At 36.9% G+C, this 53,386-nt stretch overlaps 1 long non-coding RNA gene across 1 annotated transcript; it reads right to left on the reverse strand.

Moving 5' to 3' along the window:
* Positions 1–15,016: 15,016 nt before the first annotated feature.
* Positions 15,017–36,288, reverse strand: LOC135364319 (uncharacterized). Its single transcript, XR_010411198.1, has 3 exons — positions 33,894–36,288; positions 28,779–28,825; positions 15,017–15,088 (listed from the first exon to the last, which is right to left on the reverse strand). It is a non-coding gene; the product is annotated as an uncharacterized LOC135364319 (long non-coding RNA).
* Positions 36,289–53,386: the final 17,098 nt, after the last annotated feature.

Here is a 53,386-nt window from a genome sequence, read left to right on the forward strand (position 1 = left end):
CCACACACTTAAAAGAATAATCCCTTATTTAAAAAAAGAAGAAGAAGAAGTTGGGGCACCTGGGTGGCTCAGTCAGTTAAGCATCTGCCTTCAGCTCAGGTCAGGATCCCAGGGTCCTGGGATTGAGCCCCACATCGGGTTCCCCAATCAGCAGAAAGCCTGCTTCTCTCTCTCCCTCTGCTGCTCCCCCTGCTTGTGTGCTCGCTCACTCTCTCTCTCTGTCAAATACGCAAATAAAATCTTAAAAAAATAAGTCAGGTGCCTAATAAATTTAAAGCTGATTAAAATTAAGTTCAAAAGGAAACAATAATTGTATTTTATTTGTCACAGATAAAGTTACACATTTAATTTGTCTCAGCAAAGGGATTTCTCTAATTATCAACATTTTCAAGTGGTTTTAAATTAGCACAGAAGGTTATTATACCAAAATAAAGAATTTTCTGTTAATATAAAGGATATTTTCAGTTAGTAAAAGACCACAACTCTGACATATATAGAAGCAACCCTAAATTTCTAGACTCAGAGAATGTGGATACCTTTAAAACCAATGTTTAATCCTATATCTTTCTCTCTCTCTCTCTCTCTCTCTCTCTCACAAACACTGACACATTCCTGGAACTCATATATATATATATGAGGTACCCTTTAAAAATCAGAATTATTGGGGCGCCTGGGTGGCTCAGATGGTTAAGCGTCTGCCTTCGGCTCAGGTCATGATCCCAGGGTCCTGGGATCGAGTCCCGCATCGGGCTCCCTGCTAGGTGGGGAGCCTGCTTCTCCCTCTGCCTCTGCCTCTCTCTCTCTCTCTCTCTGACTCTCATGAATAAATAAATAAAACATTTTAAAAATAAATAAATAAATAAATAAAAATCAGAATTATTAGTATATAGGAAAAGAGTTTAATTTTCTCTCTTTTCCCTTCCAGTCTTCTGGTTGAGGTGTTAAAAGCAGAATAAACACCAAAAGGCAAATAAAAAAGTGGAGAGAGGAGTAAAGATTTTGGTTAATACCTGTGATTATCCATGCACTCTCTCATCACACACTGACTAGACATAATATGGAGATGTCAATAAATAATAACCACTAGCCAGTAAAATCAAAGGAATCACTCAAACATTTTCAAGTAAAAGAATCCCATAATTTTAAACCAAGAGGCCCCTCCTATACTTGGAGAATAAACTCTGATAAGCATACTTACCTCACTACTGTATTTGTTAAAAAGCAAGGCTAGTATACAGCAGGAGGCATGTTAAAAAACCACTATCCTGTTCTATTAAGAATAACTTCTCTGTCATCTCTGTTCACTTTTACTTAAGATTTATTTATTTATTTATTTATTTTTATTTGAGAAGAAAAGAAAGCACCCAAGTGGGAGGAGGTAAGAAGGAGAGAGAGAATCTCAAGCAGACTCCCCACTAAGCATGGAGTCCAATGTGGGGCTCAATCTCACAACCCTGAAATCATGACCTGAGCTGAAATCAAGAGTCAGATGCTTAAATGAATGACCCACCCAGTCACTCCTGTTCACTTTTTCAATTACTAAAGACACATAACATATTCAACTTTGAATACAAAGACACCAACTTATCTGGTTTTTTATTTTACCATCAACTCCTTGATGGGAACTGACTTTTGAAATGTAGAAAGAAGACATTTTAGTCAGAAAAATTAACTGCAGTAACACACCACCCCAAAAGTCTCATTGGCTTGCACAAACAAAACAAAACAAAAATCAAAAACCTTATTGTGACTCAGTACTTGAAAGGGAGCTCCTATCACTTGGGTCAATGGGGCCTTTCCTCCTTTGCTCCTGGAGTCCATTATATAATGGAGACTCTTTCATTTGGCCTTCTTGGTCAACAGGGAAAAGAAATGAGAGCTGGAGATTTTTCATGTGGCCCCTGCTAAGCTTCATCTCAGAAGTGACACATGTCATTTCTACCCATAACCCACTGGCCATAATTAGCCACATGACTCAACCCAACTAGAGTATCCAAATCTAGACTTTATAATCAGCATGGTACAAAACTACCAATCTCTAATTTTTTTCACCTCCTTCCCCTACCATAGAAACACCAATGAAAATCAATGAGAAATGCAAAGTTTCAATAGCCCTAGAAACAAGCAGTATTCATATATGATCTGAATTCTATGAAAAATTCTACCAGCCAAATGGCAGAAAAATCTATAAACATTTGCAAAGTCATATGGACAAAAATATATTAGAACAAATCCATCTACCCAGACCAGGCTTTTAACCTCTAAAGCTTGACTTCGTTGATTCAGAGCTACTTTCAAAGGCAAGCTGGGATGTTTTATTCCCTTCCCAATTAGTACTGCTACCATTTTCTGCAGTGTTATTCAACTGGGAGTAGAGATAGATGGGAAGAGCTCTATGGGCTGACATTTCTGAACTCTACATCTCTTAATGAGACAAGCTAGTGGGACAAGGAAATATATTTTAACACAATCAGAATCCATATGAAATAAAAGATAGGCACACACTAGAAAATAAGTAAGGAGCTATGAATATCAGCTAGTCTTCCAGCTTAAGATACAAGGATTCTAGTAGGAAGCAGGTAGGAAGCTATGAAAATCAAGAGGATGCAACAACTTTTTACAACTGGCATTGTCCTACCAAGTCTGGGATGTGAACAATAATCTACTTGTGATTAGGAAAAGAGAGGTACTTATTGGAGGAAGAGAGTGGAATAGTTTTGGTCATCCTAGAAAGCAGCTCCAATGTAACACTAAAACCTAGTTACCAACATTAGCAGAAAGTTTAGTACTTGTCCCTGGGGATCCCATTTCCTGAGTCTAAGAACTCCCCAGAATAACTCATTTTATAGACCAGTCTTGCCTACTCTACCTTGATTCTGATGCCAGAAATTAGATGTGTCTCCTTGAAGATGGAAAATTTGCCATCTTTTCCAAACTCTAGTTGAGAGGTGGGGACTCCTTCCTCTGCCCAGACCCCACTCATGAAAGGGAGGTTTTACCTCAAGGCCACTGAGAATACTGTGACCCCAGTTGCCCTTTCCCTGGCTTATGATGTGGAATCCCACATCAGGAGAGGAAAGCCAAGGAGACCTGGGGATACTGCCCCCTCTCCACTAAGGACTTAGCTCCTAAAGTGGGAGTGTCACTCAGAGAAGTGTGCCCCCAGCACCAAACCTGTAGCTCAGAGATTTTGCCCACAGGGAGAAGCAGTTCCCCCAAAGGAACTGACTTCATTTCAAACAGAGCACGAAGAAGTTCAGGTCTAAACGCACTCTCAAAAACAATCAAGGTGTAGTGAAAGACAATTGGTATGAAATTGATACTCACTGGAGATATAGGTTAAACTATAAACTGGATGGTTTGCTGAAGAGAACAGTAAAAGAGACAGCTGGGAGAGGCCTTCCTGGTGTCAAAGATATATCAAACACTGACTTCAGAAACTATCCTTTCAAAAAAGCCCAAATTTTATTGGATCAGTTTTTAAAGCAATCTGTATCCCAAGGCATCATTGAAAGCAACAGAGCAATTAGCCAGCAATTGGTAGAGCTTAAGAGCTGGCTGTGACCAGAGAAATATATAGACAAAAAAGTCCTGCCAAATTCATTGCCTTCCCAGGGTAACTGTGGGCATACCCAAGCTTCCCCTCTGAGGAGCAACATCAGACACTTCATATTGTAGGGGAAGAAACAGATTTCACTAAAATAAGACAGTCAGTCCATAAACAAGTAAACAAGCAAATAATAATAACGAGGGCTAGAGGGTGGGAACTAATACTCAGAATTGTTACAATAAATTATCTAAAATGTTCAGTTTCCAACAAAAAAAAATATGAGATAAGCAAAGAAACAGGAAAGAATGACTCATACACTGAAAAAAAAGCTTTAAAGTAGCCTATAAATATTTTCAAATAACTAATGGATACTATGATTACAAAGTAAAGGAAGGTATGTGACAGTGTCAACATAGAGAAAATATCAATAAGGAGATACAAATTATTTTTTAAATGAAAATTCTGGTTTTAAAAAGCACAACAAATAAAATAAATAATTCATCAGAGGGGCTTAATAGAGGATTTGAATTGGAAGAAGAAAGAATCAGCAAACATAAAGATAGATTAATTGTGATTATGCAATCCAAAGAACATAGAGAGAGGATGGAAAAAACAGAGATTTAGAGAAATATGGGACGCCATTGGACAAAACAAAATACATGTAACAGGAGAACCAGGAAAACAAAAGAGAGAGAAAAATAGAAAAAATATTCAAAAAAGTAGTAGCTGAAAAGGTCCCAAGTTTATTGAAAACATTGATCTACATGTTCAGGAAGCTCAATGAGCTCCAAGTGGGATAAATACAAAACTATCCACAAAAACATACATGATAGTAAAAACGCTAAGAGCCAAAGATTAAGAGAAAATTTTGAATGCAGCAAAAGAAAAATAACTCATCACTTGCAAGGGAACTACAATAACATTCATAGCTAACTTCTCAGCAGAATCGATTGAGGCTAGAAAGCAGCAGGATAACATACTCAGAGTGCACAAAGATAAAACTACCAACCACGTATTTTATATTCAACAAACATAAGGCAAAATAGAGACATTTCTCAATAAATAAAAACAGAGTTTGTTGCTAGCAGACCCATCTTATCAAAAATATTGAAAGAAATTCAAGCTGTAAGCAAATGGTTCCTACCAGTTATCTGAGTCTATATGAAAAAAAAAAAAGCACTCAGTGAAGGTAACTATGTAATTATAAAAGACAGCATATTTTTTCTCCTTTCTTCTCTTAGTTGATTTTAAAAACAACATGTATACAATGTATCGTTGAGACTATAACATATGGAAATGTAATGATTTCCCAATAACAAAACAAAGGAGATGAGTGGGAGTACAGTTGCATTGGGATAAGGAAATGATGTCAGATGGTAAATCAGATCCACAGAAACAAATGAAGAGAACCAGAAATGATAAATAAAAAGCTAATATAACAAAAGATATATATAGCTATATAGAGATATATATGGATATATATAACGAAACTTGTTCTCAATATATATGTACTATAAAAAATGTACTTGTTCTCTCTCATATTAGAATATATACACACACATACTAGCTCTCAGCTTCTTTAAAAAACATAAAAGTATATAGAGTAATAATTGTAACAACATATTGTTGGGTTTGCAACATTTATAGATATAATATGTATACCAATAATGCCACAAAAAAGGGAAACAGGAAGTAGAGGTACAGAGAAATAGCATTTCTATATTTCACTGGAATTAAGTTAGTATAAATCACAAGCTGATTCTGATAAATTACAATGTATATAGTAATCATTAGAGCAATCACGAAGGAAGTAACTCAAAAATATATAGTGAATCATGTGACTTTTCCCCTGACCCTTCAGGTTGGGCTTATTGTTTCTTCCCTCTGTCCTTTGAAGTTGACATTGTCTGGTTACCTGCACTTTTCCCTCACTTAGTTATAGCACCTCAAGGACAGGGACAATGATGTAAGTACCTTTATATCCTCTGCAACAAGCATAATGCTTGGCACAGAGTAAAAACCCAATACATGTTTGAGGGGCGGAGCAAGATGGCGGAGGAGTAGGAGACCTGGATTTCGTCAGGTCTCAGGAATTCAGCTGGATAGGGATCAAACCATTCTGAACACCTACAAACTCAACAGGAGATCGAAGAAAAGAATAGCAACCACTCTCTGAACAGAAAAGCGACCACTTTCTGGAAGGCAGGACGTGCAGAGAAGTGAATCCGAGGCGATATTCAGGAGGATAGACGGCGGGGGAAGGGCCTCTGTCGGCCGCTTCTGGCAAGTGATACAGCCACGGAGCACAAAATCGGAACTTTTAGAGGTCTGCTCCACTGCGGGACATCACTCCGGTGGCTTAGTGGGGGGTGGGAGCCTCGCGGGACAGTGTGGTCTCAGGACACTCCGGGTCACAGAAAGACCAGGGGTGCCTGAGTGCCGCAGAGCTCTCAGGTATCGGAGAAGGGAAGCTGGCTACAGAGACGGACCGAGACGCAGGCTCTCAGCTCGGGGTTGCCATAAACCGTGAACCACGGCACAGTCAGGCCACTGCTCCTCCAGCAGGGACCCAACAAGCGGCAGATCCAGGGAGATTCACCTTCTTCCCCCTGGGAGGAGAGGTGCGGGAGCGCACAGCAGGGATCTGCTGGGTTTGGAGACTCCACACGGGGTCAGGTGCCAGAGACAGAAACGCTCGGTCACAGGCCGGGTGAGCACAGAGTGTGGCCAGAGACCAGGGAGACGGGAGTGACTGACTGCTTTTCTCTTGGAGAGCACTGAGGAGCGGAGCCCCAAGCTCTCGGCTTCTACGGGGTGGAGATTGGGAGGCCGCCATTTTCCCTCTTGGCCTCCAAAGCTGTACAGAAAGCTTGCAGGAAACAAAAGCTCCCAAGAGCAAACCCTGAGCAGATTACTTAGCCCGGGCCCAGCAAGGGCAGGGCAATTCTGCCTCCAGCAGACATTTGAGCACCACTGCAACAGGCCCCTCCCCAAGAAGATCAGCAAGTACAGCCAGCCAAGACCAAGTTTACCGATCAATGAGAACGGCAGAACTCCAGCGCTAGGGGAATAATACACATAGAATCCACGGCTTTTTTCCCCCTGATTCTTCAGACTTTCAAAGTTAATTTTTTTAATCTTCTTTTTTTCTTTTTCTATTTTTTTTTGAATTTTTCTTTTTCCCTTTTTCAACCAACATCTTATCAATCCCTTTTTTAAAAAATCTTATTTTTCATTTTTAGAGTCATAGTCTAGCCCTTCATAGTAGCTAACCTTATTTTTGGTATATATATAAATTGTTCTCTCTTTAAAACTTTGGGATAGAGTTGCTTCTAACAGACCAAAATATACCCTAAATCTCTAGGGTATGGCTTTGTTCTAGTCTCCTGCCTGATCACATTCTCTCCTTTTTTTTTTTTTTTTAATTTCTCTTCTTTCTTTTTCCAACCATCTTCTTATCTTATCAATTCCTTTTATAAAATCTTTTCTAATTTTCATCTTTACAGTCATATTCCATCCCTTCATTGTATTTACACTTATTTTGTACATATATAAGTTTTTCTATCTTTAAAATTTTGGGAGGCATTTTCTTCTAACAGACCAAAATACACCCAAAATCTAGTGTGTGGCACTGATCTATTCACCCACCTGATCATATTTGATCATACTCTTTTTTTTTAATCATTTTCTTTTTTTTTTTTTTTTTGCTTTTTTCTTTCTTTCCCTAGTTTTCCCCCAGTTTCAGGTCTCTTCTGATTTGTTTAGTGTATATTTTTCTGGGGTCATTGTTACCCTGCTACCATTTTGTTCTCTCATTAAGTATTCTCCTCTGGACAAACTGACAAGATGGAAAAAATCACCTCAAAAAAAAAAAGAACAAGAGGTAGTACTGACTACCAGGGACCTAATCAATATGGACATTAGTAAGATGTCAGAACTAGAGTTCAGAATGACAATTATAAAGATACTAGTTGGGCTTGAAAAAAGCATGGAAGATACTAGAGAAACTCTTTCTGGAGAAGTAAAAGAACTAAAATCTAACCAAGTCAAAATCAAAAAGGCTATTAATGAAATCCAATAAAAAATGGAGGCTCTACCTGCTAGGATAAATGAGGCAGAAGAGAGAATTAGTGACATAAACGACCAAATGATGGAAAATAAAGAAGTTCAGAAAAAGAGAGATAAACAACTACTGGATCCCAAGGGCAGAACCCAAGAGATAAGTGACACCATAAGACAAAACAATATTAGAATAATTGGGATCCCAGAAGAAGAAAGAGAGAGAGGGGCAGAAGGTATATTGGAGCAAATTATAGCAGAGAACTTCCCTAATTTGGGGAAGGAAACAGGCATCAAAATCCAGGAGGCACAGAGAACCCCTCTCAAAATCAATAAAAATAGGTCAACACCCCGACATCTAATAGTAAAACTTACGAGTCTCATAGACAAAGAGAAGATCCTGAAAGCAGCTCAGGACAAGAGGTCTGTAACCTACAATGGAAGAGACATTAGATTGGCAACAGACCTATCCACAGAGACCTGGCAGGCCAGAAAGGACTGGCAGGATATATTCAGAGCACTAAATGAGAAAAATATGCAGCCAAGAATACTATATCCAGGTAGGCTGTCACTGAAAATAGAAGGAGAGATAAAAAGCTTCCAGGACAAACAAAAACTGAACAAATTTGCAAACACCAAACCAGCCCTACAAAAATATTTGAAACGGGTCCTCTAAGCAAAGAGAGAGCCTAAAAGTAACAGAGACCAGAAAGGAACACAGACAATATGCAGTGCCAGTCACCTTACAGGCAATACAATGGCACTAAATTTATCTTTCAATAGTTACCCTGAATGTAAATGGGCTAAGCGCCCAAATCAAAAGACACAGGCTATCAGATTGGATTAAAAAACAAGACCCACTGATATGCTGTCTGCAAGAGATTCATTTTATACCCAAAGACACCTCCAGATTGAAAGTGAGGGGGTGGAAAACCATTTCCCATGCTAATGGACACCAAAAGAAAGCTGGGGTGGCAATTCTTATATCAGACAAATTAGATTTTAAACCAAAGACTATAATAAGAGACGAGGAAGGACACTATATCCTACTTAAAGGGTCTATCCAACAAGAAGATCTAACACTTGTAAATATCTATGCTCCTAACATGGGAGCAGCCAATTATATAAGGCAATTAATAACAAAAGCAAAGAAACACATCAACAACAATACAGTAATAGTAGGGGAGTTTAACACCCCCCCTCACTGAAATGGACAGATCATCTAAGCAAAAGATCAACAAGGAAATAAAGACTTTAAATGACACACTGGACCAAATGGACTTCACAGACATATTCAGAACATTCCATCCCAAAGCAACGGAATACACATTCTTCTCTAGTGCCCATGCAACATTCCCCAGAATAGATCACATCCTAGGTAATAAATCAGGTCTCAACCACTACCAAAAGACTGAGATCATTACCTGCATATTTTCAGACCACAATGCTTTGAAACTAGAACTCAATCACAAGAGGAAAATCAGAAAGAACTCAAATACATAGAGGCTAAAGAGCATCCTACCAAAGAATGAATGGGTCAACCAGGAAATTAAAGAATTTAAAAAATTCATGGAAACCAATGAAAATGAAAACACAACTGTTCAAAATCTTTGGGATGCAGCAAAGGCGGTCCTAAGAGGAAAGTATATAGCAATACAACCTTTTCTCAAGAAATAAGGAAGGTCTCAAATACACAACCTAACCTTACACCTAAAGGAGCTGGAGAAGAACAGCAAATAAAGCCTAAACCCAGCAGGAGAAGAAAAATAATAAAGATCAGAGCAGAAGTCAATGAAATAGAAACTAAAAGAACAGTAGAACAGATCAACAAAACTAGGAGCTGGTTCTTTGAAAGGATTAATAAGATTGATAAAACCCTGGCCAGACTTATCAAAAAGAGAAGAAAAATGACCCAAATAAATAAAATCATGAATGAAAGAGGAGAGATCACAACCAACACCAAAGAAATACAATTATAAGAACATATTATAAGCAACTATATGCTAGCAAATTAGATAACCTGGAAGAAATGGATACATTCCTAGAGATGTATCAACTACCAAAACTGAACCAGGAAGAAATAGAAAATCTGAACAGACCTAGAACCACTAAGGAAATTGAAACAGTTACCAAAAATCTCCCAACAAACAAGAGCCCAGGGCCAGATGGCTTCCCAGGGGAATTCTACCAAACTTTTAAAGAAGATTTAATACCTATACTTCTGAAACTGTTCCAAAAAAATAGGATTGGAAGGCAAACTTCCAAACTCATTTTATGAGGCCAGCATTACCTTCATCCCAAAATCAAACAAAGACCCCATCAGAAAGGAGAATTACAGACCAATATACCTGATGAACATGGATTCAAAAAATCTAACCAAAATACTAGCCAAGAGGATACAACAGTACATTAAAAGGATTATTCACCACGACCAAGTGGGATTTATACCTGGGCCGCAAGGTTGGTTCAACATCTGCAAATCAATCAGTGTGACATAATACATTAATAAAAGAAAGAACAAGAGCCATATGATCCTCTTAATAGATGCAGAAAAAGCATTTGACAAAGTACAGCATCCTTTCTTGATCAAAACTCTTCAGAGTATAGGGATAGAGGGTAAATAACTCAATATCATAAAAGCCATCTATGAAAAACCCACAGCGAATATCATTCTCAATGGGGAAAAACTGAGAGCTTTCCCCTAAGGTCGGGAATACAGCAGGGATGTCCACTATCACCACTGCTATTCAACATAGTATTAGAAGTCCTAGCCACAGAAATCAGACCAAAAAAAAAGAAATAAAAGGCATCCGAATCAACAAAGAAGAAGTCAAACTCTCACTCTTTGCAGATGATATGATACTTTATGTGGAAAACCCCAAAGACTCCACCCCAAAACTGCTAGAACTCATACAGGAATTCAGTAAAGTGGCAGGATATAAAATCAATGCACAGAAGTCAGTGGCATTCCTATACACCAACAACAAGACAGAAGAAAGAGAAATTAAGGAGTCGATCCCATTTACAATTGCACCCAAAACTATAAGATACCTAGGAATAAATCTAACCAAAGAGGCAAAGGATCTGTACTCAGAAAACTATAAAATACTCATGAAAGAAACTGAGGAAGACACAAAGAAATGGAAAAACGTTCCATGCTCATGGATTGGAAGAACAAATATTGTGAAGATGTCAATGCTACCTAGAGCAATCTACACATTTAATGCAATCCCTATCAGAATACCATCAACTTTTTTCAAAGAAATGGAACAAATAATCCTAATATTTTTATGGAAACAGAAAAGACCCCGAATAGCCAGAGGAATATTGAAAAAAGGAAACCAAAGCTGGTGGTATCACAATTCCAGACTTCCAGCTCTATTACAAAGCTGTCATCATCAAGACAGTATGGTACTGGCACAAAAATAGACACATAGATCAATGGAACAAAAGAGAGAGTCCAGAAATGGACCCTCAACTCTATGGTCAATTAATCTTTGACAAAGCAGGAAAGAATGTCCAATGGAAAAAAGACAGTCTCTTCAGCAAATGGTGTTGGGAAAATTGCATAGCCACATGCAGAAGAATAAAACTGGACCATTTCCTTACACCACACACAAAAATAGACTCCAAATGGTTGAAAGACCTCAATGTGAGACAGGAGTCCATCAAAATCCTAAAGGAGAACACAGGCAGCAACCTCTTCGACCTCAACCACAGCAACTTCTTCCTAGAAACATTGCCAAAGTCAAGGGAAGCAAGGGCAAAAATGGGACTTCATCAAGATAAAAAGCTTTTGCACCGCAAAAAAAACAGTCAACAAAACCAAAAGACACCTGACAGAATGGGAGAAGATATTTGCAAATGACGTATCAGATAAAGGGCTAGTATCGAAAATCTATAAAGAACTCATAAAACTCAACATCCAAAGAACAAAGAATCCAATCAAGAAATGGGCAGAAGACATGAACAGACATTTTTCCAAAGAAGACATCCAAATGGCCAACAGACACATGAAAAAGTGCTCAACATCACTCGGCATCAGGGAAATCCAAATCAAAACTTCAATGAGATACCACCTCACACCAGTCAGAATGGCTAAAATTAACAAGTCAGGAAATGACAGATGTTGGCAGGAATGTGGAGAAAGAGGAACCCTTCTACACTGTTGGTTGGGAAGGCAAGCTGGTGCAGCCACTCTGGAAAACACTATGGCGGTTCCTCAAAAAGTTGAAAATAAAGCTACCGTATGACCCAGCAATTGCACTACTGGGTATTTACCCCAAAGATACAAATGTAGTGATCCAAAGGGGTATGTGAACCCCGATGTTTATAGCAGCAATATCCACAATAACCAAACTATGGAAAGAGCCAAGATGTCCATCGACAGATGAATGGATAAAGAAGATGTGGTATATATATACAATGGAATATTATGCAGCCATCCAAAAAAAAACCCAAATCTTGCTATTTACAATAACATGGATGGAACTAGAGGGTATTATGCTAAGCAAAATAAGTCAATCAGAGAAAGACATGTATCATATGATCTCACTGATATGAGGAATTCCTAATCTCAGGAAACAAACTGAGGGTTGCTGGAGTGGTGGGGGGTGGGAGGCATGGGGTCACTGGGTGATAGACATTGGGGAGGGTATGTGCTATGGCGATGCTGTGAATTTTGTAAGACTGATGAATCACAGACCTGTACCTCTGAAACAAATAATATGTTATATGTTAAAAAAAAAAAGAAGAAGAAGAAGATAGTAGGAAGGGAAAAATGAAGGGGGCAAAATCGGAGGGGGAGACGAACCATGACAGATTATGGACTCTGAGAAACAAACTGAGGGTTCTAGAGGGGAGGGGGTGGGAGGATGGGTTGTCCTGGTGATGGGTATTAAAGAGGGCACATTCTGCATGGAGCACTGGGTGTTATACACAAACATTGAATCATGGAACACTACATCCAAAAAAAGGAAGAAAAAACAAAAATCAATAACCTAACCTTACACCATAAAACACTAGAAAAAGAAGAGCAACCTAACCCAAAGAAGAAGGAAGGAAATAATAAACATTAGTGAAATAGAGAATGGCAAGACAATAGAGAAAATCAATGTTTCATTGAAAAGATTGACAAATTGATAAACTCTAGTTAGGTTGGCCAAGAAAAAAAGAGAGAAGTTTCAAACTACCAAAATCAGAAATGAAAAAGATGTTGCTACTAACTTTACCAAAATAAAAAAGATTAGTAAGGAATACTATGAATATATATATATTCACACACACACTGGCTCAAGAAAAAAACACAGATAATCTGCATATATCTATATCAAAGTAAAGAGAAGTAATTATTAGTCCAAAAAACCCCACAAATAAAAAAAGCCCAGGCGTCATTGGCATTACTGGTGCACTGTATCAAATACTTAAAGAATTAATACCTATTTTCACAAACTCTTTAGAAGGGAAACACTTCCCAATTCATTTAGTAAATACAGTATTACCTTGATGCCAAAACCAGACAAAGGCATAACAAGAAAACTACAGTTCAACATTTATTAGGAATATGGATGCAGAATTCCTCAACAAAGTACTAGTAAACAAAATCTAGCAACATATAAAAAGAATCATACAGCATGACCCAGTGGGATTTATCCCATGAATGTAAGGTTGGCTTAACATCCAAAACCCAATTAATGTAATACACCATATCAATAGACTGAAAACCAAGAGCCACATCAACAGACACATTATGCATTTGACAGTAACCAATACTCTTTCATGCAAACTAGGAATAGAAGGGAACTCCCTCACCTTGATAAAGGACATCTACAAAAAAAACCCAAAAACTAGAGCTGACATCATACTTAATGATGAAAGACTGCTTTCCCCTTAAGAGGAGGAATAAGGATGTCCACTCATGCCACTTCTGTTTAACATTGTACTAGAGTTCATAGCCAGGACAATCCTCTGGATGTTGTAGTAGCATTTTAACTGGCCACCCTGTATCCACTTCTAACTCATTCCACTACATGATCTATACTGGAATTACAGGGATCTTTAAAAAACTAAAATCAGAACATGACAGTCTCCTTTTATGTCTCTTCAATGACTCCCTGTTCTCAGAATAAAATGGTCTTGTGCACTACATCTGCCCTGAGCCATATAGTACATTTAACTGAGCCTCTTTAAGGCCTTAGATGTGCCATGTTCTCTCTCCCTGTATAACTCTCTCTTAATGGGTCCTCTAGGTATCCTGTCCACTTGAAATTCTATTCCTCCACCCCATTCACTATCACATGGCAAGCTCCTACCCATCTTTCAGATCTCTGCTTAGACATAAGTTGGTCCAAAAAAACTTTCCTGATTTTCTTAGTCTGGGTAAAGTGTCTTCCATTAAGCAACTGCGCACCCTACACTACCCCATCATGGTGGTTATTGTACTGTACTATAATGAACTGTGCATTTGTCTGAATCTTCCACTAAACTGTAAATTCTATGAGGACCAATTATGCCTGTCTTGCTCATTGTGGCATTTCCAGCATTTATATAGCACAATATCAGTGTAATGGGTGCTTGATAAATACCTATTGAAAATAACAGCTAACAGGGCACCTGGGTGGCTCAGTTGGTTAAGATTCCAACTCTTGATTTTGGCTTGGGTCATGATCTCAGGGTCATGAGACTGAGCCCTGCCATGGCAGAGCCTGCTTAGGATTCTCTCTCCCTCTCCCTCTGCTCCTTCCCCAACCCCCAACTCTACTGCTCGTGTGCACTCTCTCTCTCTCTCAAAAAAAAAAAAAAAAGCTAACACTTATTAAGAGCTTGCTATGTGCCAGCCACTATTTTAAGTGCTTTACAAGTGTTATCTTAATCCACAAACATTTAATGCAACTCCTGGTTTATAGATAAGAAAACTGAGACACAGGAGTTTTGAGTGAATTGCAAAAGTAATAGAACTAAAGGTTGCAGAACAAGATTTGAACTCAGGCAGTCTGGCTACAGAATCCAAGTTTTTAACCACTATGCTATATTCTTAAGTATATGCAAGCATGAAAAAATGCTGTCCTAGATATTTTGAGAAACACAAATATGAGAGGGGGAATGGAATAAGAGTATACAGATACATAAAATACCCAATGTAGTTCTGTGTAATTCAAGGCTTTCTCGCTTTTAAAATACACAAGCAGTAACAAAATCTTCCTGTTTGGAGAGATGGGATTTGTTCACAGAGAAATATTTCAGTATAAAAATTCCTGAATTCAAATGTGTTTGTGACTCAATTACACAGTGGCAGTTAATATTTATGTTAAAAATGAAAAAAAAAAAAAACCAACAAGTTATTCTGGGCACTAAACCATGTTTAAAACTGCTGCATTTATGTTTTTGAAATATAACTACTAACCTTTCCAACAGGACCAGCTCTTTGACATTCCTTAAGAATTTCCAAGCAAGGCCTATGTTTTTCTGCTCTAAAAGAAACTAAGAGATATTTTGATTGTTAGGTGCGTGGATCTATAAATAATTAAACTAAAAGAGATCTTACTCACCATCCCACAAAATTAAATTAAAGTTTGGGGGGAAAAAATCTTGTAAGAGTATTTAATAACAAAAGTAGTTATTACTGAAGCATTACTGTCTGCTTCATAATGGTGTTACTTCCCCATTACAAGAATATTTAATGATGCCTTAACTAGTTCCATTATAAGACTGTTCAAGGTAGATAATCAAACATAACAAGAATAAAAACCCACTTTGCATATTCAACTGAAAGAAATGTTGCTGTTGATATAATTTGTGAGCCATTAAACTTAGTTTAATGAGTTGCGGTTAAAGCAATACACTTTTTAGTGACCAGGAACAGTTTCCAAAAGGAACAATGGCCATTTGTTGATGATAATCCAAAATGCTCTTGGTTCTTTCAAGTCTATAGAATTTTTCTAACAAGTGTAAAATAATATTGCTATATATTTATGTTAATGGAGAATGTTAAAATGATAACCTGTGTGCTTATTCATGGTAAATGAAATGTGAGTGAGCTTAAATTTTTCTCTGAAAATTTGAGCAGTAAGTGGATTTAATGATGCTTAAATAATATTCATAGGGCAGTAACTGTTAGAATAGTCTGCAGAGGAAATATATATAATCTCATTCTTTCAGAATCAAGGTTTAATAAGGAATAATAACAAAGACCCATAATTACTTTTCCATTTTGGAAAAGAGTTTATTATCAGATTTAAAATGCCACATGTATTTTTAATAACTATTTCCTTAGGAAACCCTTTGTTTATATGTAGCCCAAAGTTAAACTTTTATTCTATCTTATACAAATAGTTACAAATTCTTAGTAACATTTCTATGCATCATAAAACTATCATGGGACCATTTCAACATCTATGAATATAATATTTGCAAAATAACAAATTGCTTTGTGAATATGTGATTGGCTCCAGATAGTTCAAGAGTATTACTCTCTAAACCACAACTGCAAATTTTCAGTAAAAATTAAAACTTTTTTCCTAGGGAAAGAAGTAATGGCTGAAAGAGAAAACCAAATGATTGGGAATAAAAACAACGATTTTAAATGCTCCTGTCTGTGAGTGTTAAAGTTGGATAATTTATTCATTAACTTTGTTAGGTGAAGAGAAAGTAATTTTGAGTAGTTACTGTAAAAGGTCAGATGGAAAACAAATTTTCTCTGTGTCAATAGGTTAACAAAATGTTATGCTTGCTGACTCTGTATAAAGAAGGCAACTCAGAGAGCACTTGACCTGATTAGCTCATCAGCAGCCCATTAGGAGGTTTTTCTTGGAAAAGAAATGGGGAACCCATTCGCACCATTTTTATCACCTTCCAAATTTTTGTATGCTATTGTGTATTAGATGCTTAGCTACTAGTGGTCATTTGATATGCAATTATTGGAATATCTAAGTTTGGGTTTAAAATTTCAGCAATCTGGGGCTCAGTCATTAAGTATCTGCCTTCAGCTCAGGTCATGATCCCTGGGTCCTGGGATCGAGCCCCACATCGGGCTCCCCACTCTGCAGGAAGCCTGCTTCTCCCTCTCTCACCCCCCTTGCTTTGTGTTCCTTCTCTTGCTGTGTCTCTGTCAAATAAATAAATAAAATCTTTAAAATTTCAGCAATCCAATGGCTTCTGGGTTCCAGAGGAAACTAAAAAGGCAAAATATTTCACACAAATGTTATCTTTGTTACCAACTTCATTTTGTATATGTAGATGGCTCATTTTCCCTGTGTATGCCAAATTATATAATATATACAGATAAATTATATATACAGGTATATAATTATATATATATATATAATTTGTATAAATCATTTTTACATATACGGGGTAGGGAGAGGAAGGGGGGGGATACCACATTATAATACTTATTTAACGTTTATCTCTATCAGCCCCCAACTAGACTCTGAACATCTGCAGAATAGAAACTTTGCACCTCGAGTTCTAACATGGTTTTCTGAATGTATTTTTCTGTTGACTGATTGTTCACAAGGACTTTCAGAATAAATTTATTTTTCTTACACTGGTGGCAACTGGTATATCCACATTTTGTCTCAATGCTCATTTCTCCACTTCTAATAAATAAGAAGGAATTAGGTTGGCCTTAGAAATTCCCACCTATGACTTCTTTTTAAACCCAAATGATTTCTCACATTTATATACTACTAAAAATGCCTGTGTATAAATAAGACCTAAGTATCTTCTTCCTTATCTTTAGGTTTTAAAAAAAGGATTGTTTGCATGTTTAAATGTTATAGTTCAACTGCTTTACTTTTTATTGTGTAACATGCTTACATTTCATTTCCTTGATTAATTATTTTCAGTGGAACTCACCATTTAAATGTTTGTTATTGTTATTTCAGTTTCTTAAAATGATTAAAAAATTTTTGAAAATGAATAAATAAAATCACAATGGACAAATACAAAGGATCTGCAACAAAGATATAAATATTGTAATTAATAATAAAGATAAAACCGTTTTCAGGCGCCTGGGTGGCTCAGATGGTTAAGCGTCTGCCTTCGGCTCAGGTCATGATCTCAGGGTCCTGGGATCGAGTCCCGCATCGGGCTCCCTGCTCCACGGGGAGCCTGCTTCTCCCTCTGCCTCTCTCTCTCTCTGTCTCTCATGAATAAATAAATAAAATCTTAAAAAATAATAATAATAAATAAATAAATAAATAAATAAAAAAAGATAAAACCATTTTCATAGGTGATTTATACTAAGATGTAATACCCAGGAAAGCTACAAAAATCATCATTTCTATAAGTATGTAAAGAAACATGACTTGAAAACAACTAAATACTAAGACAAAAGTAGGAAAAAATTTTAAAAGCTATAATGAAGTAAATAATGTCATAAATATCTTACACATGACTAGAAGTAGAAATTAAAATAGTAACAATACTACAGAGGGGCAAAATCACTTATATGATAGACAAGCTTGAGAGACTCTCCTACAACATAAAGTAAAAGAAACCAAAAGATGAAAATTTTAGACAGAAGGGACTCAGTTCCTAAAGCAATGATTGGAAGAAATGGAACAACAGCGATAAGGATGCAATAAAATGAAGATTTTATTTAGCTGAGGAAAAAACCCTGAAATTGGTAAAACAAAGTGACTTACTTTGTAGCAGGAAAAATTAATTTTTAGAAGTTGTCATCTCAGAACATCCTGGTGATATTTTTAAATTTCAAGGAAAAGGAAAGAATTGTATAAGCAATCAGGTAAATTTAAAAGATGCTCTACAACCTCCAATTTCAGAAATGGAAGGTTAGTTTATTCATACCAACTTTAATTGTTAAAATCATTTTCTTACAAACATCAAAGAATTCAAAGGATAGTGAGGATGAGATGCCAAGACAAACTCTAGAAGAAAAGTAGATATCTAGAAAAGTAAACAGCCACAAAGCTCCTTTTTCCCTGAGGACATCTGCTAATCCAGATAAGATGGAGTTGCAATTTAGATGACTTGAAGAGGCATGGAGTAGATAAGTCAGAGTCCAGACCCCATCAGACTGGAGGAACCATATATGAGATAAGCACATTAAACTAAAACTCTGAAGTAAGTAAATCCACCTTCTTAACCACAACCCACATGCAGGGAACTTGAAGAGGGTGGGATTTCATGCTGAGCAACACAGAGAGGGGAAATGGAATAAGAAAAACCTGTCTCTTAAAAATGGTAACCACAAATGGTCTCTTGCATAGATTTTCAGCCTTAACTCACATCAGTGGGGTGGTCCAGGAAACCTCAAGCAGTAAATTTAATTTAAAGTTGTTCTGTACTGTTTATGCCTCTGGGGGTCTGACAGGCACAAATGCAAATCTTAACTAGAGGAGAAAACTTTACCCTATGCCCTAGGGAATCCTCACAAATAAGTTTTCAAGGACAATTGGCAGTACATAATCAAAAATAAGCAAGGCCACAAGGAAACATGATACTATGAGTGAGAAAAAAAACACAAACAGCCAGCAAAAAGAGATCCACAAAAATGTCACATATTGGAATAATCGGAGGATTATATAACAAATAGGCTTGCAAAGTTTAAAGAAATAAGGACAAGATTGAAAATATCTGAAAGGAAGTGGAAATTACATAATGTGACCTACAAGATATGAAAAAAAAAGCAATGAAAATAGAACATTTAATTTTAAAAACTCAACTGGATGTGTTTAATAACAGACTGAACAAAGGAGAGAATTACTAAACTGGAAAACAGACCATAATAAGTCACCCAAAATGTAGCATAGAGAGAAAGCAAAATACAGAAAATAAAGGAGTGGAGACACAAAAGAAGATAGAGATGGGCAATGATTAATTTGATTGAGAAGGAGAGAAGGGTTGTATAATAAAGACAGTATTTGAAGAAATGAAAGACTGATAATTTTCCATGGATGATGAAAGATATCAATCCACCTATTCAAAAGAAACTGCACTAATCAATAAGCATGTATAAAATAGTTCCCAAACCAAATAACGTGAAAGGGATTAATATCTGGAAAAATATAAAGATTTCTAACAATCCTAAAAGAATTTGAAAATTTAGATTGAAAAGAAGCCCACAAGAAAAATGAGGAAAGGAGATGAACAGGCAATTCATAGAGGAAGAAACTTGAGTGGCCAGTATTCATATGAAAAGATAATCAACTCAGTAGTAACAAGTGAAATGCAAATTAAAATAATGAGATACAGTTCACATTCACCAGATTAGCAATAATTTTAAAAGTTTGACAAAATCGGGGGGCGCAGCAAGATGGTGGAGGAGTAGGAGACCTGGATTTCGTCTAGTCTCAGGAATTCAGCTGGATAGGGATCAAACCATTCTGAACACCTACAGACTCAACACGAGATCAAAGAAAAGAATAGCAACCACTCTCTGAACAGAAAAGCGACCACTTTCTGGAAGGTAGGACGTGCGGAGAAGTGAATCTGAGGCGATATTCGGGAGGATAGATGGCGGGGGAGGGGCCTCCGTCACCCGCTTCTGGCAAGTGATAGAGCCATGGAGCACAAAATCGGAACTTTTAAAAGTCTGCTCCGCTGAGGGACGTCGCTCCGGTGGCTAAGCAGGGGGTGGACCCTCATGGGACAGTGTGGTCTCAGGACGCTCGGGGTCACAGAAAGACCGGGGGTGCCTGAGTGTGGCAGAGCTCCCAGGTATCAGAGCAGGGAAGCCGGCTGCAGAGGCGGAGGCCAAGCGCGGGCTCTCAGCTCAGGGTTGCCATAAACTGACTGGCAGTACTGACTGCCAGGGACCTACTCAAAACGGACATTAGTACGATGTCAGATCTAGGGTTCAGAATCATCACTTTAAAGATACTAGCTGGGCTTGAGAAAAGCATGGAAGTTATTAGAGAAACCCTTTTTGGAGAAGTAAAAGAACTAAAATCTAACCAAGTTGAAATCAAAAAGGCTATTAATGAGGTGCAATCAAATATGGGGGCACTAACTGCTAGGATAAATGGGGCAGAAGAGAGAATCAGTGATATAGAAGACCAAATGATGGAAAATAAAGAAGCTCAGAAAAAGAGAGATAAACAACTACTGGATCCCAAGGGCAGAATTCGAGAGATAACTGATACCATAAGACGAAACAACATTAGAATAATTGGGATCCCAGAAGAAGAAGGAAGAGAGAGAGGGGCAGAAGGTATAATGGAGCAAATTATAGCAGAGAACTTCCCTAATTTGGGGAAGGAAACAGGCATCAAAATCCAGGAAGCACAGAGAACCCCTCTCAAAATCAATAAAAATAGGTCAACACCCCGACATCTAATAGTAAAACTTACGAGTCTCATAGACAAGGAGAAAATCCTGAAAGCAGCTCGGGAGAAGAGATATGTAACCTTCAATGGTAGAAACATTAGATTGGCAACAGACCCATCCACAGAAACCTGGCAGGCCAGAAAGGACTGGCATGATATCTTCAGAGCACTAAATGAGAAAAATATGCAGCCAAGAATACTATATCCAGCTAGGCTGTCATTGAAAATAGAAGGAGAGATAAAAAGCTTCTAGGACAAACAAAAACTAAACGAATTTGCAAACACAAAACCAGCCCTACAAGAAATCTTGAAAGGGGTCCTCTAAGCAAAGAGAGACCCTAAAAGCAACATAGACCAGAAAGGAACACAGACAATATACAGCAATGTCACCTTACAGGCAATACAATAGCACTAAATTCCTATCTTTCAATAGTTACCCTGAATGTAAATGGGCTAAATGCCCCAATCAAAAGACACAGGCTATCAGATTGGATTAAAAAACAAGACCCATCGATATGCTGTCTGCAAGAGACTCATTTTAGACCCAAAGACACCCCCAGATTGAAAGTGAGGGGATGGAAAACCATTTATCATGCTAATGGACACCAAAAGAAAGCTGGGGTGGCAATCCTTATCTCAGACAAATTAGATTTTAAACCTAAGACTGTAATAAGAGATGAGGAAGGACACTATATCCTACTTAAAGAGTCTATCCAACAAGATCTAACAACTGGAAATATCTATGCCGCTAACATGGGAGCAGCCACTTATATAAGCCAATTAATAACAAAAGCAAAGAAACACATCGACAACAATACAATAATAGTGGGAGACTTTAACACCCCCCTCACTGAAATGGACAGATCATCTAAGCAAAAGATCAACAAGGAAAAAAAGACTTTAAATGACACACTGGACCAAATGGACTTCACAGACATATTCAGAACATTCCATCCCAAAGCAACAGAATATACATTCTTCTCTAGTGCCCATGGAACATTCTCCAGAATAGATCACATTCTAGGTCATAAATCAGGTCTCAACCAGTACCAAAAGATTGGGATCATTCCCTGCCTATTTTCAGACCACAAGGCTTTGAAACTAGAACTCAATTACAAGAAGAAAGTCAGAAAGAACTCAAATACATGGAGGCTAAAGAGTATCCTACCAAAGAATGAATGGGTCAACCAGGAAATTAAAGAGGAATTTAAAAAATTCATGGAAACCAATGAAAATGAAAACACAACTGTTCAAAATCTTTGGGATGCAGCAAAGGCAGTCCTAAGAGGAAAGTATATAGCAATACAAGCCTTTCTCAAGAAACAAGAAAGGTCTCAAGTACACAACCTAACCCTACATCTAAAGGAGCTGGAGAAAGAACAGCAAATAAAGCCTAAACCCAGCAGGAGAAGAGAAATAATAAAGATCAGAGCAAAAATCAATGAAATAGAAACTAAAAGAACAGTAGAACAGAACAACGAAACTAGGAGCTGGTTCTTTGAAAGAATTAACAAGATTGATAAACCCCTGGCCAGACTTATCAAAAGGAAAAGAGAAAGGACCCAAATCAACAAAATCATGAATGAAAGAGGAGAGATCACAACCAACACCAAAGAAATACAAACAATTATAAGAACATATTATGAGCAACTCTATGCCAGCAAATTAGATAACCTGGAAGAAATGGAGGCATTCCTAGAGATGTATCAACTACCAAAACTGAACCAGGAAGAAGTAGAAAACCTGAACAGACCTAGAACCACTAAGGAAATTGAAGCAGTCATCAAAAATCTCCCAAAAAACAAAAGCCCAGGGCCAGATGGCTTCCCAGGGGAATTCTACCAAACATTTCAAGAAGAATTAATACCTATTCTTCTGAAACTGTTCCAAAAATAGAAATGGAAGGAAAACTTCCAAACTCATTTTATGAGGCCAGCATTACTTTGATCCCAAAACCAGACAAAGACCTCATCAAAAAGGAGAATTACAGACCAATATCCCTGATGAACATGGATGCAAAAATTCTCACCAAAATACTAGCCAAGAGGATACAACATTACATTAAAAGGATTATTCACCACGAAGAAGTGGGATTTATCCCTGGGCTGCAAGGTTGGTTCAACATCTGCAAATCAATCAATGTGATACAATACATTAACAAAAGAAAGAACAAGAATCATATGATCCTCTCAATAGATGCAGAAAAAGCATTTGACAAAGTACAGCACCCTTTCTTGATCAAAACTCTTCAGCGTATAGGCATACAGGGTACAAAGCTCAATATCATAAAAGCTATCTATGAAAAACCCACAGCGAATATCATTCTCCATGGGGAAAAACTGAGAGCTTTCCCCCTAAGGTCAGAAACACGGCAGGGATGTCCACTATCACCACTGCTATTCAACATAGTATTAGGAGTCCTAGCCACAGAAATCAGAGAAAAAAAAAGAAATAAAAGGCATCCAAATCAGCAAAGAAGAAGTCAAACTTTCACTCTTTGCAGATGATATGATACTTTATGTGGAAAACCCCAAAGACTCCACCCCAAAACTGCTAGAACTCATACAGGAATTCAGTAAAGTGGCAGGATATAAAATCAGTGCACAGAAGTCAGTGGCATTCCTATACACCAACAACAAGACAGAAGAAAGAGAAATTAAGGAGTCGATCCCATTTACAATTGCACCCAAAACCATAAGATACCTAGGCATAAATCTAACCAAAGAGGCAAAGGATCTGTACTCAGAAAACTATAAAATACTCATGAAAGAAATTGAGGAAGACACAAAGAAATGGAAAAACATTCCATGCTTGGAAGAACAAATATTGTGAAGATGTCAATGCTACCCAGAGCAATCTACACATTCAATGCAATCCCCATCAAAATACCATCCACTTTTTTCAAAGAAATGGAACAAATAATCCTAAAATTTATATGGAACCAGAAAAGACTCCGAATAGCCAGAGGAATGTTGAAAAAGAAAAGCAAAGCTGGCGGCATCACAATTCCGGACTTCCGGCTCTATTACAAAGCTGTCATCATCAAGACAGTATGGTACTGGCAGGAAAACAGATACACAGATCAATGCAACAGGATAGAGAGCCCAGAAATGGACCCTCAACTCTATGGTCAACTAATCTTTGACAAAGCAGGAAAGAACGTCCAATGGAAAAAAGACAGTCTCTTCAATAAGTGGTGTTGGGAAAATTGCATAGCCACATGCAGAAGAATGAAACTGGACCATTTCCTTACACCACACACAAAAATAGACTCCAAATGGTTGAAAGACCTCAATGTGAGACAGGAGTCCATCAAAATCCTAAAGGAGAACACAGGCAGCAACCTCTTCAACCTCAGCCGCAGCAACTTCTTCCTAGAAACATCACCAAAGGCAAGGGAAGCAAGGGCAAAAGTGAACTATTGGGACTTCATCAAGATAAAAAGCTTTTGCACAGCAAAAGAAACAGTCAACAAAACCAAAAGACAACCGACAGAATGGGAGAAGATATTTGCAAATGACATATCAGATAAAGGGCTGGTATCCAAAATCTATAAAGAACTCATCAAACTCAACACCCAAAGAACAAAGAATCCAATCAAGAAATGGGCAGAAGACATGAACAGACATTTTTCCAAAGAAGACATCCAAATGGCCAACAGACACATGAAAAAGTGCTCCACATCGCTCGGCATCAGGGAATCCAAATCAAAACCTCAATGAGATACCACCTCACATCAGTCAGAATGGCTAAAATTAACAAGTCAGGAAACGACAGATGTTGGCGGGGATGTGGAGAAAGGGGAACCCTCCTACACTGTTGGTGGGAATGCAAGCTGGGGCAGCCACTCTGGAAAACAGTATGGAGGTTCCTCAAAAAGTTGAAAATAGAGCTACCATATGATCCAGCAATTGCACTACTGGGTATTTACCCCAAAGATACAAAAGTAGGGATCGAAAGGGGTACGTGCTCCCCGATGTTTATAGCAGCAATGTCCACAATAGCCAAACTGTGGAAAGAGCCAAGATGTCCATCGACAGATGAATGGATAAAGAAGAGGTGGTATATATATACAATGGAATATTATGCAGCCATCAAAAAGAATGAGATCTTGCCATTTGCAACGACGTGGATGGAACTGGAGGGTATTATGTTGAGCGAAATAAGTCAAACAGAGAAAGACATGTATCATATGACCTCACTGATATGAGGAATTCTTTTTTTTTTTTAAGATTTTATTTATTTATTTGAGAGAGAGAATGAGATAGAGAGAGCGTGAGAGGGGGGAGGGTCAGAGGGAGAAGCAGACTCCCTGCTGAACAGGGAGCCCGATGCGGGACTCGATCCCGGGACTCCAGGATCATGACCTGAGCTGAAGGCAGTCGCTTAACCAACGGAGCCACCCAGGCGCCCGGAAGTCAGTATTCTTATACACTACTGATGGAAGCAGGAATTAGGACAGCCACTTTGGAGGATAATTTGACAGTATATTAACTCAAAATGCTCATACGTCAAAATTCCTATTTTAGAACATTTTTCTTTTTTTTTTTTTCTTTAAAGATTTTATTTTTTATTTATTTATTTGAGACAGAGAGAATGAGAGACAGAGAGCACGAGAGGGAGGAGGGTCAGAGGGAGAAGCAGATTCCCCGCTGAGCAGGGAGCCCGATGCGGGACTCGATCCCGGGACTCCAGGATCATGACCTGAGCCGAAGGCAGTTGCTCAACCAACTGAGCCACCCAGGCGCCCTAGAACATTTTTCTTAAAAAAATATAATTGGTGCATAATGAGACATTTACAAGCATATTAATTACAATGTTATTCATAATAATGAAAACTGCAAGAAAACTACATGCTCATCAACAGAGGAAGTGACTACGCAGCATTCCATTTGATGGAATATTTTGCAACAGTTGAAAGAAACTAACAAGATCTACGCTTTTCAATGTGAATAGATCGGAAAAGTATATTATTGAATAAAGAAGTAACTCAATTAGAAGCATAGGCACCAAGCTTATTAACAGTCTGAGGCTGGGGTTTTGGAAGAGAACAGGTAAAGGAGTAGAGACAAAGACGATTTTAGCTTTATCTGTTGTATTTGTAGTTTTCAAAACTGAATGCCTTCATATTTTGTTGTGTAATTAAAAATTAAATTTTTTAAGTTCAATAATAAAAATTAGTAAGCCTGATAACAGAATATTCTTGCAACAGAGTTTTCATCAGTTGGTTAAATTTAATTCAAAGTGCAATCTTTTGCAACATCATACGGCTTAAGTCCATTTTTTGTATAAGTTAAAGTATATTATTCTGTGCCCAAGGTCTTTGACTCAGCCTTGGTTAAAATAATAGTTGTAATAATAGCAATGTGTTTCAAATTATTTAATGAGAAACTTTGAATTGTCAACACCAGTGCTTTTAAAATGCAAAGCATTGGGCTAGCCATTACTCTTTGTTCTAGCTAAATAATGAAGGAGTTTAGATAATATTTATATACCAGTTACCATAAAATTTAAATTAAAACTATACTTATTCTGTATCATGTTATCTTAAAGTTTAATTTCTACCTAAGTTTACAGAATAAGACAGTTTTCCTATAATACTCAAAGGTTTGTTTTAATAATTTCAAGGACTGTTGACTTTTAAAATGTTGAGAATATAAATTCTTGTTATAGGAAACCACATTTTTTAGAATGTTGGCCCTAGAGAATTGTCTTTGTTCACATGAAACTGTAAACCATGTTTGTCATAGTTTGCATTTGCTCTCTAAGTTTACAATAGTCTGACACTCCCCTGACCTTCTCCCTACTCCAATCTTGTTAAAATTAACTCACCCAAAGTAGATGGCTTTTTTTGCACTATGAAAAGGTATACTGAAGACTTTTTTCTTGCAAAACTTATTTTTGCAATTAAATTAAGTGATTCAAACAGATTATTTTGAAGGTACAAAGCAGAATCTTATTCCATTGCACACGATTCATCAGGAACTTAATTTAAAGTAAAAGTTATAAATGGAACATCATAAACACAGCAATTAACATTCTGCTTTTCCCTTTACTACAATAAGTTCCTTACTGAGAAAGATTTAAACAGAAAAATAAAAACAGAAAAAAATATTAAAGAAAGCATGAGGTTTAAAAAGAAAATCTCTTGAGTAGAGAAGGTCTAAAACCATAAAAGATTGATGAATTAAACTATATATGAAAAAAAGTCTAAATTTTCTAAAGAAATAAAGTCAAAGCACAAACAATAAACTGGAAGAAAATTCACAATGCATATTACAAAGGGCTAAGGTCATAAAATGTATAGTGGATTTTATGAACACATAAAACAAAAATCAACAAGAAAAGTGAACAAAGGTCATGATCAGTTATAAAAGAAAAAAGAGTACAGAAGAAAATACAAATTAATCTTTAAAATAAAATGAAAAACTACAATGAGATTAATTTTCATTTATCAAATGAGAAAAAACTTTTAAGTTTCATAAAAGGAGAAAGGCACTCATATTTTGAGGTGGGAATTTCACGTGGTATAATCCCTATAAGAGCCACTGACAGTGTCTGTTAAAACTTTAAATGCACAAAATTGTCATTCCTATGTTCTACTTCTAGTATTATCACTCAAATATATTCAAATAATGTGCAAAGAAGTTGTACAAGCAATTCGTTGTAGCACTGCTCTTAATAACAAAAATCTGGAAACAACCTAAATTCCCATCAATTGCTCAAATAAATCATGGTGCATCTCTAGAATGGAATGCCAAATACAACCATGGAATAATATCCAAGACATCTTGTTACATGGAAAAAGCAAGGTACAGAGCAATATGTAAAATATGATTGTGGGTCTGTTTTTAGACTGTATTTCTGTATGAGAATAGGTACACATGACATCATAGGAAACATAAAAAACTGACAGCAGTGGCAGGACTGAGGGGCAAGGGTAGGAGGGAGACTTACTTCTTGTTGTACCTAGCTGATGCCTTTTGAATTTTTTCAAGTACACATATTACCTGCTTAAAAATGAATTAATTAAAATTTGGGGGGAGGGGAGAATATGTAAGTGCTTGATAAATTGGGCAATCTGGGTATAATATAATTTTCTAGAAGGATTAGCTAAAGAATAGCCACAAAAGCAAAACAAAACTTCAGAGACGAAGCAGTATAGTAGCTAGGGATCTTAATGTGCAAACCTGGATAAATAAGAGCAGCTGGATTTTACAAATCTGGAACGGCAGCTACCTTTCTCTTCTGTGGAATTGTGTCTAAGTTCTGGGAAGCTGACATTGATTGCAGGGGAGGGAATAGAGCAGATCTAGGGATGGAATCACCTCTCTACACAGATGTCCACTGAGACATCCACCATCCCAATTGCTCTGCAGTCATCAGTCTACATAGCTTAATGAGAAGCTGTCCTCTTTCCTATCTAAATAGCTGCTTCAGGATCTGCTGTTCTCTTTGCTTCCTCCGTACCATCTGAGAATAAAACAGGATTCTTTTTCCACCTGTTTTCATGCCATGTTAAGGAATGTGACTCTGTGAGGTTGGCATGACTTTATCTTTTTGGGTATGAAAGGCATCATGTCCAAGTCACCTATCCCATCCCCAAGCTTCTCTAAGTTCTGGCACCTCCCCAGCTGTCAGTCTGGAGAGAAGAGAGCAGGAACCCTTTCTCTGGGACCCCCTAGACTCCCTGCTTTCATCAATACTCTTCCATAGAACCTCCCTCTTCTCATCCCTGAGGAATCTTTTTCTTGTCTGGTAAAATAAGAAGCAGCCCTAATCTTTCTCATTGTTTCTCAGAAACATTTTGTCTATACCCTGAATCTTCTAACTTCACCTAAGTCTTAGGTGCCTTTTTCTACCATGTTAACATCACTTACCTGAGGAAAGGATCTCAGGGCCAACTTTCCTCCTGACAGTAGAGATTCTAAGAAGAGAAAAAAAGCATAGGTTACTAGTTCAACATTGAATATTAACCCACACTCAAAACAATGGAAGACATTAAATTGGTAGGATGGGAATTGGAACCAAGCACTCTGGCTGCAAGAGTGTCATTATACATAATCATTATTACTACAGTCTTCACATGTCTACTCACAAAACACCTCTGGTTGTCCATTGCAAAATATAGTGCATTACAGCAAATTTTCATCTCCAAATGAACTTCAAAAATACTATTTGAGAGAGAAAGATGACAGGGAGTTTAAGATGAAGGTTAATGCCCTGGGTGGTTTTAGAAAAGATATAAAGACAGAATGCAGAAGACACTCTCTTACTTTTACCTTCTGGTCAGTGAAAGTTCCCTGTCTCCAAAGTAGATGACAACGTGATAAAGGGTAGATACATCCTACCATTTAACAGCTCAACCCCATATTCCTCCTCAGGGCCCTTTCCACAATTTGATTATTGGAAATTCCTCCCCATATATGTCAAATCTTTGGCCAGTGAGCCAGGGGTTCAGTACTACTATAACTTCATATTTCTTCTGGTGTCTTCATTAATATTTTAAAGAGGAATTGGGAGATGAGTCCCCCCTACCCAGTTAGGAGGATGCATAGGGAAATAATAGTTATAACTTGAAATTTTTCACGAAAGAACTAGAAATTAGTTACCACTCAACATCCCTTCCCATGTAATACACTAACATCTACCCTCATGGAAATTCAGACTCCTTAACATTTGACAACACAGAGCAAATAGATTGAAAAGGGAAATTTAGATCTTACAAAATGAAAAAACAAAGTAGGCACCTAAAAGAGGATAATTTGAATATAAATATATGAAACAAAGCTGTTGGGAAAAGTAGTGAAGCCCTTGAAAATTTTTGCAAAAAAGTAAAAGACTCTACATGATCACACTAAAAAAAATTAAAAACATGAAGATAAAAATGTCATATCCTACTATCATACCATTTGTCAGAAAATGTATGCCAAAAATATAACACTTGATTCATTTCTTGTTTTAAATCAATGTGTAGTTAAAAGCTAAATTTTGTAATGTGAAATAAAATAAACTTACTTTAGTGATTGTATTTCTTTTTCAAAGTAATGATCCAATTTAAACTTTTTTTTAATATTTATCTTAAAATTTTTGCCACCATTTAAAATGATTCCTTTTTAAATGTCTTTTTTCTAGTACCCATTCTGCACTGATTATTAGGATTTATCTGTGTAACAAAAGTGGAACCAGAGGACTTTCAAACTGAAACCTTAAATCCCTATTCCTTGTTCTCAGTTGAGAATCCCACACAAAGTAAGTCTTTGTTATTTTTCCAAACCCCAGGAAACAGTGCACATAGAGAATTAGGTACAATGTGTTCACTTGTGAAAAATGTGCTCAATTTTATAATTTTAAATTATATGAATGGCTTCAAAGCCATAAAATTTGGAAGAAAACTAGACCTAACATTGTAAAGCTATTTTCCATTAAAATGGTTGATACTATATATAGCTCAAATATACATATCTTAAATTTATACATTTGAAAAACTCAACACAGATTACAGGATTAGGGTTCCCTACAGCTTTCTGACTAGATCTAAGCCTACAGCAGAAATAAAGATTCTTCCCCCCACCCCCACACACACTATCTCCGTTAAGATGAAAAAAGAAACTAAACAAATCCAGACTAGTTCCTTTGATTAAAACCATAAATTGAGACTACGCTTTGCAGGATAGCTCTGTTGGGCTAACTATACCTCTGGGGGCCAAACATCACACCATGTGTCTCTGATTCAGATCTTTTCCTGTGGTTGACAAAGAAAAAGGTTCAACATGAAAACAAAAATGGGCTCAACTTTTCTCAAGTCCTGAAGAAAAGCAGGGCAAGTTTGTTCTTAGAGCAAGTCACTTTTTAGATCTGAAAACAACCAGACTCCATGGTTTCTGGCCTAGTTCACTTTTCTCAGATTTCACTATCTAAAATCAAACACTTTTGCCAAAAACACCTTCTTCAAGATTCAATACCAATTAAACTAAAGCACAACGGCAGAGAAGGAATTAAGAGCGGCTCCAATGTTATTGTCTAAAAATCCATGACTAATATAGTTGAGGGTCATGAGTGAGACTAATAAAGAATCTAAGGCAAACATGCTTAACCTTGGATCCAAGGGTAGAATTTGAGAGTTTCATGAGCATGCGTAGGAGAAAAAAATTGTATCTTTTCTTCTTCCCTAGACTCTAACTTGACATTTCCCTTGAGTATAAATAGAAACAAGAAATCACAGCAATATTAGCAGCATCTATAACTTTGTCACCAATAGGAATCAAAAATATTTTCATATCACATTATAGTTACTACAGATACCTAAAAATATCATTTACACATATCACTACTTCAGAATTATGGTGATAGCTAACTGGTTGCTATCTTCCTGCCTAAAATGCTCAGCATGCAATGTGGATAACCAACTATTGAACAATTATTGTGCATTTCATAGTCATTTGTCCACCATATTCTCACATGTTCTCACTTTAAAATCACATGTTCTCACAGAGGGGACCCAGATCCATGTTGCTTTCCAGTATTCCCTACCTGCAATTATTGGCTGATCATTGAAAGAGATGAGTCTGAGGTTACCCCAGAGTTTAATGTTCTCATTTAAGCTAAGCATCAAAACCTTTATACTGTCTTTAATACATAAAATTAACTCAGCTATATTTTAAATGTATTATTTTGTAATTTAATGTGTTAATAAAGAGGTACATAAATGACTATGCTATGAATTTAATATTTTGATGTGTATATATAATGTTCTCTTTATAATTCAATATATCTTATTGTATTCATTTAATCTTCACCAGATGGTCAAAAGGGCCCATGGTACTAAAAAGATCAAGAGATGCTAAGAGGTCAAGGCAAAAACTATAAATTCAAAGCAAAATGCACTTTTCCCAGGCAAATTTGGGTCCATCGATATAATCAATTCATATGACTTAGGTCAAAAACAATTTTTTCACTGAAATTGGATACACAATTATCCTCTCTTATACTTCAAATATAAGTACTCTAAAGGAATTTTACAGTCAAAGGAGGAATACAAGAAAAAACTTTTAAATCTGGTAATGGTTAATAAGCTTTTTCTTTTTTTATTATCATGGCAAGCACCATGAGCCAAGACAGGACTCCTAGAGAAACTCCCTTCCCTAACCACCACCCAACATATTATATAAAACAGACAGTAAATTATTTTGTCAATACAGAAATAAACAAAATCCCCATCCACCCATCTTCAGCTGTGCTCAATACCAGATAGCTTCATTCAATTCTGCCAAAACTACCAGGTCTCATGTTAAACCACGGCCTCCTTCTTAAAAGAAGCAGTAAACAGTAGGAAGAATTCTGAGGTTCAATTTAAAATAGAATGACTCAAAGAATTCATTGGTATTCTGTTTATAAGACTGCTTTCCCACCTAATGTCATTTACTGTTTTTTCCTCACCACACAATGCACGTGTTCTTTTTACTCAGTAAAAGCCTTTCCCTCACTGACCTCTGAAAAATAGTCCTGAACCCCTCTTTTCATGCCTCTTCCTGCCCTTCCTTTTAAAAAACCTTAGATTGTGACTTAGAAAGTCCTCAACTTGCTATAAGAAATTTTCCCATTTTTACAATTTTTTTCTTTTATTTCTTTTTTTACTATAAAAACAGTACATGTTTTTTATGAAAACATTGGATAATATAAGAAAACCACCCATATTTTTACTACCCTAAGACAACCAATATATTTTTCTGTGTATAGGTTTTTTTTAATATACCACATATAGAATTTTGTATTTTGCTTCTTAAACTTAACATTCTATCACATAATTTTTTTTTTCAAATCTGATCACTTTTTCTGAGTTTGTTTTTGTTTTGTTTTTTTACATGATTTTTTGTGTGTGAAATTTTTCTAAATTTTCTTTTATAAGTAACAAGGATAATCATCAAATGAATATACTATGGTGTTCTTAATCATTCCCTCATTGATGTTTACCATTTCTTATTATGATAAGCAAAGCTGCAACAAACACTTCTATGCAACTCTGTATCTCTGGATCTTGGTTTATATTATAGTTTAGCCTAACAATTCTATATCTGGGAACCAATTTTCATTTCTTATCTGTGCCTCTTCACCTTATCAGAAATCTCTCTAGGTCACACTGTTTCCGTTGCTCATTCCCCTAACATATACTGACTGCATAGAATATGCCTCAAGGAATTTACAGTCGGAGGATAAATACAAAACAAAACTCACTTGGCAAAACACCTTGGTAAGTGCTATAACAGAATATTATTCAAAGTGCAATGGAAATACAGAGAATGGAGAGATTGGCTCTGCTGGGGGAGGTCAGATTTGGTTCACACAGAAGATAATCCCAGAGTTAGATCTTAAAGAAAGTGGCTTTAAAAAAAAGAAAGAAAGAAAGAAAATGCACTACAATCAATGATATAATAAGAAAAACATTTTCTGTGCTGACAGAGAGATGCCTAAGGTTGAAAGGGCTCTGAATTCAGAGACAGAGAGAGACTGAGACAGAGAGGGACAGAGGGAGGGAGGAAGAAACAGAGAGAGAGAAGGTAGTCCTACATAAGAATAAAACTAAAACTAGTCAATTTATAATTAAAGAGAGAAGATAGAAGTTAATGTTGATTCACCTCTCCTGAAACCTCACTAAAATAACTTAAAAGTTTAAGATAGGAAGTCACAGGCATAAAGAAAATAGTAGAGGAGATGAAAGCCACACAAATTTGGAAACAAGAAAGCAAACGCACAAGTAGTACTAAGTAGCAGCCCAGAGAAAGCTGAACGCAAACTGGCCATGAAGGAAGCCCAGAACCAAACTGATTTGGGCGGCAGAATCCAAGACAGCTTCAGTAATTGGAATCCTCAGGTATCCCAGAGAGTGTGTAGTTGGAGCTAAATATGGCTGAACTGATTGAAAAGTCCAAAGAAGCGGCAGTAAGATTCCTGGACCACCATCTCCTACTACCAGCTGGTGACCACTCTTCCCCTACCTTGGCAGAAGATTGAGGCTTTCTTCTCTTACTAAACCAAGTGGATCCTGGAGTTAGGAACACATGGTTCATTGAGAATTGGAGTAAGGTGCATACTAAAAGAAAAAAAAATGGGGAAATATTAGAAAGAACATACCAAGTGGTGATATTTAGGAGGACCTACTTTTAACTTGCTTCCAAGAATACTGGTAGCCAGGCTTTTACAACTTTCAGGCAATGGATTAAAGAACTTTGCTCTGGAGAAATTGACTTATTGAAAAAATATATACATGTGTATTTTATGTATGTATATGTGTGTGTGTGTGTATGTGTGTCTTTCTCCCAAGAAAATGGCCCATTTCTATCACCCAACCATGAAGCACATCATTTAAAACCTCCACACACACAGATACAGAGCTCTTAAATTACTCTTAAATATGATGGAACCACCAAAATCAACAGATGTTTGAGGAAAGACTATAACCCTAAAGAGAAAAACAAAAGCAAACCAAAAGGCATAAGGAGAAACTTGGAGGAAAAGAGCCAATACTACAACCAGAAGAAAACCTCAAAAAATATAATTAATATCTTCCATAAGATAAGATACTGTATCCATGAACAAACACAAGATGATGAAAAAAATTCTTAGAAATTAAAAATATGGTAGGATAATGAAAATGGTAGGAGGGTTAGAAGATGAAGAAATCTGCTAGGAAGTAGACGAAAGGACAGGTTTTTTGCAATGTTTTCAATTTTAGTCTTTTTTCTGCTCAAGCTGTCTTTTTAATGTAAAAAGTCCTATTACATCTTGTTTGTACATCCTACATATATATTAAGAGTTTGATATCCATACTTTTTAAATATCATGCAGTTTGTTTCTGACAGAGTGATGAAAGTGGACATCATATTTCTGTTCTCAGCAAAGATTGTTTTTATACTGTACTATAATTATTTTCACACAAATGAAGGGTGTAAACAAAATTTTATATATTTGTGATCCCTAAATAATTCACAGCCTCCATTTTTCAGTAACAGCCTAAGATAACTTAAATGAAATGGATAATTTTTTAGGAATATACAAATTGATAAAACCAATTTAAGAATAAGTAAAATGAAAATCTTAACAGACCAATAGTCATAAAATAAATTGGAAAAGAGGAATATATATCCAGTGATATGCTGAGCTCTTAAAAGTGGATCATATGTATCTCTTCTGTGTTCAGTGACATCACATTGGTAGCTTGAAATCTCCCAAATTGGGAGTATTTATTACATCACAGAGATTGGCAAATGCTACAAATCAGGGCTTTTTTTTTTTTTTTTTCTTTTCAGAGAGCCAGTTGTTGAACATTTAACAGAATATGCCAGGAATACCCCTCCATCTAAAGTAGCTCCGGTCCAGTGGTTTCCAAGTAAAGTTCTATCAAACACTCTAGGACATTCCTGTATATTTTTTACTATCTATATTTAATTTCTTTCCACATAATCTGTATATTCCTAATTTTACAAAGTCCCCATACTTTGTCTCCATTCTGATTTGAATTCACACCAGTCAGGCTTTCATCCCCACTACTCCAATAGAACTTCTGGTGTTAAGGTTATTATGACTCCAGTGTTTGATAAATCCAATGATCTGTTCATATTCTTACCTTTCTTGACTAATCAGCACTGGTTGACACAGTTGAAGATTACCTCTTCTTTGAAACATATTCTTCACTTGGCTTCTAGGTCACAACACTACTATTTTTGCTCCTACCCATTCGATGTTTCTGAATTTGTTGATTCTTCCTCATCTCCCTGATATTTTAAAGTTGCCCAAAGGCTCAGTCCTTATATTTCCTCTCAATCTAAACTAACACTTTAGGAGATCTCATCCACTTCAAAACTTTATATACGTTATATAAACTGGTGAATACCCAATTTATGTCTCCAGCATGGACCTTATTCATGAAATCCAAATTCATGCATTCAGTAGTTTACCATACTTTGCTATCTGGTTACCTAATAGACATCTCAAATTTGACATGTCTAGATACATAGTTTTTGCTATAATGAAATAATTGGTATCATATTCATCCTCCCACAATAAATAACCCAAAAATTGAACAAAAATAATTACACAGTATATACAAATATTAAATCATTATGTTGTACACCTGAAACTAATATAATGTTCTATGTCAATTATACCTCAATAAAAAAATTGAACAAAAATAAACGAAGAAACTGTTTTAAGCCTTGGACAAAAACAATACAGGTGTTATTCTTGAGAGGAAAAACAATGCATGAGATGAACTTCATATTCTTCCTGGCTTTCACCTGGAAGCATTTTACAAATAGCAGCACAGACAGTGGATCACAAATAGCAGAAACCTTGCTGAGTAGAGAAAGCAAAGTGAAATTTGTGAGGAAATATACCACAGCTGTATAGAATAATAGCCCCATATATCTGTATAAAGATCCCTTTAGTCTCTGGATAAATACTAAGTTATGCATGCACAGAGCAAGATTCCAAGAGGCTTATAGGGAACAACTATTCAAGGGCCATGAGATTAATGCAGATTCCAAAGCTCTCACAATACTGAGAGATGTTTATGTTTTGACAAGCCCAGTGAAGAGACTTGGCTGAATACCCAAGCATTCAGTTGGAACCCTAGAAAGGACACTTCTGAAGATTTTCCCATTTCATTGTATGAGATTAACATAACCCTAATACCAAAACTAGACAAGAATCTTGCAAAAACAAGATTATGGACCTTATCCCTCATGAACAGTCTCAAAATTCTTTAACAAAATATTAACATATCAAATCTAAATATATATAAACAAATTATTGAGAGTTAGCTAAACTACTTCATGGTATTGCTGCCTCAGCATCCATTTTGTTTAGCAAACCAGGGTCTTAAACAGATACTAGACCCCTCATTGCAAGCACATGCCCCAGATAATAGCCCACAGAGTCACAAACAAATATAAGTTCCTCACATGATTTCCCCAACAGCCCTTGTGACCAACAGTCTCCTCAGCCTCTCAGGATCTTCCTTGCATGCCCTTAAATAAGACCTTCATGGAGTTTATCAAAACCCCATTCTTTTTGGTTTGAATTGAGCAATCCAGCCTTATTCTAGGAACACCAAAGCACTCCCCCCATGGACCCTAATAAATGCATGTGTCCCAGGTCCTGCCTCGTGCTCGGCCTACACCCTGCCTTGATCTCCCTATGTGGTCCCTTGAGGCATACTGTATACTTGCTTCAGGACTTATGAGTAATAAACTCTCTATTTCGATTTCTCTTGTGGTCTTTTATGGAACCATGGCTCACCATCCAACACCTTGTATTCAACTTAGTAAATGTTAAATTAACAAAGTCATAACAAGGATAATACCTTATGACCAAATGGGGTTTATTCCAGAATGCAAAGCACTGTAAAATAAGTCAATAAGTCACTGCATTAACAGAATTAAATGATTAATTAAAAAAATACTTCAATAAAAAAGCAGAAAAAGCATTTGACAAAATTAATACTTTTTCTTAATAAAAACCATCAGCAAAATAGTAAGAGAAGGAAACTCCTTATATTTTTTCCTTATATTTACAATAGTCTTCCTACTTTACCCTTTGTACCCCTAGAGTCTATTTTCAACAGAGCAACAAAGTTATCTTGTTAATTAGATTAATTTCACTCTTTTATCCAAAACACTCTTTGGCTTCAAATTTTGCTTCTGCAGTTTGCTCGAGTTGGAAATATATTAATTTGGTTATATATATCATACTCTCTAAACCAAGTACTAAAGAAATACAAAGAGATACAGAAAACAAGCAATAAATTTAAATGAATTACCAAAAAAAGAAAAGAAAAAGAAGATAGGGAAAGGAAATAAAGGGACAAAATCAGAGGAGACAAGCAAAAAAAAAAAAAAAAAAAAAGGAAAAGATAGACTTAAATGCAACCATCAATAGTTACATTAAAGGTAAATGATCCACATACTAATTAAAAGACAGTGATTGCGGGCGCCTGGGTGGCTCAGTTGGTTAAGCGACTGCCTTCGGCTCAGGTCATGATCCTGGAGTCCCGCATCGGGCTTCCTGCTTGGCGGGGAGTCTGCTTCTCCCTCTGACCCTCCCCCCTCTCATGCTCTCTCTATCTCATTCTCTCTCTCAAATAAATAAATAAAATCTTTAAAAAAAAAAAAAGACAGTGATTGTTAAATGGGAAAATAAATTTTTTTTTATTATGTTATGTTAACCATAACATAATAAACAATGGCCATACATTACATCATTAGTTTTTGATGTAGTGTTCCATGATTCATTGTTGGAGTATAACACCCAGTGCTCCATGCAGAACGTGCCCTCTTTAATACCCATCACTAGGTTAACCCATCCTCCCACCCCTCTCCCCTCTAGAACCCTCAGTTTGTTTTTCAGAGTCCATCGTCTCTCATGGTTCGTCTCCCCCTCCGATTTCCCCCCCTTCATTCCTCCCCTCCTGCTATCTTCTTCTTTTTCTTTTTTTTAACATATAATGTATTATTTCCTTCAGAGGTACAGATCTGTGATTCAACAGTCTTACACAATTCACAGCACTCACCATAGCACATACCCTCCCCAATATCTATCACCCAGCCACCCCATCCCTCCCACCCCCCACCACTCCAGCAACCCTCAGTTTGTTTCCTGAGATTAAGAATTCCTCATATCAGTGAGGTCATATGATACATGTCTTTCTCTGTTTGACTTATTTCGCTCAGCATAATACCCCCCAGTTCCATCCACGTCGTTGCAAATGGCAAGATTTCATTCTTTTTGATGGCTGCATAATATTCCATTGTAAATATATACCACTTCTTTATCCATTCTTCTGTCAATGGACATCTTGGCTCTTTCCACAGTTTGGCTATTGTGGACATTGCTGCTATAAACATTGGGGTGCACGTACCCCTTCGGATCCCTACATTTGTATCTTTGGGGTAAATACCCAGTAGTGCAATTGCTGGATCATATGGTAGCTCTATTTTCAACTTTTTGAGGAACCTCCGTACTGTTTCCCAGAGTGGCTGCCCCAGCTTGCATTCCCACCAACAGTGTAGGAGGGTTCCCCTTTCTCCGCATTCCCGCCAACATCTGTCGTTTCCTGACTTGTTAATTTTACCATTCTGACTGGTGTGAGGTGATATCTCATTGAGATTTGGATTTGGATTTCCCTGATGCCAAGTGATGTGGAGCACTTTTTCATATGTCTGTTGGCCATTTGGATGTCTTCTTTGGAAAAATGTCTGTTCATGTCTTCTGCCCATTTCTTGATTGGATTCTTTGTTCTTTGGGTGTTGAGTTTAAGAAGTTCTTTATAGATTGTGTATACTAGCCCTTTATCTGGTATGTCATTTGCAAATATCTTCTCCCATTCTGTCGGTTGTCTTTTGGTTTTGTTGACTGTTTCTTTTGCGGTGCAAAAGCTTTTTATCTTGATGAGGTTGCAATACTTCATTTTTGCCCTTCCTTCCCTTGCCTTTGGCGATGTTTCTAGGAAGAATTCACACTGTGGCTGAGGACGAAGAGGTTGCTGCCTGTGTTCTCCTTTAGGATTTTGATGGACTCCTGTCTCACATTGAGGTCTTTCAACCATTTGGAGTCTATTTTTGTGTGTGGTGTAAGGAAATGGTCCAGTTTCATTCTTCTGCATGTGGCTGTCCAATTTTCCCAACACCATTTGCTGAAGAGACTGTCTTTTTTCCATTGGACATTCTTTCCTGCTTTGTCAAAGATTAGTTGACCATAGAGTTGAGGGTCCATTTCTGGGCTCTCTATTCTGTTCCATTGATCTGTGTATCTGTTTTCCTGCCAGTACCATACTGTCTTGATGATGACAGCTTTGTAATAGAGCTTGAAGTCTGGAATTGTGATGCCACCAGCTTAGCTTTTCTTTTTCAACCTTCTTCTGGCTATTCGGGGTCTTTTCTGGTTCCATACAAATTTTAGGATTATTTGTTCCATTTCTCTGAAAAAAGTGGATGGTATTTTGATGGGGACTGCATTGAATGTGTAGATTGCTCTAGGTAGCATTGACATCTTCACAATATTTGTTCTTTCAATCCATGAGCATGGAACGTTTTTCCATTTCTTTGTGTCTTCCTCAGTTTCTTTCATGAGTATTTTATAGTTTTCTGAGTACAGATCCTTTGCCTCTTTGGCTAGATTTATTCCTAGGTATCTTATGGTTTGGGGGGCAATTGTAAGTGGGATTGACTCCTTAATTTCTATTTCTTCTGTCTTGTTGGTGTTTAGGAATGCTACTGATTTCTGAGCATTGATTTTATATCCTGCCACTTTACTGAATTCTTGTATGAGTTCTAGCAGTTTTGGGGTGGAGTCTTTTGGGTTTTCCACATAAAGTATCATATCATCTGCAAAGAGTGAAAGTTTGACTTCTTCTTTGCCAATTTGGATGCCTTTGATTTCTTTTTGTTGTCTGATTTCTGTGGCTAGGACTTCTAATACTATGTTGAATAGCAGTGGTGATAGTGGACATCCCTGCTGTGTTTCTGACCTTAGGGGGAAAGCTCTCAGTTTTTCCCCATTGAGAATGATACTCGCTGTAGGTTTTTCATAGATGGCTTTTATGATATTGAGGTATGTACCCTTTATCCCTATACTCTGAAGAGTTTTGATCAAGAAAGAATGCTGTACTTTGTCAAACGCTTTTTCTGCATCTATTGAGAGGATAATATGGTTCTTGTTCTTTCTTTTATTAATGTTTTGTATCACATTGATTGATTTGTGTATGTTGAACCAATCATGGAGCCCAGCGATAAATCCCACTTGGTTGTGGTGAATAATCCTTTTAATGTACTGTTGTATCCTCTTGGCTAGTATTTTGGTGAGAATTTTTGCATCCATATTCATCAAGGATATTGGTCTGTAATTCTTCTTTTTGATGAGGTATTTGTCTGGTTTTGGGATCAAGGTAATGCTGGGCTCATAAAATGAGTTTGGAAGTTTTCCTTCCATTTCTATTTTTTGGAACAGTTTCAGAAGAATAGGTATTAATTCTTCTTGAAATGTTTGGTAGAATTCCCCTGGGAAGCCATCTGGCCCTGGGCTTTTGTTTTTTGGGAGATTTTTGATGACTGCTTCAATTTCCTTAGTGGTTCTAGGTCTGTTCAGGCTTTCTATTTCTTCCTGGTTTAGTTTTAGTAGTTGATACATCTCTAGGAATGCCTCCATTTCTTCCAGGTTATCTAATTTGCTGGCATAGAGTTGCTCATAATATGTTCTTATAATTGTTTGTATTTCTTTGGTGTTGGTTGTGATCTCTCCTCTTTCATTCATGATTTTGTTGATTTGGGTCATTTCTCTTTTCTTTTTGATAAGTCTGGCCAGGGGTTTATCAATCTTGTTAATTCTTTCAAAGAACCAGCTCCTTGTTTTGTTGATCTGTTCTACTGTTCTTTTGGTTTCTATTTCATTGATTTCTGCTCTGATTATTATTTCTCTTCTCCTGCTGGGTTTAGGCTTTCTTTGTGGTTCTCTCTCCAGCTCCTTTAGGTGTAAGGTTAGGTTCTGTACTTGAGACCTTTCTTGTTTCTTGAGAAAGATTTGAATTGCTATATACTTTCCTCTTAAGACTGCCTTGGCTGGGGGCGCCTGGGTGGCTCAGTAGTTAAGCATCTGCCTTCGGCTCAGGTCATGATCCCAGGGTCCTGGGATGGAGGCCCACATCAGGCTCCCTGCTCAGCGGGAAGCCTGCTTCTCCCTCTCCCACTCCCCCTGCTTTTGTTCGTGTTCTCACTATGTCTCTTTCCATCAGATAAATAAATAAAATCTTAAAAAAAAAAAAAAAAAAGACTGCCTTGGCTGTATCCCAAAGATTTTGAATAGTTGTGTTTTCATTTTCATTTGTTTCCATGAATTTTTTTAATTCTTCTTTAATTTCCTGGTTGACCCATTCATTCTTTAGTAGGATGCTCTTTAGCCTCCATGTATTTGAGTTCTTTCTGACTTTCCTCTTGTGATTGAGTTCTAGTTTCAGAGTATTGTGGCCTGAAAATATGCAGGGAATGATCCCAACCTTTTGGTACCAGTTGAGACCTGATTTGTGACCTAGGATGTGATCTATTCTGGAGAATGTTCCATGGGCACTAGAGAAGAATGTGTATCCTGTTGCTTTGGGATAGAATGTTCTGAATATGTCTGTGAAGTCCATTTGGTCCAGTGTGCCATTTAAAGTCTTTATTTCCTTGTTGCTCTTTTGCTTAGATGATCTGTCCATTTCAGTGAGTGGGGTGTTAAAATCCCCCCACTATTATTGTATTGTTGTTGATGTGTTTCTTTCCTTTTGTTATTAATTGGCTTATATAATTGGCTGCTCCCATGTTAGGAGCATAGATATTTACAATTGTTAGATCTTCTTGTTGGATAGACCCTTTAAGTAGGATATAGTGTTCTTCCTCATCTCTTATTATAGTCTTTGGTAAAATTTAATTTGTCTGAGATAAGGATTGCCACCCCAGCTTTCTTTTGGTGTCCATTAGCATGGTAAATGGTTTTCCACCCCCTCACTTTCAATCTGGGGGTGTCTTTGGGTCTAAAATGAGTCTTTTGCAAACAGCATATTGATGGGTCTTGTTTTTTAATCCAATCTGATAGCCTGTGTCTTTTGATTGGGGCATTGAGCCCATTTACATTCACGGTAACTATTGAAAGATAGGAATTTAGTGCCATTATATTGCCTGTAAGGTGACTGTTACTGTATATTGTCTGTGTTCCTTTCTGTTCTATGTTGCTTTTAGGCTCTCTCTTTGCTTAGAGGGCCCTTTTCAAAATTTCTTATAGGGCTGGTTTGGTGTTTGCAAATTCATTTAGTTTTTTTTGTCCTGGAAGCTTTTTATCTCTCCTTCTATTTCCAATGACTAGTTGGATATGGTATTCTTGGCTGCATATTTTTCTCATTTAGTGCTCTGAATATATCATGCCAGTCCTTCCTGGCCTGCCAGGTCTCTGTGGAAAGGTCTGTTGCCAATCTAATGTTTCTACCATTGTAGGTTACATATCTCTTCTCCCGAGCTGCTTTCAGGATTTTCTCTTTGTCTCTGAGACTCATAAGTTTTACTATTAGATGTCGGGGTGTTGACCTATTTTTATTGATTTTGAGAGGGGTACTCTGTGTCTCCTGGATTTTGATGTCTGTTTCCTTCCCCAAATTAGGGAAGTTTTCTGCTATAATTTGCCCCAGTATACCTCTGCCCCTCTCTTTCTTCTTCTGGGATCCCAATTATTCTAATGTTTTTTCATCTTATGGTATCGCTTATCTCTCGAATTCTGCCCTCATGATTCAGTAGTTGTTTATCTCTTTTTCTCAGCTTCTTTATTTTCCATCATTTGGTCTTCTGTATCACTAATTCTCTCTTCTGCCTCATTTATCCTAGCAGTTAGAGCCCCCATTTTTTATTGCACCTCATTAATAGCCTTTTTTATTTCAACTTGGTTAGATTTTAGTTCTTTTATATCTCCAGAAAGGGTTTCTCTAGTAAGTTCCATGCTTTTTTCAAGCCCAGCTAGTATCTTTAAAATCATCATTTTGAACTCTAGTTCTGACATCATACTAATGTCCGTTTTGAGTAGGTCCCTGGCAGTCAGTACTGCCTCTTGTTCTTTTTGTTGAGGTGATTTTTTTCCGTCTTGTCATTTTGTACAGAGGAGAATAGATGAATGAGAGAACAAAATGCTAACAGGGTAACAACATCCTCAGAAAATATACTCTAAACAAATCAGAAAAGACCTGAAACCAGGGGAAAAGAAAGGGAAAGAAAGAAAAAAGAAAAAGAAAAAGACAAAAACAAAAAACAGAAGAAAAGAAAAAAAAAAGAATATGATCAAATATGATCAGGCTGGTGCATAGAACAGCACCACACACTAGATTTTGGGTGTATTTTGGTCTGTTAGAAGAAAGTGCCTCCCAAAATTTTAAAGAAAGAAAAACTTACATATGTACAAAAATAAGGGTTAATACGATGAAGGGATGGAATATGACCATAAAGATGAAAATTATAAAAGATTTTATAAAAGGAATTGATAAGTTGTTTGAAAAAAGAAAGAAGAGGATTTAAAAAAAAAAAGAAAAAAAAAGGAGAGAATGTGATCAGGCAGGAGACTAGAACAAAGCCATATACTAGAGATTTAGGGTATATTTTGATCTGTTAGAAGAAATTGCATCTCAAAATTTAAAGAGAGAACTGATATATATATGCCAAAAATACGGGTAACTACTATGAAGGGATAGAATATGACTCTAAAAATGAAAAATAAAAAAGTTTTTTTAAAAAAGGGATTGATAAGATGTTGGTTGAAAAAGGGAAAAAGAAAAATTGAAAAAAAAAAAGACTGTTAAAAAAAATTAACTTTGAAAGACTAAAGAATCATGGTAAAAAAGCCATGAATTCTATGTGCAGTATTCCCCTAGCACTGGAGTTCTGCCGTTCTCATTGATCGGTAAACTTGGTCTTGGCTGGCTGTTCTTGCTGATCTTCTGGGGGAGGAGCCTGTTGCTGTGGTTCCCAAATGTCTTTGCCGAAGGCAAAATTGCCCCGCCCTTGCCGGGTCCAGGATAAGTAATCTGCTCGGGTTGGCTCTCGGGAGCTTTTGTTCCCTGCAAGCTTTCCATACAGCTTTCGAGGACGAGAGTGAAAATGAGGCCTCCCAATCTCCGCCCCAGAGGAGCCGAGAACTTGGGGCTCTGCTCCTCAGTGAGCCCCTGAGAAAAACAGTCAATCACTCCCGTCTGCCCGGTGTCCGGCCGCACTCCGTGCTCACCCGGCCTGTGAGCGAGCATTTCTATCTCTGGCACCCGATCCCGTGTGGAGTCTCCAAACCCAGTAGATCCCTGAGGTGTGCTCCTGTGCCGCTCCTCCCCGGGGAGGAAGGAGATTCTCCCCGGATCTGCCACTTGTTGGGTCCCTGCTGGAAGAGCCCTGGCCCAACTGTGTCGTGGATCACAGTTTATGGTAACCCCGAGCTGAGAGCCTGCGCCTCACCTCCGTCTCTGCAGCTGGCTTCCCTGCTCCGATACCTGGGAGCTCTGCCACACTCAGGCACCCCCGATCTTTCTGTGACCCCAAGGGTCCTGAGACCACACTGTCCCGCGAGGGTTCCACCCCTCACTTAGCCACTGGAGTGACGTCCCTCAGCGGAGCAGACCTCTAAAAGTTCCAATTTTGTGCTCCGCTGCTCTTTTACTTGCCAGAAGCGGCCGACGGAGGCCCCCTCCCCCGCCGTCTAACCTCCTGAATATTGCCTCGCATTCACTTCTCCGCACGTCCTACCTTCCAGAAAGTGGTCACTTTTCTGTTCAGAGAGTTGTTGCTATTCTTTTCTTTGATCTCCTGTTGAGTTTGTAGGTGTTCAGAATGGTTTGATCCCTATCCAGCTGAATTCCTGAGACCAGACGAAATCCAGGTCTCCTACTCCTCCGCCATCTTGCTCTGCCCCCAATAAAAATATTTTTAACAGATCCCACTACACATGGTCTACAAAAAAAATCCACTTTAACAGTAAAACAGTAGATCTGTTCCTATTATAATCAAGAACAAGTAAAATATGTCTGCTAGTTCTATTACTAATTAACATTATTCTGGAAATTTTGATAATGCAATTGGATAAGAAAGCAAATTAAGAGGTATAACTATTTAAAAAGAAGAAAAACTAATAATGTTTGCAGATGGCATCATTGTCTATGCATAAAACTCAAAAGAATAATCTGCAAAACAACTAGGGTTTATAAAAAAATTAGTAGAGTAGTATCACAAAATAAATAAAGCTCAGTATTTTTCTACATTACAGCAATAATGAATTAGAAAATAAATTACATTCTTAATAGCAAGACAATATATATCACCTAAGAGTTAAACTCATGAGAAATGTGCAGAATCTCTGTGAAGTAAACCACAATATTGTTATTGAAGGACATAAAGAAAACATGTCTAAATGGAGAACTATATCATGTTACCAGTGAAGAAGACTTAATACTATCAAGATGTCAATTCTTCCTAAATAAATAAATAAACTCAGTGCAATCCCAGCGGGTTGAGGGTATATTTTTGGAAACTCAACAAATGATTCCAAAGTTCATCTGGAAGAATAATACATGAAACTGGTAAGAGATTTTGAAAATTATAGTAATGATAGAATTTTGACCTGCTAGAAGATAGAATATATTAGTATGTAAAATGATAATTAAAATACAATAGTACTGCCATAAAAACAAGTGAACAACAGAAAAAATTTTGAGTTTAGAATTATTTCTGTTTGAGCATATGATTAATGTGTAAAGAGTAGTATCTTACATCAGTGGGAAAAATAATTTAGTCTGTAAATAGTGAAGGAGTGCATGCCTAACAGTTATGGGGAAATAAGCCAGATTAATACTTTTTCCTATATTTAAAACAAATTCCAGACTCATTATAGATTTAAATTAAAAAATAAGATCTATAGCAATAAAGGAGTATATTTATGAATATATAATCTTAATGTGGTAAGGAAAATGGCACCTAAGGTATACAGGAAAATATTAAACTTGCTATAAAATATATTTTACTTGGTAAAAATTACATTAAAAATAAAACAGGCAAATGACTAAGAAAAATATATACAACATACCTTTAAGGAAAAGCTCATATCAATCCATAGAAAGTTGACAAAGTCATCAGAAGGAAACAAAAATCACTAAAGGAAAGTAAAGGAAAATTCTCAAAAAAAAGATAAAAAAGTATTTGACACCTAATAAAAGAACAACTTAAGAGGCATATCATATTAGAGTATCAAATAGACAAAGCTCTATCTATACAAATAAGAATAGGAAAATAGAAACTCTCATATGCTAATGGAGGAGTATAGGTTTGTATAATTTTTTTTTAAGATTTTTTTTAAAGTAATCTCTACACCCAACATGGGGTTCAAACTTACAACCCGGAGATCAAGAGTCACATGCTCTACTGACTGAGCCAATGAGGCACCCCCATATAACTTTTTGAAAAACATATTGGAATTCTTGAAATTTCATTAATATGCCACTTAAATTAATCCTAATGAAATAATAATGGATTTCACTAAATGGATTATTCACAGTACCTGCTTACAAAATTCCAGACAAAAGATGCCTCTACCCAGTTTTCTCGAAGAAATAAAATCACAGTAACAATGAAAAGAGAGAAAAGTGATCTTTGATAAAGCTAGGAGACACCTGTAACCCTGAACTATAATATTTGAGGAAGGGTTGCCAGATGCCGGAAAATGCTTAAAAAGACATCTGTGGCTAAAGATCTCAAACAAATCAGGCAGAGCACAGTTATCTAAGTATGAGGCAAAACCACAATTCTTGACTGAAACAATGGGAACAGAATGCCTGGGCCTTTAAAGGGAGCTTCACTGGACCCCACAGAATAGGCAGAGGAGGTGGGACTAAACAAGGAAATACATATTTTTGAGAGAAGCAGTGTGTCAATGTGGAAGGGTAAAGGAAATGGATCTTGAATTACAACTGGTCCAGAAACTGCTGATTTCTTTGAACTAGGAAGAAATAAAGGTTGAAAGAGTTCACATACACACACACCACTGAGTCATAAAGAGCTTTGCTGTGAACCAAAGAAAGTTACTGCTTGCCTAGAACACTACTCTAGTCTCTCCCCTGAAGGAACCTCTCACAAGTAACTGAAAGAATTCACCTCATTCACAAAAGTAATAAGAAAAAAACAAAAAAACAAAAAAACCAGCCAAGTATCTATGCAAAATTACTTTCAGGAAAAAGAAGAAAAATGTGGGAAAAACAAGTGGCAGGTGATGAATACACACCAGAAAAAATATGGCCACTGCTCAGATAAAAATCATGAACAAATATATGGTCATGAATAAAGTCACCTAATGAATCAAAGAGCTCAAAGCAGAGAACTGAAGGAGATGAAACATGAGCTGGCAGACTTAAGAAATAAACAGAAGAAAAAAATAAATTCATCCAAGAAATCAAGGCCACATTGAGCAGCACAAACAGCCATCACTGAAATTACACCAAGGAATAGAAGAACAGGATTGAGAAAAGCAAGCAAGATGACAGATACAAATTATAGACTAAAACAATAATAAAAAAACCAACACAAAACAAAGAGAGAAAATAATTTAAAGATGTAATTTTGAAAACCTGAGACTTAAACCTATAAGTTGAAATAGCAGTTCATACAAAAACAACAACAAAACTAAACTAATGCAATGAGATCAGAACACTAAAACTTATCCTAGCGATATCACTGAACTATAAAGATGAAAAAACAAAAACAAAGAACTATGGGCATCAGGCAAAATGAGTAAGTCACCTACAAGTTTGAGGTAGACTCTCTGTTTCCTCTAAATTTCCTCTTATTTCTGGCCACCCAGGTAGACAATACACTTCCCAGCTTTCTTTGTAAGTACTTAGAGTGGACACATAAATATGTTCTGGACAACTGGATATGGACTATAGTGAAGTGTGCAAAATCATCTGCAATTTAAAGAAAACCTGCTTTCTCTGAATTTTGCCTCTTTTTCTCTTCTGCAAGCTAGAATGTAGATGTGCCAGGGTCCCACCTCCAATCTTGGGGGTGAGAACAATGCCCTAGGGGGATGGTAGAGCAATAAGATAGAAGAAATTGCTCCATGGATGACTTTATGTAGTATTTGTTCTGATAACCTAGACCAGACAGACTAATATGGAAGAGAGGATATAAAGTTCAATCTTATTTAAATCATTATATCTCATATTTTGCTACAGTATCACATTCTTTCCTGTACCTAATATAAAGGGAAAGAAATTAGACTGGCCTCATACTTCACAATATTCAGTGCTGAAAGACAGATATGGTACTTACTGTCTTGGTCAGTTTCAGGCTGCTATAACAGAATAGCATACACTGGATGGCTACAAACAACAGGAATTTATTTCTCACAGTTACAGTTCTGGAGGCTCGGAAGTCTAAGATCAAGGTGCCAGTAAAGAGCCTGCTTCCAGGTTCACACATATCCATTTTCTCACTGTGTCTTCATATGGCAGAAGAGGTGAAGGAGTTCCCTGGGGTTTCTTTTATTAGGGCAGTAATCCCATCCATGAAAGCCCCCACCCTCATGATATAACCACTCCCCAAATCCCAACTTTTAAATACAATCACATTGGGGATTAGGTTTCAACATATTATTTTGGAGGGATACAAACAAGATCCAATCAAAAAGCTATTACAAACAACAAGATAATTTAATTTGATAAAATACCTAGGTTCAAAATTAATATAAAAGTAATTCCACTTACAGCTTTGATAGACATGCTTGTATCAAACCAAACCTCGCTACAAAAAAAAAAAAACAAAAAAAAAACCACTAGAAAGTTTGGATAAAATAAAACAACATGTTTGAAAGCATTAGAAACTCTCCAGGCAGCAGAACATGAGAGGTAAATCTCTCCAAGAGTCAAGAAGTACTGAGATAAGCTCAACATTCTATTCTACTCTTCCTCTGAATGCATTTACTGATTTACAAGTGTCTAGCATCTGAGAATTCAGCAGAAAATGTTGGCCATGAGGGTGAGAAGCTGAGCAGAACTTTCTGTAGTCTCAAAGGACTGGAGAGAAAAGCCTGGAATTCAACAAGACAGCTAAGACTTGAGAATTCAAGAATTTCAGAAGGAATGGAAATAAAAGATGAACCCAACATTCAACTCTGTAATTAACCTCCAGGCATTATTTAATTCATAAATAACATGGAGCTAAGAACATAAGAAGCCAAGCAGAGAGTTGCAGCTAGGATCCTCTATCAGTTTGCTGGGGCTGCCATAACAAAGTACCTCAGACTGGGTGGCTTAAACAACAGAAATTTATTTTCTCACATTCTGGAGGCTATTGTCAGGATTGGTTTCCCCTGAGGCCCCTCTGTTTCGCTTGTAGATATCCATCTTCTCCCTGTGTCTTCACATGGTCTGCCCTCTGTGCATGTCTGTGTCCTAGTCTCCTCTTTTTAAAGTACACCCGTCACATTGGATTAAGGCCCACCATAATGACCTCATTTTAATTTAATTACCTCTTTAAGATCTCATCTCCAAACACAGTCACATTCTGAGGTACTGTAGATTAGGATGTATGAATTTGGGAAGGACACAATTCAGCCTATAAGCCTATACTAAGAAATAGAGCAAAACTTTAGGTAGTTTATTGATGCTATACCTCAAGACCCATCAAGGAGGTGAAACTCTAGTAAACATGCCAAGCATTTAGTTAGGGCTCCAAAAAGATTACTTCTTACAGTCAAACTGGAAGTGGATTAGCCTTCATGTACACTGGAATCCATCTTTGAACCACCTCGATCCCAGACTAGACTGAGGTGAACTCCCTGTCAGGAGCAGCTACAAATCTTCTCTGAAGAAAATGACAGCATTCAGACTCTCAAATTATCTTGAAAAATTTCAATATTTGTCATTTGATCAAAAATTACAAAGTATAAAAGGAAATAGAAACAAATAGCTGAAAACAAAGAGGAAAAGATTCTCAGTTATTATTCGAATACTGGAGATCCAGAGTTCTATTCTAGATGTACTATACCAGTTTCTCAAAGATATCCAATAGATTTGAAAGTAAACTAACCACCTGTTGAAACAAAGCCTAACCATCATTAAAGGAAGACAGTAAAATAAAGACATTCAACAATGTAAAACGCACAATGAACAGTATTTAATATAAAATTACTCAGCCTGCCATAAAGCAGAAAAATGTGACCCATAAACAAAAGAAAAAGTACTAAAAAACACATAATCAAAAATGACAGTGATGATGAAACCAGCAAACAAGAGTGTTAAGACAACTATTATAATTATGTTTAAGTATTTAAAGCAAAACACACACACAGTAAGAAAGAAACTGTATGAGGTCTAGAGATCACGTCAAAGATAGGAACAAAGTTATCATAAATAAATTGCTAAAAACTGATGATAAAGAAAATATCTTAAAAACAACCAGAAAAAAATACATGCTGAACAGAGGAACAAAAATGAAAATAACTGAAGACTTCTCATCATAAACTATGCAAACTAGAAGAGGGTGAAAAAACATCTTTAAACTACCAAAAAACAAAAACAAACAAAACAAAACAAAACTTGTCAATCTAGAATTCTACATTCAGTAAGGATATTCTCCAAAATAAAGATGAAATAAACATATTTTAATTAAAGACATCTTCAAAATGTTGATAGAATTTATCACTAGGATCTCTATATCGAGAAGAAAAATAATACCAGATGGCAAGTTGAATCTACACAAAAGAACAAAAAGTACAAAAATGGTAAAGATGTGGATAAATGTAAAACTGTACCTCATTTTTAAAATTTCTTTAAAAGATACCTGTCCATTTAAGTCAAAAACTATAACAATGTATTGTGGAATTTATAGCATGTATGTAACACAATACTACTGTTAAAAACCATATAGGGGCATCTGGGTGGCTCAGTCAGTTAAGCATCTGACTTCGGCTTAGGTCATGATCACAGGGTCCTGAGATGGAGTCCATCATGGTTGGGCTCTGCACTTAGCAGGGAATCTGCTTGAGATTCTCTCTCTCCCTCTTCCCTCTGCCCCGCTCCCTGCTCTCTCTCACTCATGCTCTTTCTCTCTCTCAAATAAATAAATAAATCTTTTTTAAAAAATCAAGATAAAGAAGAGACATTTAAGGGAGTAAGATTCCTGAAGAGATGGAAAAGGTAGGATAGAACACACTGGCAAAGGATGGAATTGAACAAGAGGTGGGATATTGAAACAAAAAAGGAAAATAGAACAAATGGGTGCAATGAAAAGAATGTTGTAGAAGCTAAAGGTAAAACTTATGGAATTACTCATTGGATCATTTTTTTGCATAATAGAATTTTTAAAAAACCAAGGTTATGCTTTTCAAAGAGTCTTAAGCTATTATGGCATATCTGTGAATGGAAAAGAGAGAGATAGAACTCCTGGAGGATTCCCCAGTAGTGTTGAGAACACAGTTAAATTAGACGCCATGAAGCTGAAGGGACTCTGTGTTTCCTCCACAAGTACTTAATGTGCTGCAGGTGAGAGGAGGATGGGAATGTCTGGATATAGTTTGGTACTGGCCTTCTTTAGGACCAGCAGGACAAAAGAATAGGAAGTAATATTATTGAGGATGATAAAGACAAATTGAAGGAGTGGATTGCAGGGTACAGGATAAATACAGAAAAAAAGAGGGGGAAGACAAAAGTGAACTACTATATTGGGACAAAATTAATTGGAAAGGGACTGAGAGAACTGATATAGTCAAAAAAGCACTGAGAGTTGGAGACACAGAGAACAGAGCCTCCTCTAATATCTGCAGGGAATTGGCAAGCATACAAATGGACCTACTTATAAATTTAAGGGTAATATGAATTGCCCAATATTGCAAATGTTCTTTGGCCTCCATGGGCAACCATCATGAATACTGTGCTAATTTGGGAGTATCTTCAGAATCACAAATTGGAATGTGAAAGAAAAAGTGACATTGGCTTAGGACCCTCTCTTTGGGAGGTGATGAAATGTATAAGAGGCTAAAACTATTTGCTAACATTTGGTAAAACTGTTGCTTGTGATAACTTGGAAGACAGATCATGCATTAAATGAACCTGTAGCCCTAGGAGAAAAGACAAGAAAATAGAAAGAGAGTAGCAAGACTTAGTTGCTCTAGGTGTGCTTGGCAGGTGTTGTAGGTTAAATTGTGTCCCCTCCTCCCACCACCAAAAAAGATTTATTGGATTTCTAACCCAAATACCTCAGAATGTGACTTTATATTGAAGATACAGATAATCAAGTTAAAATGAGGCCATAATGTAATTGCATCAAAATAAAAAAGGGAAATTTGGGCACAGAGAAACACCCACACAGGGAAACACCATATGAAAGTGAAGGCAGAGATTGGGTGATGCATCCACAAGCCAAGGACACCAAAGACTCTCAGCTAGCCACCAGAAGCTAGGAAAGAGGCATGGAACAGTTGTCCCTCACAGCCCTCAGAAGGGACCAACACTGCTGACACTTTGAGCTTGGACTTCTGGCCTCTGGATCTGGGAGACAATACATTTTTGTTTATTTAATTATTTTGTTTATTTAAATTTATTTTGTTTATTTAAGTTTATTTAAATCAATACATATTTGTTTATTTAAGCTTGTAATACTTTGTTACGTCAGCCCTAAAAACTAGTACAGCAAGGTATTACAAAAAAGAGATGAACTCAGAAGTCAGAAAAGAATTGACCAATGTGCAAACAGGAATAAAAGGGGATAAGTCCAGGAACTGGAGAACTTGATTAGAAAAAGCAACTGCTTTTCCATCCCAAATAATATACAATTAAGCAACAAATCCTGATAAAAACTCAGCCTCAAGGCAAGGATTAAATCAAGGGTATGGTTGTCACATTCATTGTTAAATATTCTGAATAGGTTAAGATGTCCCAAAGCAAGGTTTTAATACC

The sequence above is a fragment of the Mirounga angustirostris genome, unplaced genomic scaffold (assembly GCF_029215605.1).
Source record: "Mirounga angustirostris isolate CCGP_5_RB_7025 unplaced genomic scaffold, mMirAng1.0.hap1 SCAF_5, whole genome shotgun sequence".
Classification (NCBI taxonomy): Eukaryota; Metazoa; Chordata; class Mammalia; order Carnivora; family Phocidae; genus Mirounga; species Mirounga angustirostris.